Source organism: Stigmatopora argus, chromosome 9, assembly GCF_051989625.1.
Source record: "Stigmatopora argus isolate UIUO_Sarg chromosome 9, RoL_Sarg_1.0, whole genome shotgun sequence".
NCBI lineage: Eukaryota > Metazoa > Chordata > Actinopteri > Syngnathiformes > Syngnathidae > Stigmatopora > Stigmatopora argus.
Window position 1 is genome coordinate 15,791,646 of NC_135395.1, and position 70,702 is coordinate 15,862,347.

Consider the following 70,702-nt stretch of genomic DNA (forward strand, 5'->3'; position numbering starts at 1 on the left):
CTGTATTTTACAATCACAGCACTTCTCCTTCAGACATGAACCTCTTTTAGCTCTTCTTTAGTGGTTCAGCACTATTGATATTTTCCAACTGCAGGGTATTGAAGTGCTGGGTCATCTGAGCTATTATTTCAAGATTAGGGTGACACGGGGCACTTCACAGGAGAATAGGTTTGAAAAATCTCATGTGCTTCCATTATTGTGTCATCTCTGACCAAGTCCGACTGTCCACAAGTATAGAAAGATTGCAACAAAATTGACCGAAACCGCAGCTCACCCGCACGAATGTAAGAAATCATCTTAAAATTGAATGTTACTATACTTGGCAAAAAATATCCATCATTAGGTGGTTAACATTTATTTTATTGTGAGGACAGTACAGGGTGTTCTCCATCAGCTAGTCTGTTCCTCCATGAAGGTAATAAAAAATGTTTGTCCCTGTTTCTCCTAGTAGAACATTATTGCAGCTGAAATAAAGTGCACTGTGCCCACTCATTGGATATTGATTTAAAAAAAAACTCAAAGTACAGTTTTTTTGCGCAATGTTCATTTGAACATTTCTTCTATTCAATTAGATTACTTTGCAATAAACTGAATGCTCAATCTATAAAAACGTATCAGATTAAAGAACAATGAAATTTGCAGTACATTAAATAATATATCTAATACGTGTAAATGAGATTTACTCAGCTGACGGGCAGGGGCGGGATCGATTCCTGCCGGTGATTGTGAGTGCGGATGGTCGTCTGTCTCTCTGCCTGACCTATGGCTGACTGACGACCAGTCTAGGGTGTAGTATGCCTTTCGCCTGAAGTCGGCTGGGATAGGCCCCGGCAACCCTTACAAGGATGCACGGTACGGAAGATGAATGAATGACTATGGGTAAATGAGCCATTGGGGAAACAATTCCAACAGTGTCAAGTAGGAGTAAACAAAATGAAAGTTTTGCTGCATCTATCAAGATATGTGACCTGAAGTTAATCCATGGTTAAATCAAATTGGCAACTGACATATAGGGATTTTAACAGAAAACTCAGGATTTTCAGTCACCATTTTTCTGGCAAAAGCACCCTATGGTGCAATGGTTCTTTCTCCTGTCTTCAGTGCAGCCAGCGTGGGATCGATTCCCACCTGTTTTTGGTGTGATTGTGAGTGCGAATGGTCGTCTGTCTCTGTGTGCCCTATGAGTGGCGACCAGTGTAAGGAGTAGTCCCCCTTTCGTCTGAGGTCATCTTGAATAGGCTCTGGCACCCTGCTGCCCTAACAAGTAGAAACGATATTGAAAATGAACATTTCTTTCAAAAAATTCATAAGGACGTAAATATAGAAAAAGACAAGATTATGTATTAAATTTTGCATTAATTTTGTGATGCTACATTTTGCAATATTTCAAAATAAAGTATGATTTTACAATTATATCATTTTACGATTACACATTGACTGGATTATAACAAGCAGGTGTCTACATTGTATCATGCGCTAGTCACGCCCAAATACACGGCTCTCGTTAGTATTCCAAAATCCATAATAAGGCACACTGGATGCAGGGCTCAAAGCAGATGGGGAAAAGGAAGCAGTTTATAATCCAAAAATGACAGTAGGAAGAATAGAAAAGTCAAGTTTTTGACTCCCTGTCAAACCATGGAGAATTACTGAACATCATCTACAGAGCAAAGGTAAGTAAAATCACACCAGCTATACTTCCATTTCTCCTAGTAATTGGCAAAATAAAATTTCACAATGGAAAAAACTTCATGGAAAAAAAAACTAAAGTGTCACCCAAAAACTTTTTACGCTTTTACTTTTTCGTATGGGCGGCCATATGGTAAGTTTAATTTCATCGGGTTTTCTTCCATGCACCCAACATTCCTTTTCAAAAAGTAAGGTCTCTGCTGATATCCCACTCTCTCTCCCCTGTGTGTCGGACTTGTTCTGGTCACTATCATTATTTTTCATTTTCATCTCATTTTCTGAACTGCTTTATCCTCACTAGGGTCGGGAGGAGGGAGGAGTGCTGGAGCCTTTTCTCTTCCTGTGCGGAAAAAAGAAAATAAACACAAAATAACTGCACATTCATTGAGCCAATCACTTTTCCGCTGTTTCTCTTAACCAGCCCAAACTCTAAACCACTGGGATCAAAAAGAAGAAAAGATAGACCATAATCCATGATAAGCCCTCCCCGCAGCTCAGTGTCAATGTAACAGCTGATACATATCATTCGGAAAACCCACAGCCTGCAATTGCTCTGCTGTTGTGTTTTCCAGTTAAACGTTTAGTTATTTCACCTTATTCTTTTAACAATGTATTTTTTTTAAAAATTATTATTTCTAACAAGCTAGTGCATTATTAAGACTTCATCAGGTCTTCTTGAACATCATTGCTAGCCATGTATCCAAAATATAGGCTGCTTATACCCTTATACTCTGGATTATATATATATATATATATATATATATATATATATATATATATATATATATATAGGCCTAAAAAGAAGTTGATCCAGTATCATAAGAAGGTCACAGAAAAGGTGGATAAAAGTGGACCCTCCACCCACTGCCACAAAGAGATTTATCAAGCCAGCTTTGCTCTCTGAAACACATGGTTAATTTAGCAGCCATTACAGGTGACATCTTGATGAATAGGGAGTGCTTTCCACGCATACATAGACAATAGGCATAAACACACAAACACACGCGGAGGCACGTTCATAGGAAGAAAAATGGCCGTTTTATTGCAGTCTGCAGGAGGACAGGAGATAAAAGTTAGTGTTTGTAGAATGATATGTCAGGATTGTTTCATTAGCTCCAAGATAGAAGGCTCCAGCCGGTTCCATCACTGATGATTCCAGGGAAAGAAATTATCCCAGGCAAGCCATGTGCACAAATGCAGAGACAAACCTGTGGATATGTACTTACTGTTAATCCCAACTACTTATGTACCCAGGAGACTAGAAGGGCTACTAATCAGGATTTAAAACATTGAAAATACACAAAAGGGAAATGTACGTGATAGTAACAACCTGACTGCTAAGGCCTGTAAAAGATCCGGGATATCAACAATTTCATTTATTCACCATCATATCCATCCACTAAAATCAAGAAAAGCTACCATTTACTGGTTGTAGTAGTAGGTTCCCCCACACTACAAATATTTGATAACTGATAAACATGTGTTGCTACCAACATATCAACATAGACTAATCCACTCTATCCACTATACAAATGCTGTAGCTGTGTATCTAAACCCTAAGATTGAATGGAATCGGACCAGAAAAGAACACAAAACAAGAAACAAGTCTTTCTGCTTTATAAGGGAGTGACCATGTTTTTATATCTCTACAGACACTATTATACATGCAATTAGAAGTTCCTATTAATAGAATATGACAGATTCATTATAATGGTTTGTTTTTTTCAGGACGGTGGAAGATTGGTTAGCACCTCCTTCTCAAAGTTCTGAGATCAAGGGTTCCATCCCAGGACCGTGTGGGTTTTGCATGTTCTCCCTCTGCCTGTATGGATATTCTCCAAGTACTCCGGTCTCAATCAAAATAAAATGTGAAATGTGTTCAAGGCTCACGAAATGTCGTAGCATTGGGACAGTGGTGGCCCTAACTTGAATGGCGCCCTTTTCGAGACCCTCCATTGGAACTGCTCCTCCCAGCTTGAGCCAGACCGTAGAGCGAGAGCAATTCACAGGTAAATCACATCTGTATTTATCTTAGAATTGCACGGAATTGCCAATTTTGCAAAATTTCCCCATGATTATTTCCCTCTTACATTCACCGTCTCTTGCCTCAACTCTTTAACAATTGTCACTAGAACAAAACAAACACATACAAAAACAACCAACAAAGCCAAAGAAAAAGTACTTGTTTATTTTTATATCTGTTTGGTTTTTGGGCCTCACAGTTCTGATATGCGATATACACGCAATTAGAAGCTCCTATTAATAGAATATGACAGATTCAATCTTGGTTCCGATCTTGTTGAATGGAGTTTGCTTGTTCTCCTCAGGGTTTTCTCTGGGTTTCCTCACACATTCCAAAAAACACGCATGGCAGGCTGGTTGAACACTCTAAATTGCCTCTAGGTATGAGTGTGAGCATGAATGGTTTCTGTCTCCTAGTTACCTACTACTGGCTGGCAACCAGTTCAGAGTGTACTGTTCCTTGTGCCCATAGTTGGCTGGGATAGGCTCCAGTCACTACACTACAGTCACTGAAAGAGTTTTGTCAGTCTTCTCAGAGGGGAACCGTACAATAAATGATGGGAAAATAAATAAGGAGTCAACTGCAACCAAAATATAGAGGAAAATAAATATAAGAAAGTCGAGGCAAGTGGAGTGCCCACAACACCTTGGAGAGGAGTCATTGTGAATTGCTGATAGATGATCGGTGACAAAACTCCCTTACCCACTTAAAGTTGACACCTCAGTGCAGCTGTCTCTTCCCTTCAGCGTGCAGGTGGGGATGATATCAGTGTACCTGGGAGATGTTAGAATAGTCCCAGCCCAGTTACAGCTGACACTGGAAAACAATCGTCACTCATCCTCCCCTACTTCTTAGCTCAACGCTTCATTCTCAGAGGAGATGTCCTCTGACAGAATTCAGGGGTATGGTGATTTTTGGAGACTGTTAAGTCATAGATATGCCCTCAGGCAGGAATTAATGGAGGGAGGTGCATTCTAGTTTGAGCGAATTATATATGAAGTTGATTCTTAACCTTACCATCAAGCAATTTGCAAATAACCTTAAAACATGAGGACAACCTATTTTACTGCATTAGCCATGAACTTATATTCAAAAGTGGGGCAGAAGCGCTCAGCTAAGCCGGCCAGCCTTGGAGATATCCTTTCCTAATTGTGGCCTTCTTGAACCCTTAGCCCATCTTCTAGTCTGTGTCTGCTCCTTTCTGTAGGCTACAGATGAAGTGCTCTAAGCCTGCAGTATAGTCCATGCTGTGCCATGCATGATAAAGAGCAAAAATAGGGTGGGGGAAGCCTGAGGAAGTTAGGGCAACACAGCTGCTGGTATAAGACTGCAAGCAATAAGGCCCATTGTAGCCATACAGTGAAAGAATATTTTTTATTGTCATCAATAAACAGATGCAAATAGGGAAGACATGCATGAAAGAAGCTGGATAAACAATATTAAGTGCCTTGATTGTAGATATCTCTAGAATTTATGGAGGGAAGCGTGTGCCTGTTTGAGTGAGGAGTAGTAAGTGAGGTAGACATGCACATGCCAATAAAAGTATGTATAATGCACGAGCTGACTTATCATCATCATCATTATTTCTTACCTTCTATTTCAAATTTATAACTTATATTCCAACAATATTTGAGGTATTCATTCATTCATCTTCCATACCGCGCATCCTCGAAAGGGTTGCGTGGTTTGGTAGAGCCTAACCCAGCTGACTTCGGAAGACTACTGGTCGCCAGTCCGTCGTAGGGCACACAGAGACAAACGACCATCCGCACTCCCAATCATACCACCACCAACACCGAAATCAGGCAAGTGAACCTCTACACCACGAGGCAGCTTCTATTTGAGGTAATTAACATTTTTTTTTAAATCAAACCATTTTAGAATTACTTGGAGGACATTTTTAACTTAAGTTTTTGTGTAAAATGTACACGCTGAAACAAAGGATGGAGCTGTTTGTACTCGGAGGATCTAAAGTACTCCAGTCTCAAAGCTCAGAGGATTAAATTAGAAGAGGAGAAAGTTCTTGGTTGTAAAGCGGCAAAGGATGAACCGCTCCATAAGTCACATTTCCAGACTCGGGGAGTTGAAGACTCACTGACATGAAGGTCTCCAGGGTGCAAATAGGAGTATCTGACCTTAGATGGGTGTGGGGGGCTCAATATGTATTTCTAGACAAATTGAAATGGCAACACAAAATATTTGTGAAGGTTGAGGGTTTCATTAACTGTGTAGAGATCCCAAAGAGAAAAATAAATTGAGGTCTATATAATACTATCCTTTGTATTGTAGCATAGCTGCAATCCATTCCTTCGATAGTTAAATAACAAAATGGGCCAATCAAGTCCAGGAAATGTTATGAATTAGTTTCCCTTCCTTTACTATCATTGACCAAAATTTGCAAGAATTTTCAATGCACCAATTATGGCAGAAGGGATTGTGCTTCCCAGCGATCCCAGCAGCTAAATTGTCAGGGGCTTGATGCCCCTGGCAAGGTCACCTAGGGCAAGTGGGTTGTAGATGAGGGACCAGACAAAGGGTAGCTCAAAAGATCTCTTATGATCATTATTTTCACCTGACCCCAGTATCTCCTGACGTGTCGCGGGTCATTCGAGCAACCCTCAGGAGCCAGGCCTGGAAATGGAGCTTTATGATGAGCACCCGGTGGCAGGAGTGCACCCAGTATCTGCCTGAAATATGACAGGGATTTTATGAACCATTCCAATGGAAATATTGAAACTACCTGGCTGACCCCAATCATATTGTTTGGTAGACACTGGGCTTATCTTACTATTCCAGCAACCTTTTAAGGTTTTCGTGCCTGTCCTGGTCTTATCTATGGATTTAATGTTCCTCACTCATGTAAAATTTCAGCCACGTATTCCCTTGTTCCCTCGTTCGCCTAGCATTACACATACATACAATCATTTCTCCACCATCTTGTGATGCCAAAATCAATGGAATCTTCCCTCGTACATGTGCACCCCATTTTATGTTTACATCCCATTCTCAGTGGCATATTTTAAATATCTGTTCTCTTGACATCAGGATGCGCTCACGCCCTCTTCTTCCTCTCATCTTTTCACCCGTTCAAACTGCTTCACTATCCTTCCTGATAACAGCCTCAGCCAGCCAGCTTCATCATCTTTCTATTTCCCCAATACCCCTCTCCCTTCACAAAACTTGCCCTCTTCGTATTTTACTTCCACAATATACAGTCCCCTCTTATCTCTCTGCCCTCAAGTTGGCTGTGCCTGCTTTCAAATGACTGGGAGAAAATAGCGCAAATAATAAATTAAGATCTTGCCATATGGCACAATGTGTTTGAATGCCTTGATAGTTTTTAGTTTGTTTGTTTAAGCCTCACAGAATCCTGCTAAGATGCATAATTTTCAAAAGCGTGATATGGGCTAGTTCCAGCACCACACGAAGCAAAACCTTGTTTTTAACAGGGAAACTGTTTTGTGAATGCACTTTCAATCATTTACCAGGTCATGCAGGGCACGTATTTGCATTTTTGCTCATTTTTTAAGCAATCAAATTTGCATATTTGGAAATACTCTTTGCCTATTTTGGCACAAACACCGATTTGCATATTTATGTACTTTTTGCACATACTGAGTTTACCTATAATTTATTCTTTCTTAATAAGGATTTTGCTGGTATTTTGTGTTAGTATTCATTGAACTCATTCTACTAACTCACTTCTTTCATTTAAAATTGTATTTAGACTTTACCCCCTGTTAGAGTAACTAACTCAATGACAGATGGATGAAATTTAAAAGAATGACTTTATTTTTTAACTCGTGTCCTTTGTTCCGTCTTTGCATTTTATTCCAAACATAATTTCAACTCACATGATCACAGTTTGATTTGGAATATTACCTTGTTGACAGAGGGCATGATCCAACATGTATTTATAGTGGCTTAGTTTTATTTAAACATCCTGAAAAAAACATCTGTTATATCTTAGATTGCTGTTGATAAACCAACGATTGTCAATCATGTGTTTCACCTACGGAGTCCCTTCTTTATCATTTCCCAACGAGGTAGTCTCCCAATTAGGTTAAAAAAATTATAGGATTGTATTTTAAATCAGTATGTTATTTCATGCATGAGAATGCTCTAAATAAACTACAGGAAGGCATTTTAAATTACTGTGAAATTGCAAGGGGGAGTTTAGATTTGCTAATCAATGTCTTTTCCAATTCCAACTGGAATTGAAGTATAGTATAGCCTTTAATAGCATTGACGGCTAAGGCCATCAAGGGGGTCCATCCAACTATGGAATGGAGACAGGGGACACTCAGAATTGGCTGCCAGCCAAATGCAGAGCATGAATGGGTTTAGTTTTATCTCTCATCTAATTTTCTGAACTGCTTTATCCTCGCTAGGGTCGCGGGGGGTGCTGGAGCCTGTCCCAGGTGACTTCGGGCCAGAGGCGGGGACACCCTGAATTGGTGACCAGCCAATCGCAGGGCACAAGGAGACAAACAACCATTCACGCTCAGACTCGTAACTAGGGGCAATTTAGAGTGTCCAATCCGCCTACCATGCATGTCTTTGGAATGTGGTGGAATGTGGGAGGAAACTGGAGTACCCGGGAAAGCCCACACAGGCCCAGGGAGAACTTGCAAACTCCACACAGATGAACCGACCTGGATTTGAACCCAGGTCCCCCACTGTGAGGCCGACGCGCGAACCACTAACCTACCGGGCCGCTAGTTTTAGATATTTTTTATTCTTTGCGGACCATACAGGGAAGACCGACCTGTGATTGAACCCTTGATGCAAGAACCGTGAAGCCAAAACGCTAAGCACTAGTCACCGGGCCACTATATATGTATATATTAAATATAATATATCTTGAGTAAAAAAGATAACGGTCCTTACATAATCCATTACAGCATGACTACTCTTGGGATTTCACAGCCATGTTAAGATTTAATGCTCCTGCGACAGAAACATATGGTTCTTCCAAGACAACTGCGACTTTGAGAGTAAAAGGTTTTTTTTTTAAAGACATTTTTGTATAGGAAGCAAGTAGTCTAGCGTGCTTACACCAGCGGTAACTAGGTGTACAAACTTTTGTTTTATTCATCTCGTCATGGTTGAAATTGCAAAGCATAGAACATAGAGACTTAAATTTGTTCGAGCCGAAACACATTTTAAATTGCTTAATTGAAATAGCAAGATTAAAAAAGCAGAAAGTGAATTGCATCATTTGAATTTTTAATCATTGCCTTTGAAAACAAAAGGCTGAATGTCTGATTTGAAATTGAATTCATTAACTGCCTGTCATCTCACAGGTGCATTACTTCATGTGAGCACCATGTACCAGTTTTAATGATAACGAGGGACAATTTCTAGTTTTTCCATGAGAGAGATAAAGCTTCAGGTATCACCATTCAAATTCCAATCCCTTTTTTTTTTACAATAAATGAATGCAAGGAAAGAAAAGACAGCCCTGCCACGTCTCCAAATAAGAACTTCCAAAGCAATCCGTCAATCCAGTCAGAGTCCTCTTGATCACGGAATGTCTTTCCCCCTCATGAAAAATACAAGAATTGTCCCTCATGATCAATAAAACCAGTAGCGTGGTGATCACAGTGTGTAAAGCACCTGTGAGGTGACAGCCAATTGTGCAATGACTGAAATTGAGAACATGTCGACATTCAGTCTTCACAGAGTTCTCGGTCTCCTCTCTTTGATCCTTCACGATGAATCACCAGCAGTCTTTGATCAGACTCTGCCGCTCCATCCTGACACTGAGGAAAAGAGATAGGCTGCAGGACAGAAATTGTAATGTATTTACCCCTGCATCATTTTAATTTCTTTCATAATTGTTCACCTCCAGTCACTTCACAACGGCTTAGAGAAGGCCATGATCCAGACTAAAGCCTCTATCTGATCTGGTAAATCTGAGTGAACATTATTGCTTTTACGGCATGAAGCTAGTGCTTCGAGCAATTATAATCATTATCATTATCCGCTGAGAGACATGCTCGACACAAATTGGCTCTCCATCAGTAATTATGGGATGCACCCATTTTTCTCAAAGGGGAAAGGGGATGTGTGAAGTTTTTGTGGTGCTTCTAAAATAGAAAGATGGGTGATCTTGTACAGAATTTCAATATCCTGGAGGTGGGTTGGCCCTTTTTTCTCAAAGTCCCACATTTCTGTCTGTACCATTAGTATTCACAAAGTCTAATTTCACTCTAAAAGGAATCTTAGCAGCTCAATTACATATTCTGTAGGTTTACAGCCAACTGACAGGCACAAGAAGTGGACTCCTATATCAGAACAAAGACATTACAACAACTGATCATTTTTGTGTGCTAATATGTACATGCATAGTGCTTTAAGAAATGAAGCTGTTACAAATATTCATGCAATGCGAGACTGAGCGATCAAGGATTTCTATGATAGAAATTTGTACCACCTTAATATTGTCATGTTTTAACAGGTGAAATTATGACACATATTTTAAGACAAGGGTATTCGGCATTGCACAACTGCAGAAAGTCTCCCTGTCTTCAGCCCACAAAAATACATTAGCTGAATTAAAGCAGTGTAGTAACCAAAAATGAGAAATGTCTTTCTGAATGCAGAACAACTAGTCAAGCCATTTTACAGGTGAGAGTTTATGCACACATTAATATAGTACTCATTAAGTTGGGGTTTATCGCCTCCCGATGCTCTCACTGAGATAGTGCCGAGGGAGAGCACGGGTTTGGAGCAGCAGGAACTAACAAATGTCGGCACTAAAAAAGCAGTAATATCACAGGCAAATACCAGATGCCATCAGGGCGACAGTGATGGGTTTATGTCTTGCTCCTTCCTTTAAAGTTTTCCATGTCTAACAACTTTTGAAATTGTTTTGGATATCATACTTTGGGCATTCAAAAAACATGTACACATTTCAATTTGCTTACCATGTCCAAAAAATGGATGAGGATGCTGTTCTCTATATACCCCGAATGTGTTCACGCTGGGAAAATGCCGATAGCACTGTCAGGCTATTGTTTTCATGTAGCCAGTGCTTTTAACAACACTTCTCTGAATTCAAAGAGCCCTAGATTCTTGCAGAAAGATATGCAGCTCAGCTGTAGTGATGTGGACATCGACTAGTATCATTCATAAATAAGTAAAGAGATTGCATCGAACCTGCTGAATCGTTTTGGAAATCAATTCATTTAACGCATAAGTACTTTTCATTCTTTCATTAATGAATTCATTCATTCATTTTTCTGAACTGATCATTCTCACAAGGGTGCTGGAGACAGAGGACACCCTGAATTGGTGGACAACCAATCAACCATTCACGATCACACTCATAACCAGGGGCAATTTAGAGTGTTCAACCACCAAAGTACTTTTATTATCATTATATTACCTGGTGGTACATTGGTTGACTGCTAAGTAGCCGCCGCATATTTCTAAGATCAAGTGTTCAATACCTGTGTGGGCTTTTCAAGTCCAAATTTGATTACTGCACTTTCTGGACTAAAAGTCAGACTTTTTTGCATTTCTTTTATATTTTTCACTCTGACTGGCAACAGCTTGTAATGCCGTGTTTTTTAGGCTATAGTTATCCCAAAAAAACGATTATGTTACATCAGCAGGTGCTTATTTTGATTGCGATGACAAAATACAGAAATGCTGGAGGCCCTGAATTGAGTTGGGTGTGAGCTCTCGAATATCACGACCCAAACAAGTATTCTACATGCAATTGTAGCGCAAATATGGTTGAGGTACATGACAAATGAGATGGCAAACTTGTAACAGCAGAGAGGGGGTGGAGAAACAAGTTGAGGAACAAAAGATTGATGTGATGTTGGAAAAGAAAAGAAGAGGAGTTAGTTGGTTGAAGGTAGCTATGGGGGAGAATGTGTAAATCTATGGGATATTGGATGTCCTGAGCAGGCCAGTGTAGGGCATAAGGATGGATTGGCCACCACGGACCATCTTGGAAAGGCAAAACAGAGAGGGAATGATGGGATGATGGAGGGGTGGAGGAAAACAGGGGAGTAAAGAGAATATCAATGGCCAGACGGAGATCCGTATGGATTTCTCTTCAGTCTCTTCAGTGCAGAACTTTACAGCTGCAAAGGGGTGGATCGAATTAGAAGGGAGAAAAAGAGGGCCTCCTCATCCTCCTCTGAGAAATCAACACTTATGCATGAAAAGCTGCTTTGACAGTTTAACTGGGTCTTTCTGCTTATTTTTGAATAGAAAATCCCCCTGTCCCGATGTTTACAAGTCGACGCCATAAAAGAATCATTAGGTGGTGAGAAAATAATGACCATCACGTACATTAAGAATAAACAAAACAGGATCATGGGCAGAATTGATAGCATGATTAAAAAACAAGATATTTTTATAGAACAAAGTGAAGCCTAGGGACTATTTGCATAATTCCAATTATGCCACATTGACACATTTCCTTCCTGAAATGATTTGCGCTGCGTGTTAATAACCATCAGCACAAACAAAAATATCTGTGTTGGTTCTCTGATTGAGCGTGCCAAAGTATGTATGTGTGAACTTTTTGGGGATAATATAAAATATTCAAAAAGATCTAAAAGACATAGAAGAGAAAAGAAAGGAATATAAGAAAAAGAACAGATTCAAGTCGAATCAATCATTTGTTTTCTGATCAACGATTGGTTCTCTGTGTAGGAAACCGTAAAACGCAATATTTTGTGAGCCTTCAAAACAAATACTTGAAAATACTAATAGTGAAAAGCTTGTCTTGTGAAAAATAGCTGGGACTCAAAGATGTGATTAAGTTGTTTCATCATGTAATGTAGCGGGTTGTTATTTCGAATGAGAATTGAAGCAATTCCAACATGTAGCGGTTGTGTGATAAAAATATCAAAATAGTAGCCGGCGTTGGGGGAAAAAATGTTAAGGCGGACTAACAGGGATAAACATTTTTTTTAGTCTAGGAACGTTTTCAGCGAGAATTGCTAAGAAGCTTACCATTACAAGTCAGCTGGGATAGACTCCGGCACCCCCCGTGACCCTAATGAGGATAAAGCGGTTCAGAAAATTAGATGAGATGATTGGAAAAAAAAGAAAAAGAAATATAAATAATAACCATTCAAGCAGGACTGTCAGCCATTATCTTAATTCATGTATTGCGGATTTCAACAAGTCTCGAGGTTACAAAATAAATGTTCTGTCAGCACAATTCGGATACTTGTTTGTGATGCGATGCTTTGTAAGGTTTGCTGTGATCAAGAACTCTTTTGCAACAGCAGAAAAAGGAGTGGAGTGATGTCCTGTGATTCCCAACAGAAAGATCGCCTGTGAAGAAGATAATGAGTAAATCAATGAGACTGGTTGTAAGACTCAGGCGAAGTCATGCCTGCTCGGTTGGGGGTAAGCTGTGTCTTACCATCAGGCCTCCAGCATCATCTGAAACTAAATGTCTTCCATGCTTTAGAGTCTAGCACATGGAGTTTCTCATCTTGTGTTGCCGTGTGCATCCAAATGTGTATATTTTCAGCAAGTGTTATGAAAGGCGCTCAGATGAGAAGCATATTTATGGATGAATCTTTCACCTGCCATATCCTGGTTGAAAAACATAAGCGCTACTAAAGTGACAGCACAAAATGGCTATTATGCGTCATTGATATGTGGGAGGAGTGTGTATGTATGAGTCATCTTGACACTCTTTTATTATAATAGTAGGTGCAACTGCAATGTACTGAGAAGGGATTTCTCAACTTGCCTCTAACCAGGCGAGCAGGTGAAGAATTGCTACTAGATTATTTGAATTAGCCACCTGAAAGTGTTGGGCTTCACTCGCCTGACTTCGGTGCAAGCAAGCGTGGGATCGATTCCCACTCGGTGGTTGTGAGTGCAAATGGTTGTCTGTCTCTCTGTGTGCCCTACGGCTGACTGGCGACCAGTCTAGGGTGTAGTCTGCCTTTCGCCCCAAGTCCGCTCTGATAAGTTCAATTTTTTTTAATGAAATATATGCGAAACACAAAAAAGAGAAAAAGATAAAGAATATTTATTGAGCCATTAAAATTAATAGGAAAAAGGTCATCATAGGGACACGCAGCTCCCTTCTAGGCAATGAGAGGCCAGCGGAGTGTTTCCAAATACCATACAGAATACTACAAGAGGATGTTTTGAATTTTTGAGCTTTCATGTTTCATAACTTGAAATTCCTTTCGTATCTCGAGACAAAGTTTTCCCATTGAGGAATATTTTGTTGGTAGACACATTTGTGAGCAGATGTACTGCTGTAATTACTCTGATTAATAGTAATGTAATGTCACAAATGTACAGTGGAAAGCAATGTGATATAGTGATGTTATACTTTTTTTATTGTTGAGGTAGTAGGTAAGAATAAGACCCAAAGCTTTTTGAAAAAACATAAAATCTACAGCTTTCACACACACCCAAAATTAATCTACTACATGCACTAGTAAGCATTTTAATCACCTTTGGACACAAATCTTCTATCGGTAACCATTTAGAGTTGTTTACTTTACACCAAAATAATCGATACATTTCTTTTGTTGGTACTGCAATTAATCTTTATAATTTTATTGCAGACACAGCACGGACATTGTCTTTCCTTCTTTCGCTCACCTTTATAGTGTGTTGCCTTTAGGCTTTGCCTTCATCACAGCTCTGGCAACACTTGCCTGATGTGCTCAGGAGAGTTTGTCAAATACAGCATCGAGCCTACCTGTATTCTTTTCATCTGCTGTCATAGTTGTTGGGTAGCAACGGGCTCCCCTTGAGACTATACAATAGTATATTGAAGCTGGATAACATGTGATATTGTGCTGGTCCTGTGTGGCAGTGTTATGACTATTGAGTGATTGCGTTTATTATGCTGTTATGAGGAAATTACCTTACGGACAGCTTGCTGGAATGTGACGGTGTCTGAATGGGAAATATGACTACCTGTTTTTTTTTCCTTTTTTTATGTGTATGTTAATATGGGTGGCTGATGTACTGTAGCTTTACTTATCAAAAGGTAAGAGGTACTTGAATTACATCCAATTAATCCCGCAGACTTATAGTTAACAGCAGCTCAAACATTAGGTTTATTTTGATGAACGTGACATTAATTTAATTGGAACCTGCCAGTCCTAGAGTGCAAAATCCATGTGCCACCTGATTGAGCTCATTTCAATTTAGTAAGCTAATTTCTAGACAATTCATGTGAAGAAAATAGGTGTCCTTGGCACTTTAATCATGCAACTGCCTGAAAGTTAGATGAAAATAAAAAGGAATTCATATATATTAATAAAAATGTAAATTAGGCAGATAGCAACAATAAAAAAGTCAAACCGAGAACTATCTTGCAAAATTAAGATTATACCTTGTAAATATATATATATATATATATATATATATATATATATATATATATATATATATATATATATATATATATATATATATATATATTTATATCTCATTTTCTAATCCACTACTTGATCTACAGTGATTCAAAAATTCTACTGAAGGATAAAATGAAGTACTAGTTATAATCGGTAAGTAGTCCTGTACCTAGACTAGTTCAATGAACGGAAATTTCTGAACAAAGTCATACTTTTGGTAAACACAAACTGAACATAGTATAGTTTGGTTTGGTGAACACATTTTTAATGCGTTCATTCTGGTGCCAATGAGTATCACATTATGTCACCCATGATGTGAGTCTGTTTATTTCAAAAGGCAGATTTAACTCCAAAAATTGTAATTTGTGTGAAATTTGGAGGATTCCAACCTTCATTAAGCCGAACCTTTAGCCAATGCATGATTTTTGCAGAAAGGCTGAAAATACTATTTTTCATTCATTCCTTTTCCATACCGCTTATCCTCACAAGGGTATGGGGAGCCTATCCCAGCCAACTATGGGCACCAGGTGGGGGACACACTGAATTGGTGGCCAGCGAATCATAAGTCTCAAGCAGGCTAACAACCATGCACTCATATCCAGGGACAATTTAGAGTGTCCAACCAGCCTAGCATGCATGTTTTTGGAATATGGGAGGAAACTGGAGCACCCCGAGAAACCCATGCAAGGCATGGGCAGAACATGCAAACTCCACACAGGAAGGTCTAGACCTGGGCTCGAACCTTCGATCTCAGAACTGAGAGGCCAACGAGCTAATCACTTGGCCACCGTGCCACTTAAAATTTTGCAGTATTAAGTTTGGTCCCTTTTGCTCATGTCAATTAACTTTTCTACACTGGCAGAGCAATGATTCTCTTTGTTAAGAACCTAATTACCAGCAAACAAGAGGACCTATATCATTAAAATTCATAGCACAAAAAAAGCTTCAGATGATGAGAGGCACTGCGTTACTACTAGATGGAAGAAATAAATTGTCAGTCCAGTGTAAAATTCATTCCATCAATCTCATGATAATGTGATGCTGTTTGATCAACTGTTCTGTTTGATATTGTCATAGCAAGTGAGTTAACGTGGGATATGTATTTTATGATACTGTAGCCTTTGTATTAAATAAGTATATTGGGAATTGAGCTTGGAATGGATTGTCAAGGAAATTTATGAAGCGTAAATATTTTGTAAGCTTTGACAGGGGTTGGCTCTTTCAATACTACATACAGAAAAAAAGAAAAAGCAGTATCTATTTAAAGTTTTATTTTATTTTATTTCAACTCTTTCCTTTCTTTTGGTACAGAAAAGATAGGAGACGAGGACATTGGTTTGGTTATATATTCAGGACGGTGCTTTGGCCTAATCCACATACACTCCAGCTCGGTCCCTCTTGTGTGCCCTGCCCTTAAGAAGGCAAACAATGGATATTCTTCAGTCTCCTTCAGATCACCTCTTTCAACACATTACCCTTCATCAGTTGTGCCATAGTCAATCTTCTCTCTCTCTCTCTCTTGCTCTCTCTCTCTCAATTTCTCTCACTCTTTCTCTTTCTCTCACTCTGACTTTTAATGGAAAGCAAAGCATTGCTAAAATATGCTCTCTTCCCCAAAAATTTAAAAATCCCACATATAATACAATTCATGCACACACAAAAATGGATCACTTTCCGTGTGTATCGAAAGGGATTTTTAGTTAAGCCCAATTTAACACTCAGTCAGTTTAAACAAGGTGCTCCACACTTTCTATTCTGCAGCATAAACACTCAATATATGCTAAGCCTCATTCTCTTGGTACGCATAATGTTGCCCAGATCTCACCGAGCTCCCATGGACCCGCACACTGGGCCCCATCCTCCTTACTTCTTCTGCCAATAGCTGTCAAGGAAAATCAATATTGTCAATTCACATGGCAAATGTTGGGTCTTGACTTTGCAAGGTGATGTCTGCTTGTCTCTGCAATCTTGCTCTAAACTTAATTCAGTTTCATTTAGGTCGTCCATTGTCACAAAATACACTTTCTTGGTTTCTTTTGCACTCTTTATAATATACTGTATGACATGCAAAATGTTCCTGATCTCAAACCATTACAAACCTGACTGTAAAAAAAGTAGCGTAGTTTTGACTGCAATTGTCGCAGCCAATCAGACAGAACATTGAAACGACATTAGCTTGTTGCACGAGGATCATTGGTTGTGATTTTGTATGTCGAGTATCTCGTTCCACAGAACTTTGTTCCAGAAAGTGGTCATGTTTATTACACTCTATTCTCATTGCTTGATTATGGTAAAATAGCTAGATGTGAGAACAATTATATCCATGATGTCAGCAAATTTGGAGTCAATTATCTTCGTGAACTTAAATGGGATTTATCGCCAAATTAATTGATAAAAATCCTCACGAGAACTGACAATTTTTCATTTCTTTCACAATGTGCCTGACCGAGCTGTTAAATTATGAAAACAATGATTCAATTCAAGTCAGATACAAAAAAATAGTTTGAAGGGTCTTTTTTTACACCATTTTGCACTACATGGTTTTATACATATCATCATTTGCATTATGAACTTTTCCTCTGTATTCTTTAAACCAGCTGAAAATGTTCTAAAAAAACCTCCTATATTGACTTTATATACCCACAGATTTTGTGATCAGGGATAAAAGGAATACACAAGGACATTTTGTACTCATTCACCAGGCAAAAAGATTCCTGCGAAACTTTTGTTAGAAGAGGGTTTGAGCTGGCTCTCATTTGGGATAACAACCAAGAGATTTCATTTTCAAAGCAACATTTTATCTAAAGACCCACCTGTATGTAAGTGTAGTACAAACCAAAGTCAGAGTAAAATAACAGGACTAAGCACAAAGAGCCTAGAGACCTCTCTCCCTCTAACAGATTGCCGCTACTCTAAAAACCATTGCTTAATCCCCTCTCAGAGGTACACACACTCATATATGTACATAACAATGCACGCACGCAAACGAAATGCAACTGAATTATGTATACGCGACAAAAGAGTGAATATGACATAGAATGACATTTCTGGGAAAATGGCAACCTCACATGGGTAGAATTTGTTCTGAAGAGTTTTGAGTACTAAATCTGGAATTATGATGATTGTCACAGTTTAAACTATTTTCTTCCAATCCTCAAGATCCCACATGTATTTTGTGGGCGAGTAGGGCGGGGTAGTTTATTACAGCTCATGATGAAAAGTCATGCTTTCGTTGGAATGTACCAGAAGAAGGATTTCTGTAATATTGTTGTAACTTTTTCGTGTTCAGACAAGATTACTGCAAAAGCTTTTTTTTTAAATTAGCCCTCGTTTGTGCATTTCAAATAGGTACATGCTGCCTCTGCGGTTATCTGTGCTCATGAATCTGACAATGAGCTCCTCACACACTTCCCACAGCCTTCTCATATTTTATTTAGTTCTAATTTTCTATCATCAAGTAGAGGAGGGATGAAGTCTAGTTTTAGCTGTCATTTCTGAGAATTTCATGAATAGAGATACCAAAGAAGACACTAACAAAGTCTGAATTCCATCAAGGTTGCTGTCTCTCCAAGGAATGAGTTTCAGCCACTCTCACAAACATGTTCTTGTTTGATCCAGCACGAACCCTACAGCTCAGTGATTTTGCTGCAATGGGTGACTCATGAGTTAGGAGACAGTGAATAAATTATTTAATGCCCTATACGTATCTTAGCAAAGTAAGGTCTTCCATATATACATTCTAACATTTTAAAACAGTTGGTAACAACTGGTCTCATCTTTTCAGTTACCTTGCAATATCAACCAATTACCTCTAAAATAATGGGAATGGTTGGCTAATTACTGTGTGATATGACATGTCACACATTTTGTTGTTTGAAAGAAAGAAATGTGCTACCACTTGATCTTTCCGTCATTGTCGTGTGATCTGTGTGTAATATTTTAACTCTGGACTTATTAGTATATATTTCTTACCATGCAGTGACACTTCCATATATATATATGTATACCAGTCAGAGTACACAAACCTTCTGTGTAGTTGTCACAGAGTGCCGGGCGAGTTGTCGAGGACCGAGGGAACGAGGATCCAGAATGGAAGCAGAAGCGGGGCAAAGAAACAAAACAGGATGTGGCATTGACAAGGACCTGTCAAAGATTGAACCAAAACAGGATCTTAAATATTCAGTCTTTTTAGTAGGTGCGCTGGCACATACTGGCTGGCAACCAGTTCACAGTGTACCCCACTTCATATCTGCAGAAAGCTGGGATAGTGCAACCTCCGTGAGGATAAGTGATTCAGAAGATGAATGAACATACTGTAACTGAAGAAGTATTCAGATAGGCTTCTCCCAAATAATAAGCACTTTGTGCAGGAAATTTCCATTTGCGCACCTGCTCTAGTGATCTTACAATGTAATTTCCTGTTCCTGCCTTTTTAATGCAGTCTTACCTTTCTCATCAGTAAACTATAGGATCCAATTTGACAGTATGGTAAGGTAAGGAAATAGAGTCGTGAATCAGCAAATTATAGAATTTGGATGAGTATCACAAATCCAGGAAGGATGTTGAATGATTTAAATGACGAATCTCTCAGTGTCTAGGCTTGAGATCCGAATCATTTTAAAATATAACCGCTTTGTTAATAAGTAATGACAATATGCAATATTTATTATCACAAAATACTAGTTGTGTGGAACACATCATGTCATAAATGCACTGTAGTCTATATACATATATATAGACTGTGGTGACAATATATATACACATCGAGTGATGTACATCAATATCATAATCCTCTTTAATACAATTAAGCAACCTATGAAACAAACTTTTGTCTATGCAGACATTGTCAATATACAGATGACCATGACAATCCCGGTCTCTGCAATCCAATGAACTCCAGCACCACTGTCACACTTGTTTGATGATTATATAATATATTGTCGCAGTGAAGCCAACTGACAACACACAAACATGCAATATGTAGTTTGGCCATCGTACAGGCCTAGGATAAATCAACATTTAGTGTGCACAAACACTGTGGAAATATTTATCCGGGGAACAAACATTGTGGGTGACAAAGCTGCCATATTGGGGAAAGCAAATAAGGTAGATTAACTGTTCTGGTGTTCTGGTGATCTTCCGTTCCCAGACTTGTTCTTCTGGGACAGATGGAGGCAATGAAACATGGAAACCTCATTGTTATCACAGATTGGGCATAGGCACATTAGGATTAATCACACAAAGTAAGCGTGAAGATCCTTACTGAAGTTTTGGGTCACAAATAGGGTTGGAGTCGACAGCTTATTTCACACCAGATGAGTGTTAGACATTCTATTACTGCATTTTGGACGGGCTTTGTTTCTAACTTTATGGGAATCATTTTGGCAAAGATATTTTATCTTTTAGCATACATACATATGCCCCATTGCACAATTTTTATTATTATGGGCTATTCTTGGTTAAGGATGATGTGGACGAATGAAAGTCTTGAACTCAAACCCATTAATCAACTTGAGTGTGAACAAGAAAACATATTTTGAGGCAGGCCTCGTTGTCCAACAAATAAATATGTTATCCTAAAAAACTTGTTTAAAAAAACATAAGCATTTATAACTAGGATGATCAACATCTGCTTTCAATTCTTATAGTTCCCAAATACTTAAGCCCTACGTCAAATAGTTTGACATGTTAAATTTGATACAATTGTCTAAAGCTCTTAAAACATGGTCTTCATTTTTCCCTCTAAAAACAGCATACATTTTGTTATTAAAATAAAAGACAAAAGGGATTTAAAAAGTGTATAGTTTGCTCTCAAACTGTTGTCTTCAAAATCTACCATTTTCCACACCATTACATCTCACAGTAATCTCGTCTATCTAGCACCAATGAAATAGGCTTTTTGTGTAGAGATAGAAGAATGATGTTGGCCTTGTGCAAAACTCTTGCCACTCAACCCACATAGACGACCTAGAAACAACATGATCAAGTTCTCTGCAAAACTGTTTTTGCATCTTGGAAGACAGTTATGTAATACGGCTGCATTGCTAATAACATAAACTGATATTAGCTTGTATGAAATGAATTGCGCATGTAACCATTTTGCATTACAGATTTCATCGTTTATGACAAGGGTGTCAGACTCGGGTTGGTTCGCCAATTCGGTTTCGTGTGGGCCGGACCATTTTAGATATAATATTTAGATTTTTTTTTATAAATGGATTAAAAGAACTGGATCAAAAGCCCTGAATATTCCGTTTTTTATAGATCTAAAAAAGTGTTTATTTGAGCTTTTTTTCTTAGTGAGGGAAAATCTCTGCCAAATTTTTCGTTTAATTATGTTCCATATTAAAGTGGAAAACATAATTGTTTTTATATATTTATAGATTTTACAAAATGATTTTTGAACTAAAAACACAGAAAAAATGATTAGAATATTGCAGTTATTGATTTTGAAGGGGGGAAATCAGGAAATATAATATACATCTATAATCTTCATTTTAATTTGATCCTAAAACAGAAAGTCGGCACTCACGATTTACTTTCTCGGGCCGCACAAAATGATGTGGCGGGCCAGATTTGGCCCCCGGACCACCACTTTGACACCTGTGGTTTATGATGTCACACTAAAACATTGCTGAAACAATCTGAAATATCAGATGCACCATGTTTAAAAGTTTAGTAGTTTATAGTAGTTCATTATAAGTACGGGATCATTGAGTATTTTGGGTCAACTGAATCTGTTTGCAAACTTATTCAGGTACACATTAGATCTAATCTGGGCATCAATAGACTCTCTTCTATAAAGTACTATTTGACTCCTTTTCAGATTTTCATTCTCTGATTAAAATCTGTTTCCAAAAAGATACGCTTGTCTGTCAATAGCAAACATCAGGCTGAGCGAAGGAAATAAAACATATTATGTATCCCTTTTGAAAAGCAATCCACCACATGTAACATTCTGAGCTACAATATCAATCCTGATAAAAAGCCGGAGATATTTCATCAGAGAAAATACTATCCTTTCACTCTTTCAGACCCTCCTGATGTTTGCGCTTCTATTCATCAAAATTGTGAGTTTTTCCACTGGTTTTAAAAGAATATTTCACTTCAGCCACTATGAAAATGAAAACGTTTGAAAAAAAGATAAATAAGTTTTAGTTATTTAACCAGTTAGTTAATTTATTTTATTGTATCTAGCAGTTTTAAAATAGAAGAAAGAATAAAATATCCTATTCTTTTGAGTGTATTCACCATTAATATTAAAAAACAATGCATGTACCTAATCAGATCAGTGACGGGGTCTCAAAATTCATTTCATTCTCAATTTCAGTACGCTGACACCACATACAGTTTACTTTTTCTGGTGTTCATCCGGCCTTGCTTATTTACACTGCATAATCAATGTGAGCAGACCAGGTGATGCAATTCCAATGATATTATTACCATAAAAACAATTCCTGTGCGTAGGTAGTCACACACCAGAGGGACCCATTTAATTGAATCTATTTCCTTTACAAATGATGGATTCACTTCCTGTCATGGTGGATGTTGTCTGATTTCCACAGTCTCATTTTGTGGCTTATCTCTCCCATTTTTACCTCATCTGCCATTGGGTCTATTCCATCTGCGCGATGTGCCTGCTAACATGACCAACACCAGCAGGAAAATGATGGTAATTGGCCATTTTTTGGCTCAGGCAGCTGCTAACATGAAGTTGAGTGGCTTTGGCTTGGAGTGCTGAAAAATATCCTAGTGCAATCTTTTCTCTAATAATCACAATTTCTCTTTTTCACCCATGTATAAGGCCTACCATGAATTTTCGAATCGGCACTCAGGGGAAAAAAATGATTAAAAGGTGTAAATTTGAAGAATAACCTCAACGGTAAGACCTTGTTGTGACTGATAGGAAAGGAGAGATGTGACAGATGTATGTCTCCCATATACACAGATTAAAAGAGGCTCTTATCTTTCCTCTTGAAGCCTTTAGCAGAGATGATATGCTTCACTGAATAATAAATGAGAACGTTCCACTTGACTTGTAGCTTTTAATTTAGACCCAGCCATTACCTAACTTGTATCAATTAACTATTATCAGATTTTATTAGATTTCCCTGTAAAAGTTTGAGATTAGTAAAAAAAAAAAAAAAGAAGAAGAAGAGCATGTTCAAGGAAATGTTCAAGGGAAGATTGTGATAGTGAGTGAAATTCACAGGAGGAGTGAATATCATAACTTCAATTTTTGCCATATGAAAGACTTGTGGAGGCACTACTTTTATAACGTCGAACTTTAACGGAAGAGACAGCCACACGTCTCATTAGATTTATCTGCATGTAATCAGATGTAAGCCTAAAACGTGTTTTATATATACGCTCACAGAGGCATGCTCTGGTCACTCACAGTTTACAAAAAGTATGCTATGATTCACTTAATGATAGATAGGTCTTAGTGGAGAGCTATCATGTTTCCACATATGGCAGGCTGCCTGGAATTACTATTGCACATGTAGCTGTGCAATTACACCCTTATAACAAGGGTGTGAGCTAGAAGCCTCTGGGTGCCATTTATGTCTGGCAGAAGAAAGAAGCATAAAGGTTGTTGTTGACAATCATAAGAAGTTTGATCAAGTTTGGGGTAGTGGCTTATTGCAATCCTGTAACACTAACTGATAATTCAATGAAAGAGTGAACAAAACTTGCCCAAGCAGTTAATTAAAATCCAAGGAGCAAACTCGGCCTATATATCATTTCATCATATTAGATTAATTCGGTGTATCAGTGCAAATCCCACAGCAGGCAAGATGTGCTTCTGTTATGTGGCTTCTGAAAAAATAATAATATTCTCAAATGAGCACTCTATCTGATTAGTAATAATGAATGATGGTCTGGTAAACCAGATAAGTATTATTTATTCGGAAGACCAAGAGCGCTACTATGTGGCAAGAAGATTTTACTACACTCATCTTTAACAATTCTTTATTGTAGAACCTGGAAAAAAATGTTTAGTCTTTTGGTGCAATTGAAAAGAAAAAGAAAAAACAGACTGATTTGATATATACTTTCTTTTTAGTTTTTTTTATATTACATATTGTTTATGTTTAAATCAACCTACTGCACCCAGCATTTTCATTATTTTGTGTGTTTAAAATATTTTCACCAATTTAGTAGTTTCAGTAAAAACCTGTAGATGTCTCCCTTCGTTCATGTTTAACTTTAAAGCCTCCTAAAAGCTTCCAGTAACTAAGGAAACAAGCCGCCTTAATTTTCCTTTATAGAGAACCTTGACAAAGATGTCTGTTGGGATTTATACAATAATTATTGTCCAGAAGATGAATATGCACAAATGTGACCACTAGGTTCTCATTCTTCACTAGACAGTCTACTTTAGAAGGTTCTTTAAAAAATAGGAACAGCAATTTAAAATCATAATGTAGTTAATGTGACACATTCATTAACAACTTTTGTTTTATTTGTTTTTATACCACAATTAAAGCCAAGTTCACAACCCTGGTGCCATCCCAACCTTTCTTCTGAGCTTTCTTTCATACCAAAAATGTAAAAATAAATAAATAAAGCGATTGCGCCAATAATAGCCATCTGATGGTGTAGTGGTTCACTTGCCTGACATTGGTGTAGGCAAGAATGGTGGTTGTCTGTCTCTCTGTGTGCCCTATGGCTGACTGGCGACCAGTCTAGGGTGTAGTCTGCCTTTCGCACAAAGTCAGCTGGTATAGGCTCCTGCACCCCCAGCAACCCTTTCAAGGATGCGAGGTACGGAAGATGAATGAATGAATGCACCGATAATGGCATTTATAGTCTTCAAACTGTGTCATGGAAAATGGAACACTGGACAGGAAAGGGGATGGGATCTCATCTCATTGTGATACAATAATGTCGCTTTGTCAACTGAACTAGAAACGAGACATAAACAATGCTTAGGTCAGAGGTCAGCATTCATCAGAGAGATAAAACAGATGTATCTCTAAATGGACATTCCTTATACACAATCACTAAAAGGAATGCCAGTGTTCTATAAATCACAGACTAATTGTTTACTAAGTATCTTCTGATCACCCCTCTCATTATGTGACAGACATTGCGTTGCCATATTTAGGTGAGTAATTTTTTACATTTTTCCTCTAGGTTTCATGGGAACTACCTATTTCAAATTCTCCTATGTAAATCGAAAAATATCAACAGTTAAGAACAGACAAATAGGCAGAAAAAGAACACAACTATGACTTGTGAATGTTAATTATGAACAAGAGTAAATTGTAGGTGAGGAACCCAGAGTTCAGATTTAAATTCCTAAAAAATCTGCTGTTTCCTTTCTTGCTCCTGAAACAGGAAGTAGTGCTGTGGTTGTCTTCCGTTCGCCTTGTTTATTGGAACCCGCCTTCCTGTTTTCAGATTCACTCTGATAAAGAAAAAAAAGGTCCCTAGTTCAAGGCCTCCATGCATTCAACACACATTTGTTGGTTATGTCTTTTATATATATATGACCTATTTTGTTTAATAGAGTTTTCCATCACAAATGACTCACAAACCTGTCCTCCTTGATAGTCATGTTAAATTTACTTGGTGTCTCATATTCTAAACTAAACAGGGTAATATGCCGTAAGAGGATGCAGCAGAGTAAAATTTAATTAAATTAAAAAGAAAATGTGAATTGGACTGAAAAGTGTGTGCTTGTGTGTGTACGTGTGTGGCAATGATATTGCCATGTAAATGAGTGGTCAGGGTAGAATGCAGGTCAGCAGAGAGAGAATGTCAGGAATGTTAGGATAATTTAAACTCTTTTTGACTCTTGTACCTGGGCCTGCTTAATGTAAAAAGTCTGGTGAAAATGGTGGTATTTAATTATTTGACACATATGCAAATGCATTGGCTGTGCATTGAATACACGCACACAGGATTTTTTCTCCGGGCCTTTTACAAATCAGTTTTCCCAAACAGCCATCATGAGAAGAAAAAAAATACGGAACTCCCAGCTGTTTTCACAAAAGACACATACCTCGTGAATCCAGTTCCCATGATTACCTAAGCCTCCTATTTGATATCACAACATTTCTACCACCATACACCCGCCGCTCTGACCCAGTCTGACCCGCTTTCTTTTTTTTTCCAAGGCTGCCTGTTTTTACTCAACCGCTTTGACAAAGACTGGTGAAATAATTACAGCTGGGCTGAAAGTCAATGAGTGTTTGTGTACTGTAATCTCTACCAGTGAGGACTGTGTCATAGGAAAAGGAGGAAGAGGTTGATTGTTCTGACAATGCGAATTCAATGACATCATTTCAAAGCGTTCTTTTAATCTATTGATAGTGTTCAACACTTGGAATAAATAGGCTACTGGCCGTAATGTACCCGACTAAAACATCAACACAATTTACCATATGCCCAGCTGTTCACAAGTCCACACATAATTTCTCTATCACACAGGTGTCAAAGTGGCGGCCCGGGGGCCAAATCTGGCCCGCCGCATCATTTTGTGTGGCCCGAGAAAGTAAATCATGAGTGCCGACTTTCTGTTTTAGGATCAAATTAAAATGAAGAGTATAGATGTATATTAAATTTCCTGATTTCCCCCCTTTTAAATCAATAATTGTAATTTTTTAATCCATTTTTTCTGTGTTTTTAGTTCAAAAATCATTTTGTAAAATCTAAATATGTATTTAAAAAAAAGCTAAAATAAACATTGTTTTAGATCTATAAAAACTGAATATTCAGGGCCTTTAATCCAGTTCTTTTAATCAATTTATAAAAAAAATATCTAAATATTCTATCTAAAATGGTCCGGCCCACATGAAATCGAGTTGACGTTAAAGCGGCCCGTGAACCAACCCGAGTCTGACACCCTTGCTCTATCACATTACATTTCCATCAAAATGCATTATTTCCTTCCAGAAAATGAACATTTCAAGTTATTTTATACATTACTTTAGGTCATTGTCACTGTTTCACGTGTGCTTAAGCTATAAAACTGCACCATTAAGACCAGGATATCTTGTGAGGGGAGGGGACAGCAGGAAGACATCTTGGGGTCCTGAGGAAGTGACTGAGTTTGTGGAGAGAGGGAAGGGAAGGATTGGAAGTGAGTCATGGGGAGAAACGAACAGCACAAAGACAAAAAAAGACTAAATGCAAATCAATATTGCTAGGTGTATGTATGTACTGTATAAGAAGTGAAGGCTTAGTGGGAAGATATGGAGATGTTAAGGTTGCCGTAGTTCTGTGTGACCCTTGCGGGATGTGTTATGGTGGAGTATAGCATGTAAATCACTATGTTTCTAAGTGCTTATTGAAATTGTAGAACCAGGGAGAAAAGTGTGGCTCCATGGGCAGCAAGGGAAGCATGGACACATAGAGATATTTACATACAGTCAGACAGACTTCCTGGCATTGTCAGCCTAAGAGCATTGATGTCAGATCCACTCCTTCCTGTGCAGAAGGGAGAACTCTGTGTAATGACAATGGGCCAAAAACAGGACAGAGAGGAAATGTTTAAATTTAGGTCCCTTCTTCCACCATCTCCTCTTTCTATCGGCTATGGAGCGGTGGAGCTGTTTAGGTTTTGTGAATTCCTTTAGTTCCCCGACCCCCCAAGCTCCCTCTCCCCATTGTGTCCTTTCAATGGAAGGATTTTCACATTCAAGGCAAATCCCAAAGGAGGATCAGCAAGTGAGACCAGAGTGCAGTCAATTACTTGTTTTCACTGACAAATGTGCTTTAGTGTACGTAAATCTGCCTCACCAATATGCACAAAGACAATCTTTGGCTGGAAAAGTTGACTTAGGTGTTTAAAGATAAAAATAATAGAAGCAATGATTTAAACAGAAACATTGTGGCTAAAAAAAATGCACTAAATTGTATTCTTACAGCACTGTAAATCCCTGAACAATGTCAATTAAATTACCAAAAATTCTATACTCGTTAATATGCTTTTTTGTTTGTTTGTTGTTCAAATTAGAAAACCATAATACAGTCATTGGAGGTTCAGTGGTAGTCTACATTTACTTGACATCACAGAAATGGTGGTTGCAGTCAAAGTTCAGATCCTCATCAGCAAAATGGCAAAAGTGTTTCAGAATAGCTGTCACTAAATATCCCTGCAACTGACTGATATGACGTGAAAATTTATTGAATTGAATGTTTACTATCTTCTGATAAATTCTTATTGAAATGTTCTGTTTCCTTTCCAAAATATTTAAACGTGTACGTTTATAGAACTCACATAAAACTTTGCTAAGATGTTGTATGGCCTGTGTGACCAAAAGGGGGTTTCGTTGTTCTGATATTGATTCTAAACTGTTGTCAGGGACCCACTTACAGAAAATTGTGGCTATCGTGCAATTGGTAGAGGATCATCTGGAGAATCAAAGGTCAGTCAGCAATTTGATCCATGCAGTGCAGGGTCGTTGGAAAGGCATTAAACCCCAAATTATTCCGAGTGGGCATGGCAGCAAGCTGCTGCTGTAGGAATGTGTGTGAATGAGTGAAGCCTGTAGTGGTGTAGATAAAAGCTTTAAGTCCTTTAAATTTTTGTAGAAGGGATGAAACATAAGATCATGTTGGAACAGAAAAACCTAATCCTAAATTTGATCTTTAAAACATTCTTGTGAAGTTGAAGATGAATATGACTATGTACAGAAATTAATATATTGGGTTTTATCTCTTCTTTTATATAATTTTGAACAATCTATACCCATAGTTTGATTTTAGGAATTAAAGATTTTGTGTGTTTTTGTTTTAATGTCTTAATTTATTATATTTTTTTGCGACCCATTTTTTTTGCACCGTCACCAGCCTATTAATTTTATGAAAAAAACGACTACCACACTTTTGCAAACTAAATGACTTGTAAAGAACGTGTGTTTATACCTGCTTTCTATTTGATATGTTAAGAAGAATGGGAAGGAAGTATTAATATGAGTTTGCCATTATGAACCACGGACTTCTCACGTGCGCGCGCACGCATCTGAAATCACCGTGTCGGCGAGTGCGCGTGCCCGCGTGCCAATAGTTCACCGGCGTGTGGTTTAAATAACACTGCTGCTTTGGACAGACTACATCGGGCGAGGTTTTGTTGTATAAACCGAGCAGGAAGGGATCTTGTCGGGGAATGTCCGCCCGCCTCGGAACTTCTGATTAGTAGCTCATGGATGGCAGCTAAACCCCCGGATAAAGTTAAGCTTTTATGTGAAAGTTGGGAGTTTGCGTTACACTGAAGGACTCGAGCGACAATGGCATCTTCCACGGCGACTGGAAAGTAAGCGAACGTCTTGATCGTCAATTTTTCAAACTTATTGTCGTTCGTGTTTTGTTTGACTTGTCCGTGTTGAAGAATTTGCCTCTTTTAAGTAATCGCCCATTGTCACATTTAATCCGGGGGAGTGTCACGCGTCTGTCAAGTAGTTTGTATTTGCGAAAATGTCTTGATGTACGTTGAATGGAAGTAATGTTTAAAAGTCATATTTAAAAAAAACATTTAAAAAAAAAACTATTCTTAAGAACAACAGACGCACATGCCAAAAGCCATCAACAACATACTTAACAATTTATAAATGATGAAATGGTCACTAAATTATTACACCTATTTACCGAATGCAATATATTGTACATCAATATGTATATATATCATTGTACATCATGTGTGGCCAAGTCTGGTGCACACCTGAATCAAATGATCAACTCATTAGCAAGAAATCAGACCGGATGGGGACTTGGCCACCCCTGGTTTACATGATAAAATCTGTAACTAAATGAATTAAGAACTTCACTCAAGACTACCTCTTAAACACACTTTGTAGCCAAACATAGCACACAGTTCTTCTATTCATGATTGAGGAGCTTGTGATACAACTATCAATTACAATTCACTTTCTCAACATGTTTTCTGAAGCAGCTTTATGATGTATATCTTCAAATAACAACATGGCTCTCTTGACCGTTTCCATGGCAACACTGTCTCCTGAATTAAATGGATAAGTCTGGACAAACTTGAGCGAAAGCAAAGTGTCAAATTGTTATAATTATTAACACTTGTTGTTAATTCTTCTAGGTGTAGATGAGAGAACGGACCAAGACATGATGGTCATTGGATCTAGCAGCTGAGGTGGAATGAGAGATGGAGCAAACAGACAGTTCTGTCCCAGAGAGTAACAATCCTAATGGGTTTGTCAACCGAGTGTTTAATGTTTCTCTAGATGTAGCGAATGAGACCAGCAGTGTTTGTATTAAAGAGACAGCGTCAGAGCCTGCGGAATTGCAAGGCCATGACCAGGCTTCGTCTTTTCAGACCCCTGTCAAGGACAGACAGGAGGTCAACCGAAGGCAGCGTGCCTCCGCGGGAATCTGGAAGATCTTAAGCCGGAAAAGAGCCGTCTCGGAACTGGAACGAAGACCACACTCCATGATCCTGCTCGGGGAAGCGTCCATCCCTAAACTCTCATTTGCTGATAAAGTTCGCTCCTTTAAGAAACTTAAATCCCCGTCTGTGTTCAGAGGGAAGACTGGGAAATTGTCTGCGACCAAGCTTAGCAGCTCATTGGTGGATGAGGAGTCTTTCTGCACAGACATTGGCACTCCACAACAATCCAGCAGAGGCACTCTTAAACACCGTGGCAAAAGGCATTCATATGCTGGCTACACAGCAGACTTTGACTGTTCATTCGAAGACATTGACCTCCCAGTTCCAACGGACGACAATCAACCTACTGCGGTGCCAGAAATGACTGTTCAGAATGGCTGTAAACCATCAGAAAAGGCTTCCTACTCAAAAAAGAACCAGAGCAGTTCAACTAACTGTAACAAAGCTACAGGCTGTGAGGAAGCTTGTGCTAAGGCTGGCAAAAGTACCACACAGGGCGGAGGAAGGCGACACAAAGACGTGTGGTGTTACCTACGGAGGATCTCTCTTTTGGGAAAGGCCAATCCTGTCTATTCGGAGCGGAGCTTTGATTCGGAGCTTCACTCTCTTGACAAGACTATTGACTCTGATTATTGTTCTGTAGACCTTGAGAATGTCAAAGACTCCCACCCACTGCCTCAAAAGAATGCTGACATGAAAGGCCATTTTGGTGGACTGTTTAAATTTTTTAATAATGTAGCAGAATCAGCCCGAAAATGGCGGACAACATCCCGCTCTTTCACCCCTCCTGAAGAAGAGAAGACCCCAATTCGCTCGCCTCAGGCTCCTCAGCGAACCGTACAAAAAGTTCCCAGTGTGTCTTTAACACTCCGCAGTGGAGGACTTCCTCAAAGTCAGAATTCGCCATCGACGTCATTGAACACTAAATCCTCAAAATCCAGTAGCTTTGACCGTGAAGTCTCAGCACCTGTGACAGGTGGGGCATCCCCCGAAGTTGGCTTCAAACCTTTTCGGCCATCATCATGCTCAGTGTCTGGGAGTGCCAATGGGTTTCAAAGTTCAGCGTGTCCAGGTAAACATCAGTACACTTCAACAAACACATCCACCGTTGTACAGAATCATATTCCTCACTCGGATACAAACACTGAGACTGGTGACGAGCATAAAATGGATCCTATAAAACACCTGCACATTGGAGAAATGGTAAAGGAAGGCGCAGGAAATGAGGAAGATTCCAAGGATGCTCCACCTGACTCAAAGCAGACACAGGAACTGAATATTCAATTACAAAAAAAATGTAAAGTGAGCATGACCCATAGCATACCATCATCCGATTCCACAGAAGAGATATTTAAGGTAATGTATGTCATTTTAAAATTATGTTAAAAAGTATGTTTTTAACACGTATTCCCCCAAACATCAATTAACTTATTGTGAAGGAAGTTCATAATATCTTTCACAGTGATGCCATAACCACATTCCATTACAGACTTTTCCTCATCATTAACAGTGCCATGTCAATGTTTATAATCCTATGTGCCGTGTAACATTCATTCATTTTCTGTACCGCTTATCCTCACAAGGGTCGCAGGGGTGCTGGAGCCTATCCCAGCTGACTTCGGGCAACAAGCGGGGGGCACCCTGAATTGATGGGCAGCCAATTACAGGGCACAAATAGACGGACAACCATTCATGCTCACACTCATGCATAGGAGCAATTTACAGTGTTCAACCAGCCGTGCCTGTTTTTGGGAAGTGGGAGGAAACCGGCATACCTGGCCGGAGAAACCCCACGTAACCCTGGGGGGAACATACAAACTCCACACAGGAAGGTCCAGACGTGGGATCGAACCCTCGATCTCAGAACTGTGAAGCTGACGCACTAAGCAGACCGCCACATATACCGTATTAACCAGTTAAATTTCCTGTAACAGCAGTCAAATAGTAAAATAGCATCAAAGCTGTAATTTCCCTTGGATTTTGTTCTTCGTTTGGTGTGGTATAAATAGTGGGAATTAAAAAAAAAAAGCATTGATACTCTAACTTCAGCTAGACATTACTAGAGTTGTCATTTAGCACCATCTGTTGGTAAAGAGGAGGTAAGAATATCAAACACAGACAACTTTAAACATGGGTGTTTTTCCCTTTTTCCTGCCCTGCCAGACTCAGCTAGCCTTCAAGGACAGCTGTATTCCCATGAAGCTTGTTTTTTTGTGACTGCCCAGAAAACAAGGTCTTGTAGATCTTTCAGGGAGGCAATCCTCAGTTTTTTTCCCCTTTTTTTGCACTCTTGTGAAAGTATTAGTCATGTCGCTGGCAGTCACACTGAGTCAAGACACCAGTCCTTTTGAAAAAAATGAGATATGGCATCTCAGGACTTTTCACACGAGCATAAGGCTTTGCTATGCAAAGACACGTGCTCTTAATCTTTGTTGTTGTTGCACTGCTAAGAGTTAAGTTGAGATATGCACCTATATAAATGCTTTCCAGTTGAATTTCCACGTGCATTTTCTCCTGTGCAAATGTATGAAGGCAATTCCACGTGTATAGTATTTCCGGTTTCTAACAGTTGGTAAAACAGGTGCGTGTGTAGAACAAAAATGTTTTAATGTAATAGAATCAACAGGTTTTACTCTATAGTGAAGTATTGTCCATGCTCATTAGGTACTCATGTGATCAGTTTGGACATACAGCAGCCTTTCTTCTGCCAAAATCGTATCTTTGTTGTTTACAAAATCACACTTGATGCTCATATTCACACTTACAGTCACAGGGTTGGAATCAGTACCACGCCGGCTGCACAAAAGTCAGTCGTGTGTACCACTTTACCACCATTGACCTGAACTCAATAGATTTGTTTATGGTCGAAGCTCTGTTCTGTAATGTTATCTGAACAATGAATGGCACAAATTGATGCATAGAGATAATTGTTCACCTTACTGAGGAACAGATCTTTAAGATTGTTGAAATAACGCTATTTCTCAATGAAAATGAATCAGTGTTGTGTTTGTTAAAGACTCAGTGTTGTATTGGGCCTCATTTCGACCTGAAATTTTCAGTTGTAGGTATACCTAATGTAGTGTCCTGGAAGCATTCATTATTGCACCTTGTGTCTGGGCCAAGCCTCTGAGAATCTTTGCCAATCCCAGCTGTGTGAGCAGATTGCAAGCCAGACAGGCTGCAGTGCAAGACTGCCAGGCCCAGCTTTGCCCCATTCTAACACAGAGGAGACCTCTGTACATCAGAAGCTGCTGCACCCTCATCCTTGCCCGGCATCAGCTGTACTGGATCTGTGGAGGCCAAACCCAAACCGAGATCTCCACAACAATGATAGTGAGTTTGGCTCACGATGCCGACGGAGTCGCAGACCTAATCTCACCATGCAGCACTCACTGGGATTTAAATGGATGCCTGCTGGTCCCAGGCCCTGCTCTGTCATTGGAGCCAGTGTTACGAACGAGATGCAGACCATGGACTTGCACCGCAGAGTAAGATGTTAAATTAGCCATCAGGCATTTGTGCATCCGTTAACCACCTCTGGCATCAATATTCAAATGTCCTATTGGCATTTCTCACATAAACCCAGTAAAATGTTCGAGTAGCCCACATCCAAAAAGAGGTCTGAGTCCCACTTTTAGTCTCCTCCACCTCGCTGATAAATTTAGCAAGTAATATAATGAATGAACACACTTCAGATACAGAAGCTCAACCTGTTCCTAACCCAGTATTTATTCACCACTCTGCGTTTGCTGGAACATTGCACGCATGTTCTGTCCCATTTATTAAGGATGGCATTTATTTTCTACCAGCTTGCATCGTCTTTCACTCTTCCATCTTTGACTCTCATTTCTTTGTCTACAATCTATCCAATTTTCTGCCTCATTGCTCGCATAAGTTATCATTCTCGTCGGCCTAACTCAGTATGTTTTTAACTTTCGAGGCTGCCTTCCTAGATTGATGCGCTGTGCAGTCTGACAGTTTGCAGCCAGGCGAGCAACACTAACCCACCACATTTGGCATGCTAGATGTGAAATATTTTGAATGTACTGAACAAATAGGAAGGCCGGATTTTCCCTTGGAATGTGTACGTTGAGTCTTGACTATATAAATCAAAGCAGCCCTGTATGGAAAATAGGAATTTCACTAATTCCTGAGTACTCTTTAGGCCTTGTCTCGCCCTGTGGGGGTGTCTCCATTAGAGCCGCCCCTGAGGGCTTCTCTGCAGCGTTGCCGCTCCCTACCTCTACCCCCAAGCACTTTAACTGCCCTGGCTCTACTTCTGCCCCATTCAGGTACCAGTGTTACAAATTTTCAATTTATATATGTATTTAAATATTTTAGTTTGATTCCATCATCTGTTGCTCACCATTATACTTCACCCTGTTTAACAGATGTGGTTCAATCATCGTCATCAGTACGCCTGCGGTCTGGAGGCAGTAGTTGCAGGAGAAAGAGATTGCTACGACCCGGGTCAGAACCGTTGGCGGTCAACATTGTAAGTCCAGCATTTTGTAGCATTGAAGCTCGCAGCTTTGCTGTTCTTAATATTGTAAAGGGCCTTTACAAGAGCACCTCTAGAGTGAAACCCCCAAACGCTAAGCAAATAGGCCTCGTATTTTATTTGAAATTTGTTTTCCCATAGGAATAATTAAGGTGAACTCTCAACTTTAATTGTGCATTTCCTTAAATTTTGTAATATGAAGATGACACAGGTTCCATCAATACGCCATCACAAATATATATGATATGATGCACTAATGTGTTGGCCACATGGATTGACTACCCTCAATCACCAAAGCCATTGCTCATTTTAAACTAGACAAGTGGAGTGATATTAAAGACTAGATTTACATTCACATATGCATCTGCAGGAATACACTTGTAATTTTCAATATAATATATATTTTTCTGTTTTAACCTATCATGTAGTTCAATGAAAGTTCATAAACAGTGACTACTCATTACTGACATGAATCAAACTGAGCCCTCTGTTTTATTATTGATTTCACTCCTGCAATATTGTCAATCTTTCTTGTGATCACCAAAAGTCTTTATTATTCTAATAGAATTACATCCAGCAAAATACAATCAGATAGCACAATTGTGAGAATTTGTGTTTTTATGTGCACGTGGCCTTGGTAGAATTCTTGACATAGCGGCTATAGGGTATAAAGGAGATGTTTTATTATAGATGTGTGGGTGTGTTGCTAAAAATAGTTTGTCATCATTTGTTCAGAAGGCCCTTTCATTCACATTCAGTGACCTAAATTTGATTTCTCTTAAGACATCTCTAGATAATAAAGCATTCGAAGCACTCGATGCTTAATGGTGTTTGCAAACCGATGCACGATGTTGCCATGACACTGGCTGTCTCGCGTTCATCTACTTGCTTCTATCTTTAGGCAGCCTTTTTAAGCGAGGGCTAAAAGAAGACAGTGTGTGGGTGAGAGAGAGAGAAAAGGGGGTGGACGGGAAAAAGAAGAGAGGGTGAGGGAATGAGACATGTTTCCTTTTTTTTGTGCATGTGTCTTAGCAAGCCTTAGGGTTGGGACATGCACCGCTGGAAAGGTCGCTGAATAGTGAGAGACATTTATGTGAGGCATTCACAGATGTTGCACAATTTTCATGTCTTATTTCAGTATAGTACGCAGATTGGGGCTGTGGTGGACATATTTGAGGTACACTGCAGTATGGGTTACTGTTCCTATTAGGGTGACTACTTGCCTGGAGGCCGCGGGCAGAAAGAAAGCATTCTCACTGCAGTGGATTAACTGCTAATGCTGACGCCTCTCTTCTTCATTTCATTTAAATGGATTTCTCCTCCAGTCACTGCCCCCTCTCCCCCTCGCCTTCGTTAATTCTTCTGTGATCAGGGGGACAGTTTTCTGTGGTTTGACACGGTTGCTGTGATAGCATCTGTCCTGACTAGTTACGAGGAAAGTTAACTTATTAAGGCCTTCCTGCAGCTTTGAGCTGAATTTCGAAATTTTACACGATTAAGTGTAAGACTAACGGTATGTGCGGTCATAATCATATTATGCAACGCGATCTTTTAATTATGAATGCATGAGTCAGCAGGCAGTGGTTAGTTGGGCAGCGAGTGGGCCAGCGTTGAACGAGCTACTTGTGCACGCAACTGTAGACATGCTGGGGCACCAGTTCTCATATGTTGACTCCGCTCTTTCAATTTTATTTAGATTATGTTGTTTGCAAAACCTGCCAACGTGTCCTCAGCTTCAGTTATCATACCTGTCAACCTCTGCCGATAACTGCCCTTATAAATGATTATGATTCCCCTTACAAACCCCCAAAAAACCTTACAAACACCGTACGACTCGTACGGTGTTTGTAAGGTTTTTGGGGGGTTTGTAAGGGGAATCATAATCATTTATAAGGGCAGTTATCGGCAGAGGTTGACAGGTATGAGTTATATGTGTAAGCTCTAATGAAACGTTGAGGGTTAACATTTTTTTCTGATGTGTCGGGGGGAAAAAATGACCAACTCGTTATGTGTTTGTCAAACATTATCAATTAAGAACGACCAACATCTCCTCTCTGAATCTCTTGAACCAGCCATGTGTGTTTATTCAGCACCACTGCTCTACCAAGGTGCAAACCCTTACGCAGGGTGACATCCCGCAACCACCAGCTGTAACAGTTGCGATAAATTGCTGCTGATAGAATCTAAGCAGGTGGTTGTGTCACAGCCTCCTGAGGTTGTTTCTTCTACCGACTCAGTTTGTGCTTGTCAGGTGTGTGCCTCTGCGCGTGCATGTGTGTTTGGAAGACGAAGAGGCTCGGGACCTTTTTCTTACATAATTGTCGAGAGAGTTTCCTTTGCTCCCTATAAAAGCCATTCCCACTTTTTATTTAATGTGTGGCTTCATGTTTCCGCAGACTGTGGTAACACCCTGAACTGCCTCATTGTAGTAGCCTGATTTACTGGAACTCTATTATAATTACTATTCTCATTATCAAATGCAGCTTTTTTGGTTGATGCCCTTTTTGTTCTGTACTTACAGAGGACTATATGTTTTTTTCAGCATCCTCATTGAAGCAGTCATATGTTCATGCCATATCAGGACAGTGAGGACATTTTGGTAGATGGTGTGACAAATGTGTTATGTAATTTTTCTTTTGGGACAGCTTTAGCCCATGCAGTACGTCTCATCCCTCATCAGATTATATCTGTCATCATTTTGCCTGTTTGATTAGGTAATTTATCTCCACAATTATACTGTTAATCTCCTTCTTGACTGACTTCGCTTATATTTTACTCTCCTTATCTCCCATTTACCAGTCATAAAGGGATATATCTGCTTTCAATGGTGTGCGAACACAGTGAAATTGGCTCTTTTCTGTAAAAGCATACAGCATAGGTGCCGAAACGTACAAAGAAATGACCATAAAGGCTTTCATTGATGTATTTTCTGAATAAGATGAACTGTCAGTGTTTGCCAGGTGTCTTAATATTTTTTAAATACTGGCAGACATATGGAACAGGCCGTGCCAATATTAAACGGGCATGCAAATGACATCAATAATTAGATTAGATTTAGATTCGAACTTTATTTCATCCCGTATTCGGGAAATTTCTTGGTTGTGTTGTGTTCGCATGAAATCTTTTCATTTTATTGGCTGTGCACAAAGTACGGGTACTTGACATTTAGGTTGCTGCCTCAGCTTTCTCTGAGGTCACCCTCTGGCCAAAATCCTCCACACTTTAACTTTAACCTATTGACAACTTGGCATTTGCACTTGCAATGCAAAGTAGGCTGATTATATCACATGATCAGCAATTAATAAAATGTATTTTATTTTTTAGGGTTAATTTAATACTATTTTTTCTAGAACTAAAGTTGGAAGTATATTGAGTATTTTTATTTTTTAAACACTGGCGAACCAATGGCTCAAATTATAAATTGGTGTGCTGGGAAAAAAAACAGGTTCTCAAAAGTTAAACTGTTAATGCACCTGTACAACACATGACATTATGCACACACACGGATAGGAGACACTGTAAAATCACTTAAAAAAGAAGCATCACCAGAGAAGTTAGGATTTTTTCACAGCTTCTTTGGCTGGTCTGATCACTCCTACCATTCCTATGTTCATCTGCTATTTACTTTACACAAATATACATTGCAAATACACTTAATTCCCGCAGTGATCCCGTTAAGGCATGGCAGTAAAAAACAAATTAATTATTTAAACCTCCTACACGAATACTTAAGTAGGGCCTATACTAATTGTGACAAACTCTTGTATAACAGACAAGCTGTTTGGCCCTGAAGTAGTGGGTTAACTGTTGAGGATGGTGCTGTATGGCAGTAGAATCCTCAAAGGACCAAGAACCCGTTTGAGCTTTAAAGGTATCAGATGCTTTTTTGTTTTACCGGTACGTATATGTTTCAAAGAGCTCCCAAAGGTGGCAGTACCTTAGATTTAGGGCTTGTTCGCCTTTACATTCTATACATAATATCAGATAACCATTGTCCAAAGATATTAGCCATAAAGAAAGTGCAGTTAGAATAAGTTTGGGTCAAGCCCTTATCATTCTCTCCGTCTCTGACCTCACAGAGCTGTCAGATAAATGTCTCCATCACACAACCGTAGTGTTACGCAACCCCTTCACTACTAGTTTTTCTTTTTCACTTTGCCTCTCCCTTTAAGCCCTGAGTTGAGAGCTAGATCCCAATCACTGGAATCTCTTTTTTCTCCCTTTACTCACATCCAGTTGATTTTAACTCCCCAATGTTTATTTTTCAACTGCTCACCTCACTTGCATACTCTCCATGTGGTCCTTCCCTGCAGGCATTTTGGAGTACAGTACCAGCTTTTCAGGTGCTGTTATATTCTCTTGTCAGGTAGTCAGGATAATAGCATGTTTTTATTTAGTTTGCTTTTTCTTGTATTTTGCAGTATGACACAAGTTTGAGTCTGCTAAACATTTGATCGTTAACAATATTAATGTGTTAGTACTTGGATAACCATCTTTTTTGTTTCGCATGTGTTCAGCCAGCATGACTATTTTACAAAGCATGGTGCAAATCCATTTTCTGTCACTTTTGGAAGTTATTGTGGATAAAGGTTCTGATTGAGATCAGCAGGGGATTAAAATAAGATGTGTTACTAAATAGAGACCTACATGAAAAATTCATATGATGACATAGTATAGTTTTCTCCACTTTTTTTGCTTTGTTTTTGTTATGGCTATGCGCTCACAGCAAGGCCTGACCTGGGGCTTCCATTGTACATGATCCTTGTGTTAAGTGTGTGGGAGGACTGTGTATTGTCAACCATAAAAAAGACAGGATATTATAAACATAAGGAGCTCAAGTTGACATCTTACAAAATCAAACAGACATTGCATGCAAAAAAGCGAGCCAGAAAGCACAAAAACGCAGCCAGGATTCCAATGTTTAAGGCCCCAGGTAGCTGCCAGTGTAATAATGAATTTTGACAATAGTAAACACACTCATAACTGGCACAATGCGAGTGCAGTAGTGCAGCACACGCTTGCAACAAATCAAAGCTGAAACAGCTATTTTGGTCAGGGGAACGTTCTTCTCAAGAGACACACATGCCTACCCAAATATATATATCTATTTTTTAAATATCGATACTTAGGATTTTCTTTCAAAATTGGGAATCCTGACCAAGATCAAACTCATTGTAGTATATTGTAAAAAAGAAAAGGAACTATGTTTAATCATTACTTGATCTACTTTCTAACCAATGAAAACATAAACTTGCACAGTTTATCTGACCCAACAGCGGTATTCCGAGAAAAAATATAGTGAAAGAGCTGGGTGGAAGAAAACATCTAGTATTTTTAGGTATCCTGTGGTCTGAAAGAAAACAAAAAATTAGTGTGGTTGTCGTGGGGATGGAAGTAAAACAAAAGAACAGGAGTAGACCGGGTTTGAATTATGGGTGTGGTGGTGACCATTGCCTCAAATGCCCTCCAGCCACAAAAAAAATGATCACACAGAATTCTTATTCTTTTAGTAACATACTAAAAATGTTTGTGGTCTCATACACAGTGAATAAAAAAAATACAGGGTTAAAATAATCTCACAGTGAGGACCGACCTGGGATCGAAGCCAGGACCCCAGCAGATGCGCTAAGCATTTGGCTGTTGTTGACTAGATTTTCAACCAAAATAAATTTGTCCTTTCACAATTTATTTTTTAACCCATCGACCTTATAATTAAGCAATAGCTGCTCGTTCGGAGAAACCAATGAATGTAGTAGGTTCCTGTAGAGACAAGTCTTGTTTTGAGGCAAGTTGTTTTATGACAACTCTTAACCTTTACAAACACATTTGTGGATCTCAATCATAGCCATGTGCAAATGCACCTTTTGATTGTGTGTCTGAAAACTAATTTGGCTCAATTTACTAGGGGAATATATCCATATATATCTTTCTTGGATGCATACTTGTCCAATAAAGCTTATGCAGATACTAATTCTAGCAATTTAAAATTGACTCCTTCATTGGAAGTTTAAACATTGATTCATTCATTTTCTGAACCGCTTATCCTCAAGTGTTTTGGGGGGCGCTGGAGCCTAACCCTGCTTACTACAGGCACCACGTGGGGGACACCCTGAATGGGTGACCAGCCAATATCAGGGCACAAGGAGACGGACACGCACACACAGATTCCTAGGGGCAATTTAGAATGTTCAACTAGCCTTCAATGCATGTTTGTTTTTGGGATATGGGAGGAAATGGGATTACCCTGAGAAAACTCACGCAAGAATGGGAAGAATATGTAAACTCCACACAGTGAGGACCGACCTGGGATCAAACCCTCGACTCAGAGCAGTGAGGCCGATGCGCTAACCACTCGTCCGCCGGGCTGCCAGTTTAGTCAATTACTCAGTGATAATTATTTGCAAGTTATTCTCATTAACTAATGTATATATCTAATAAATAAATAATTAAAATATTTAAAACTGGTTCTTCAGGTTTTAAGTACGGTGTAAATGTGTCTGAACAAGATGAGGTCTAGGTCATTCAAAGAGAAGAACATGCACGGACAGGTTCCGATGCATGTTCATGGAAAAAAGATAAAAAGCTCAGCATTTTATCAGCTATAATACTGTGAGCAATTGTAGAGTTTTCACCAAGCAAATCTCTTCTGTATATGTATTAGTAAATTAGCATTGGTGTCTGTGCAAATTTAGACTTTCAGATGTGACCTTTGTTGTCTAAATGTCAGGGAGATTGGAGAGTGAGCCCACAGTGGAATGGCATGCTTATGTAATATGCTCACTCCCCCAGTCTTTCATACACATGGTTGTGCACGCACTCACACACACAAGCACAAAACAGGCTCTTGTTTGAGAAGGGTTGTCATATCTTAGCTGTGATGCTTTGTACAGCTCTTTTCAATTCACTGAAAGCCTCACTTTCATGATGCTTCACTTTTATCTGAACGTATGTGCACAGAGTGCCCTGGAAATTATTTATGGCTTTAAAAATACTGGTGCACTCCTTTTTGGTGTTATTCTTTCAAACACATTCTTTGATCGAAACGCAAAGCTCTATGTGAAGTTGTGTTGAGTGATGATTGGATTGCTAGTCTGGTAAAACGACTGAATTGGACCGAATGTGGTGCTGCCTCGTGGTGTAGAGGTTCACTTGCCTGACTTTGGTGCAGGAAGGCGCGGGCTTGATTCCCGCTGGTGGCAATATGATTGTGAGTGTGCACAGTGATTTGTCTCTTTGTGTGCCCTACGGCTGACTGGCGACCAGTCTACGGTGTCGTCTGCCAAAGTCAGCTGGGTTAGGCTCCAGCAAACCCCACAACCCTTTCGAGGATGCACGGTATGGAAGATGAATGAACCGAATGCAGCCTATAAAATTATTTATGATCACAGTGAGCTCCTGTCATAATCTTCACACCAAGAAGGGCATAAACATGAGAAAATCACAGACCGATCATCATGCTCAAGGTAGCGCTTGATATTTTGGAGTTTTAGTAGTTATAGGACAGTACAGTAGTAGTTAGATTCAGTTTAATTAGTCAGATAAAAATGATCTTTTTTACTTTGATAATCAGTAGTAGAAATTGCAGTGCATTTTACTCAATGGTACATGGACTTAACCCCAAGGCAGGAGCAAGTTACATCACAAAACCTTTTTTTGAAGCTATATTTAGTACAGGCGGCCGGGCGAATGAGTGCCTCACAGTTCTGGGGTCCTAGGTGCAAATCTAGTTCAGTCCTCTGTGTGTAGTTTGCATGTTCTCCCCACGCCTGTGTGGGTTTTCTCCGGGTTCTCCGGTTTCCTCCCACATTCCAAAAACATGCATCGTAGGGTGGCTGGTTGGACACTCTAAATTTCCCCTAGGTATAAGTTACGTGTGAATGCTTGCTGACTATTGGTACCAGGCCGAGGACACCTTAAATTGTTGGCCAGCCTATCGCGGGCACTAGGAGACGTACAACCACCATACACGCTCACTCCCATACCTAGGGGCAAATTAGAGTGTTCAACCAGCCTACTCTGCATGTTTTGGGGCTGTGGGAAGAAACTGAGTACCCGGAGAAAATCCATGCAAGAGAACATGCAAACTCCACACAGGGAGGACTGAACCCTCGATCAAAGAATTGTGAGGCCAACACGCTAATCACTCGGTCACCAGGCCGTCACATCTAAACTAAATAGTATACCATATTTCAATTGGAGGCTACTGTCACCCACTATTTTTAAAGTCAATTTTAAATAAAAACTGGTACAACTCACTAGTCTTTCTATAATGTTTTAAACCTAATTTATCCACCCAATCTCCAACATGACAAACAAACCTCAATGTTTTGTGTCCTGTGCAAGGTCAACATTACTTTCCCATGGCCCCAATTACAATTTATAGAACTCTATTTTCACGTGGCACAATAATCAGAGCACAGTCATTGTGAGCATTATATTAGTTACATAGGAACATTTTCATAAAGGAAAATGGGCTTAAAAGACTGACATTGCGATGTGAATATTAAGCTTGTGCTCTAATAAAGCACCAGCCTCGGATATTACAGTGGAAAATGCTGACATCATACCAACAAGAGAACAATGTGTCCACGACTTTAAATAAGATGCACATTTTTTTCCAGAACTTCTCCCATAAGATGTGACCAATAAATGATACAGATTAGCTCAGCTCATGGAATTTTCTGGTGGGCTGGAGGTTGCGATGTCAGCCTCGGTGGTCAATGAAGTCAGCGGAGGGGCTCGTTGTGCCCCTCCCTCGCTGCCTGGTGTGATGTCTGACGCCGGTAGTTTAGCGGTGGAGGCTTGATGAGTATTAATTCGGGACCGCCTCTCCTAGCCTGAGCCCTTCTCTGGCCGGTCCCTGCTCGCTGGAAGGAAGGCGGCTCCGCTGCTGCGAACAGCCTGCGTGTCGCCCCCTCCCCCGTTCCCCCCACACCCCCTGCTTGCTTCAATCTGCAGCCCGGAGAGTCGCTCGCTCGCTCGAATAGGGGAAGCGGCATAACACCGTCAGGTGTTGACCAGCGGGGAGAAGTCGCTGTGCAGGCTGATGACGATGATGATGGTGAGGATGATGCATCCCTTCCCGTGCCATTGTGAATTACAAGACGCAGTGTGAAGAGGCGTATCGGCGTCTTTTGTGGTGGATGACATGCTTTCCTGGGCTCTTCGCAGCTGAATTCCGCCCGAGCGAGAACGCCTCTCACGGCCCGCAGTGCTGCGCCATGGCCTTGGATGTCCAGACTTGCGTGGTGTTTACGGTGATCGCGTTGCTGGTGCTTGTGAACGTGCTGTTGATGTTCATCCTCGGTACTCGTTAATGGATCGGCGATCAGGGCCCGGTTTGCAGCGCACCTCGCTGTCACGCAGGAGAGGAGAGGAGACAGGCGGTGCTCGCTGGTTAAGAGCAGGGACACCCGGCGCTCCATCACGGCTACGCGTTGAAATGAATGACGTTGGTACAACATCATGTCTTTGTGTAACCCTCCTCCCCGACTCCCCGTTGTGTATCATGTCCTCTCACCGTTCGTTTGTGATACATGATGATGTTGTTTGGTGCTGGAAACACTAAATCTGTCACGCTCCTATCCCTGTGGTCACTAGTATTGCATATAGACACGTCGCCTTCCTTCCTCGATCTCCTCTCTTCTCTCTCCTCCATGTTGTATTCCATGGTTTATGAGCATGACAGTGTTTTAACTATGCCATCATGTGATTATTAGACTGAAGCGAGTGGTTAATTTTTTTTTGGTCATTGCTAATCATAACATATCAGCTTATGGGTGCTTTCCCTACTGAAGGCCACCTTATATTCATAGGAGATGGGGTTGCAAGTGTGTACTGCATACGCTGCAAGATCATGATCTCTGAACAGCAATCAGTTGTGTACAAGGCACGGCCTAATAAAGGAGGGCCTCCACTTTAGGTTTCCCCTATTTAAGAGATACTTTAATGTGGCTCCCCTTTCCAATCCCAGAATAATCAAACTTTAAGAATGCACACGTTTTTGAGGCTCACCGTTCTCTGACCATTGCAAAATCCATTGAACATGAGCTTATTTTTTCTGCCAAGTGAAAAGGCTTGTTTGAGAGGAATTGCCTGTTTCATTTCTTCCACATGAACCAATATAGGATGGGAGGCAGGTGTCATCAATGTTTAATGGATGTCATAAATAGATATGCTAAAAGCCCATCTCACAGTTGTCCATGGTTTTCCTATTATTAGTTATAGTAAGAATGGCCAGCTTGCTTTGTATTCATATATATTGATATATAGACTCCCTACATAGAGAGAGAGTGCTTCCATCCAAGTAATGTGTTTGTTTAGTGAAGGTTGAAATATTTCTTTGCATGTGTAGACAAATACCTGTCAGCCACATTTTACCATGGAAGTTAACACTCACTTGTCATGGCATGCAGGCAAATGTTCTGTTCACTGTAGTAGAAGGCTTGGGCTTACTCCCATAGTCAAACAGGACAATGAGCAAAACAACAGTTTGTTCTGCATAAGAATGCACAGCACAAGTCCTGCAGTGTAATCTTTTTGTGGCTGTATTATCACCTGTTCTGGCTGGGTTATTTGTCTTTCATTGAATTGGAAGGCATGCGTATTTTCCACAATTTGTACACCTTCCAGGGCTGGTGTCCGCTTTTAGAGTTCTGTTTAATATTGTGCTAACACGAGTTTTAATGCGCGAATGGTGCGTGAAAGTGAGAAAACCATGTGTGTGAAGGATGTGCTGCTATTTCTCAGTGGTTTGAGGAAGAGCTATTTCTGATTGGCTCCCAGACTCAGGGTATATGTGTATTACATAACAACATTGGCAGACGCAGGGAGGAAGGACCGCGAGACTCACTCTGTGCGTCAGAAAGAGAAACCTCTTTCTGGAATTAGGCACCCTGTTAATCGACAGCTCATCCAACGCTCTCGTGAACAACCATCATTTTGAGCTAATTTGACAGGGATCATCTATCATGATTATATGAGCTGGACTTCTCCATGCATATGCTCGCCTTACAGATAAATGCTACGAACATGGTAAGGCTTGTTGAAACATATGTATCTGCTACGAAACGCCACCGGTGCATTGGTGCAGCTATGCTAGAACTACAAATAGTGGAAGAATGCAGTAGGGCTGCCAGTGCAGGGAATGCTGATGCGTTGTGGTGCAAGGATAGAATCACTCAAACCATTGTATACTGTTTTGTATTTCTTGTAGAAGTATTTTTCTCTCTTTAATCTGGCACATAGGTACTATGTATGTCCATGGTAAATTAATCATTCCTCTCCCTTTATATGCTTTGACCTAAATACAAATCTTGCAGTGTGAGGACGAACCTCGGATCTTAAGCAGTGCAATTTGACATACTGTATAGGTCATTGTGAGATGTGCAGGTCAACATTGTTTGCATGTCAGCTTTTTCTGATGTTATATTGTGATGTTTCTAATATTATGTAAAGCTTTTAATTTATTCAGACAGTTAGGGAAAGAAACAGTGCTGATCTCATGAAGGAGATGTATAGTGAATGGATCACTGTGTCCCTCTTTTTCATGCATTTTGCCTGTATTACAGTAGAGTAATAGGAACTGCACTGTGGTGTATGGGGCAGAAGATCTTGTAGTGCAGTGATGAGAACCTGATAAGTTAAGGGGCGCATCAAGACTGACCTTTGTTCTGTATGTGCTGGCCCAGTCAGGTAGAAATCTCCTCTATCAGTTCACGATGTATTCCTTCATTTCAATCATTTCAGTTGGAAATGTATAAATCTAATTTCTCTTCCTGAATGAACAAAGATTTTTAATCTTTTTGAGCAGCCTCCATCCGTGCTGTTTCCATGGCAGCGTGACACATGTTTTTGCAGTAATCCTCCTCTCTTCCTGAAGTGAAGAGCTTTGAGATATAGGCTGGAGCTATTGTTGCAGCAGCTCACAGGCCTGTGTGATTGCCGATGTAATCAACCTACTCAGTGACATCTTTGAGCAAAAACCTACACGCTCAAATCGGTGCGTTTGCAATGCTCGAAAGAAGAATTTAGTCGGATTTGAAGTCCCGTTGCCTTAGTTTAATTAATATCATCAACTAGACTCATCAAACACTTCATGAAAGACCCAACATGTGGCCCTATGTATCCCTGGAAATGAAATGTAGCATTTTTAATGCACACTCCTGTGTGCGTTCTAACATTAAAGAAGTTCGTCATATGCTAATTTCATTCTAAATGCAAACTTTACCTAAAGTGCTAAACTATTAGTGATGTTGAGCAAACAAGTAACAGAGAATCACTTGCAATCTTTTTTGCATGTGTTTTTTAACAGTGCCGTGTCAATTTACAATTTTATCATTGTCAGTTCTTGTCTTCCAAACCGAAACAGTTCTGTCTTTTTTTCCCAACCACAACTGGACCTTAAGTGGCTTTTTTCAGGAATGAGGTTTTTTTTGTTTAAGGGAAATGACAAAATATATTGTAATTGTAGTTACAAATAGATACACGTATTCTCAGGATTTTTTTTCAGGAAAAACTATTTTTTTCATAATTTGGAATAATTTTACTGAGTCACACTCAAAGATGCAATGATGCACACCGTGGACAATGTTAGTAAAATTGGCAATGTGTTATGATGGGTGGCATTACTGTGCAGTATATAGATGATTCCTAATCTCCATCCACTTTACAGGCAATGTTGCTTTTCCATCCTTTTAATGAAAAAAAAACTTCTGGCTGCCTGCATCCCTGAAAGAATGACAATAAGCTCACAGGCCATGATCCCTCTATTGACCTTTGCATGTCTGAAAAATGTGTTGTGTCATATAGCCCTTTTGTGTTAATGAACTTTGTTGTATTGTGCTGTGTTTTGTGTTAGCAACTGTTCAATGTTACAAGCAGGCTTGATGGTTTGTTTTTGCACCCATTAGTAATCTGAGTGGTTTCAACAAACTCGCAGACGTACTGCAGTCTGCTGTCACATATACAGTGTATTTGTTATGAATTATTTTTATTTAATTGAAACTCTATATGACTCAAACCTGTAGTATCCCAAAGTTATGAATAGAAAAAAACTCTAACCACATAAGTGGGCAATAATTTGTGATGATATGCAGATGGATGGATCTGATAAAGCAGATCCTACTTTATTTTCTTCCTTAAAATTTGTGTTTGTGGTGTCAACACAGTTGGAGCCTATTTTTTATGAGTTTAACAATGAGATATATTCTTTTTCTTTCTTCTTTTTTTCAGTTGATTAGTGGAGGGTCAATCGTCAACGCTGAGGCGGTATGGGACCATGTGACCATGGCGGACCGGGAATTGGCGTTTAAAGCCGGTGACGTCATAAAGGTGCTGGATGCCTCCAACAAGGACTGGTGGTGGGGCCAGATTGATGAGGAGGAGGGATGGTTCCCTGCCAGCTTCGTGCGGGTGAGTCTGATGCAACTGCAGCTGGCCAATAGGAGTCACAACACACACCCACACACATGCAAAATTGGAGGGGCATTAACATATGCAAACAAACATTGATATCTTATCCCTTTACAAACATTTACAACATTAAACAATCCTTTGTCTGAATAATAGATATTACTCTCCTCAAAGTAAATGCCGTGGGATTTCCCTTTGTGTGGCATCACATTGATCTTTTCTCACTTAAATGCACTCAACACATAATGGTTTTATGTGGCTTTTACGTAACTATCCCAATGTGAACAGAACTAACTCAACAATGTTTGAGCATAATGTTCAAATTGAAACTACTGTTATAACCCAGAGTGCTCACTGATGGAAGATCTAGCATCCTTGTAGGTGGAGGCTCTCAGCGTAATACATCCCCTTCTTCCCAAGGCACCCCTCATTGCCATTCCCACCTGTCCACCTTTCCATTGTCACTCCTAAGAGGGCAGGACTGTCTACCAAAAAGTATCTTTCTGTTGTGTCATTCTTTCTCTCTAAGGTGGAACCCCACCCTCCTCAGCCCCAAACAAAACAGGTTTTCTATATCAACCCTATAGCAACTCCACGGTTCCAAAACACTACGTCAAAGGTGCGTTTTTTTCCAACATCATCCACCCATCCAGCCTGCCCCACCTCCACGCAACGCACCTCATTACTCGACATTAACCTCATCCAATCACCCTTGACAGGTGTCATAGATGGGTAGTAATGATGAGTCAAAAGTAAAGATCTTCATGTTCTTCCTCAAGACTTTGACCTAAAATGTTTAAAATATTAGGCAGTTTGAGTGACAACTTCTATTAATGTTGAAGAAAACTTCATATGAATACCTGTTTTCATTACGTCTGTAGTTCATTTACTGTTGACTCTGACAAATTTTCAGTTTTAAGGCTGCGCTATTAGTTCTCGTCACTGCAGTCAGTGCTCTCCCACCAGTCACTCTGCTTGTCTGTGGTGCTGCTTTTCTCATCATGTGTTTGGCATTTTACCTGTCGGTTCTTCAATGTTATACTGGTAATAGTGTGTGCCGCCAGGTGTTGACTCCTGGGCATTTAAAATTGCGCTCGCTGTATGCTTATTAGTGAATGTTTAGCATGTAAAGCTGCAAATGTGAATGTTTAGGAGCAGATGTGTCAGTAGGATGTGTGCAAAGTTCTTCAGTAGGTATAGAATGGAAACCACCACTCTTAAATAAATCACATGATATAAAAGCTGCCACCTAAGGCCAATAACAACCATTTTTCAACTTTTGTTGCGCAAGTTTACACGTCATCCAAATTCAAAGTTACATAAAGATTATAATTGTGATGGTAAGGCTCCATTAGGAGTATTGTCCAATGAATGACAGCCCATCAAAATCCCCTTTTCTTCCTTGGGTGGGTCGCAAGGAGCTGCTTATTGTGTCACGTTGTTGGTAATGTCTATAGGGAGCTGCTGTTGCTTATTCTTCATGATGACAGAGGGTTCTTTTTATTACAACTCTATCATATTGTCAACAGCAGAGGTGGGTGGTTACACATAACATTTACTTGAGTAACTTTTTGCGGAAAATTTATTTATAATTGTACTTTTAACACGCTATTCTTTTTTCAATTTTTACTTTGGAGCTTTGTAAAGTAGAAACACTACTTTTACTTTGCTGCTTTGTGCTTCAATCCCGTCTTCCCTTTTTATTTTACAAATTAGTTTTTACTTTATTTTTTGCCTGAAATGCCCGCATTGGCTCTACCAGTTTCACCAATGACACGTACGGCATATGATCACATGACCACACTCAAGTTTGCAGTTGGAAGTTCTATGATCATGCCAATTTATTCAGTCACATGTCATCTTAAATGCACCCTTAAAACATTTTCTATTTCACATAGGACGCTACCATCAAAAGCACAGATTTTAAACTTTGTCCCACTTTTTATTCACCACCGGAAAACCGGGGATATGATCATTTTAATTTCTTGGTTTGGAAATATGCTTTCTCCACTAAAGGACACTCACGCAATTGGAATAGATGGTGTTTCATCTGTAGATTTTTCTGGTTGGAATTTGATGCTAATTTGATGACACATGATGATTATAACAGTCCATATAGATAGCGTCATGCTAAAAAATAAATATACTATTGTTTAAAAAGAAAATCAGACAGTGTAAACTTACTAGATAAATACTAAATACGTTTTAACTTTTACTTGAGTCCATTTTAATGACTACTTTTACTTTTAATTGAGTGATATTGTTTTGAAGTAATGAAACTCTTGTGCAATATTTTTGGCTTCTCTACCCACCTCTGATATCAAGATTTACTGGATGCCCTCATAGTACTCTCATTCATACCTTATAGGCGGAATACTGGAATGCAACTTGCTCATATTAGTGCATACTCTGAATGTTTAACTTCTCATCATTTGTCATTACTTTCTGCTGGCTCTTCCGCTGTTCCCCGGAGGCATTAGTAGGAGCAAGGCCTTTTGGTTGCGATCGTTAAGGAAAGAGCAAGTACAACACTTAGGCAGAATGTCACAAAGAAAAGTAGATATTTTATACATGCATTTTTTCTCTCTTAGAAATTTGTTGTCAGTTATTATTGTTAAATATTTGGTATATAATGAATGCAGTATAACGGCATTCAAATATTTTTACCACGTTTTGAGTTTTTAAAAAATCTTCAATCGTTGCGCAAAGCCCCAATGTAGGTCAAGATTTTAGCACAATAGCCGAACCACAGTATACAGTAGATATAACAGTGGTGTGCTCACCTCTAGTCTATGTCCACTGTATATGTATGCGTAAGTGAAAGGGATTAAGTGCGTTCAGTACGTTTTAAAAATGCTATGGCGTGTGTTTGTGACTGATGTGTAAGCTTTAATGGTCTCTGTGCCTTTAGATTTTTTAATGAAGGTTGCCTACTTTGATTTGTTTGGTATTAAATTTTTTATCAATGGATTAATGCATAATATACTAAGTCCTCACATGTACGTGTACGTGCGTGTGAATGTATTTTTTTTATAGTTGTGGGTCAATCAAGAGGATGGAGGAGGGGAACCTGCCGAAGGGACCAGCGATGTTCAAAATGGGCACCTGGACCCAGCCAACGACTGTTTATGTCTCGGCTCGCCTCTCCAGAACCGCGACCAGATGAGAGCTAACGTCATTAATGAGATCATGAGCACAGAGAGACATTACATCAAGCACCTCAAGGACATCTGTGAGGTATAAAATGAATACAGACTATTGATTCTTTATTATATATCATGATTCGCTGTTAACCAGCATCAATTAGACAATCCTGATTGAATAAAATGCCCTCACTGAAGTAATCATTTTGAAGATATATTTTTTTGTCTGCCCAGTTTGAAAAATCTGTCTGTACTGCTCGTTATCTACTTCTGCCACATTGTGAAAGATGGGCGACTGCCAACCCAATTTGGCTAATTTCCCAATCTTTTTTTTTTTTTTAGCAAGAATGAAAGTCTATTCAAACACAAATTTAAAAGTTGGACAACAAAGCAAATCAGTACTGTTAGAAGTGATTGCAGATGTCTCATCAACATGTTAAATTTTATGTAATGGTAATTAAAATTGAAACATTCTTTTCAAAACAGCTGAATTATTCAATTAGAGACAACCCAACCATAAAACATTCGATAGCATTATTGAACTTTAACCTTTTCCTTTGCAGGGTTATCTGCGCCAGTGCAGGAAGCGTGTGGACATGTTCAATGATGATCAACTGAAGGTCATCTTTGGAAACATTGAGGACATCTACCGCTTCCAAATGGGATTTGTTAGAGACTTGGAAAAACAGTACAACACGGAGGAGCCCCACCTTTCTGAAATTGGACCTTGTTTTTTAGAACATGTGAGTTCAGTGTGCTGGATAGCTGGATTGAATGCCTGAATGAAGACAGATGAGAGAAGTAGAAGAAGCCATTGTGGTAGACTATAAAGTAACAAAACAAAAAATAAAAAACAGAATTATTTTCACATTTTGGATTTTAAAAAAAAAGTCAACCACAGATAAAGATTCCATTACTCCAACAAATCACAAACAAGACCTATGAGGTGGAGAGCATGTTTACACATGTTCTTACAAAAACTAAGGCTGGCTAGAAATGTCTATTTATACAGTGGTGTGAAGGGACTGGATGTGGAAGCGTTGTTAATATATATATATATATATATATATATATATATATATATATAAAGTCTTGATTCGGAAAATACTGCATTCTACCTGGGTAAGTCACTTTTATCAAAAAAACACAATATTGGTAAACTTTTTGGTGGTAGGTATTTAACTTGTTCAAAATTTAAAAATCTGACCTCTTTTAGACTATATTATTGGGGGAAACCTACTATTAGGCAACACAGTCATAAAGAAAATCTTATATATAATAATCTTTTTAAAAGTGATTTCTGGCATAGGATTATCTTTTTATAAGTGATTTCAGGCATCTGACAATGCTGGTCACAAAGAACCAAAATTGGGACAAATATAACCTTGGCCTTTTGGATACCTAGCTTTATTGGAGAAGCTGAAAATAAACGAATGAATTATATTGAATTGCATGGTTAAGCTTGGAAGATCCTCCTTTTTCATTCAATTTTTAATTTGCTATTACTACTCTTCTATTTTTACAGCAAGATGGCTTCTGGATCTATTCAGAGTACTGTAATAACCACTTGGATGCCTGCATGGAACTGAGCAAGTTGATGAGGGATGGCAGGTACCAGCACTTCTTTGAGGCCTGTCGACTCCTCCAGCAAATGATTGACATTGCCATAGACGGCTTCTTGCTCACGCCTGTCCAGAAGATCTGCAAATATCCCCTCCAGTTGGCAGAGCTTCTCAAATACACTGCACAAGAGCACAGGTATGGAACATTGCACATTGAGTATAAACACATTGTATCAGTAGTACCGTATCTTTTGGACGCAGCTACCAAATAATACGCAATAAAGAGGGAAAAAAATATTTGTATATATATATAAGTTGCATTTTTGGGAGGGCAATTCTTTTTTTGTCAGAAACCAACAACAAATAAAGGTTAAATTAACAGTAATAAACTGGAGAACAACAGGCTAAATAGTCACCTGTTAACATAACAGTCTATCAGACAACTATAGCATTAAAATAAACAACATAACAGTCTGTCGGTGTTTAGAGAGAAAAAAATATATAAGTTGAACTTGAGTTTTAGTTGCAGGCCAAACCAAACTATGGAAAAAAAGTGTGATTTATAGTCCGGAAAATACGGTAATTATTCTAGGATGAATACCCCTTGTGCTCCATTGCATATCAAAAATTTGGATGGACTCAGGGATGATGCTTCAGTTGTTCTTTTCTAAACTAACTGAAAGAAATCCAGATGTGCATGCATGCGTGAAAGCAAAGCGTAAAAGATGTAGCATAACTAAGCCAGCTGCAGGTCATTTACAAACCAGTCAGATAGGGACAGGTGCCAGCTCTGCCAACGATGCTTGCCAATTCACAGTGTTTGACTGTTTGCAGTGTTTGACTGGTGAGATTCTGCCAGCTACAGGCCATCCTTTCTTATGTCAAACTCGAACAATACATTGAAAGCCACTGCAATCAGAAGTAGCGAGGAAAAACACTCTACACCGATACATATGACGTAATCATACAGTATTTTAGCAGCTAAAGTGGCAAATTGGAATTTAATAGTATTCAGATGATATTCCAGTAGTCCTACCTTTGTTTCTTTTACCCCAGTAAACGGCCGATGTCTAATGAGGTAGATTGTGTCTTTTAATACTGCAACAACACCAGATTTTTTTAATTTTTTTTAAAGAGTGGCCAGATTTCACCTTAACTCGACCGTTCAATTCCCCAAGAGTCATTATGTGTTCCGCCTTTTCTGCAGCGACTATCGATACGTGGCAGCAGCCCTGGCAGTAATGCGAAACGTCACCCAGCAGATCAATGAGAGGAAGAGGAGACTGGAAAACATTGACAAAATTGCCCAGTGGCAAGCGTCCGTTTTGGACTGGGAGGTAGGTACGTGTGCGTGTGTACATGAATTTGGTTGAGTAGAAATATCTTCTCATTGGATTATGAAAGAAAACGCTTAGGGTTTTTGAATGATGCAATAGATAAAACACTGACCTGATTAACCCTGAGTTTTTAGAGGTGATGCTTTCTTCTTTAGCAAAGATTTAAAGCAATCAATTTTAACAAAAAAATCCTACTGAAATCTATCCGAATTTACTATTCTCACTTAATGTTTATAGGAATTACAGACATTAATATTAGCAACAATTAGGTTCACTGTTTCCCAAACAATGAGGAAAGAAACAAAGTTTTTGAAGGATCCTCGGAAATTTCGAGCATTGTAGAACACTGTACCTAGTAATTTGAACATTTGAAGTTATTGTTATCCAACTATTTAGCACTTTCCAGTGGGGTTCTACACATCTACCTGGAAGGGATTTTTAACTTTTACTTCATATATTCTTTATGATGTGGCTGTGAAGTGCATTATGGGTTCTGATTCAAAATAAATTCTCTTTAAATTGAAGTCTTTCATTTATTGATTTTCATATCTGTTTGAATGTCTCGAGGGGGATGATATCCTGGACAGAAGCTCTGAGCTCATCTACACTGGGGAGCTGTCTTGGATCTATCAGCCATATGGGCGCAGCCAGCAGCGTGTCTTCTTCCTCTTTGATCACCAGCTGGTTCTCTGTAAAAAGGTAGAATGTCTTTATCTTTGTTCACTTTCTTTTTTGATTCCTGTTTGCTTGAGAAGCCGCTAATAGGGCGAATTACAAACCCAGACCGCTCCTTGAAAGTTGTGCATCCCATGATGTTGATGGAATTGCTCGAAGGCGCTGCCACTCGTGCACAAGCCCTCCGTTAGGTTCAAATACTCGCTTCATTTCTTAAAACGTAGCCGCAGTAGTTTGGGCTTCCATGTACCCAGGCTCTGCTCGCCTGTCAGACGCATATTCACGCTTGGATACACTTGACTATATATGCACACAAAGACACAGGCCCAAATTCAGCAAGACATTTGCACACACAGTCTCACCAATAACAATAAAGGCTTCTGATTTGATTTGACCAAGGCAAAGAAAGTACGTCCTCACAAACATCCAAAGGTGAACTGAAAACAATTATCTCACCATTTAGACACAGACCACAAGTCAATATATACTTAATGTATGGCTTACCTGCTGTTGGTGCAGTGGTCAATAATTTCTACACCTCTTCTATCCTTTAGCACAACTGATCATTTCTGGCACCCCAAATCAATTCCATTCGTGCAGATCTTATTATTTTTTTGCACTGCCACAGAAAGAAGCTCAAACATACGCTGAATTATACATTTTAGTCCACCCATACTTCCTTCTCTTGCATTCTCAATCCAGCAAGAGGCTTCTGGGGTGTTAACCCTCCATCTTTTCCTCTCTTATTGTTCTTATTACCACTATACATGGATGCGGGTTTATCTTTGCTTATTAAAGGTTCTTTCTCTCTTTTAGCCACAGTGACCTACCTAATCATGTGATTATGTTATTTGGGCCTATGGCACTACGTAATGTTATTATCTGGCAGTTACACTTATGTGGATTGTACACAAGTAAATAAATTACTTTGGTTAAGGTTATTTGTGCCGGATGCAATGGACTGTTGGCATGGTCAGATTTTGCTATGGGCCTTTTCGGAAATTGTGAATGTGTGTGTTATCTAATGGTCTGTTATTGATTAAAAACAACAATCTGCAGATGTACACTATGTAACCATTGTGTTGTAGCCTTGTTTCAATACAGCTTAACTTATTTAGAAATATTGAAATGAAATTAGGGTGAGCTGAGTCTGACCATGTATAAAGGCAGCTCTTTTACAGCCTTTGTACAAAAAATCGGCACCTGTATAGGACAATGTTGTAACTGCATAGCATTTTCTAGCATTCCTTAAAAGTCTGGTACATTCTTTTTTGTGTGTTTTTAATTTTAAGGAACACTTGTACCTCCCGTGCTACTATATTTTGAGTATGGTCTTCATGGTGGTCGTTGGAGACCTAAATATTTTCTGGGTAGTACTTAGTGTAAAAGTTTTGACACCCCCTGCCATGAATCATAAATGTTACCACTATATTACCTTTTTTGTCTGCTTCAAAAATCTCCACATTAACACAAATTAAGTGATAAGTGAACTTGTGTTTATGGTATCTAGAATCTGTCTAAAAAAATTGATTGTGGTAGGTACCTTGTCTTTTGGCTTCAAAAAGTTGAAACATATTTAAATAACCGTACTGCTTTGTATGGGCTTTGATACAATACACTTAAATATGCCACTGTTAAGGGTACTGTTGATACGCTTATTTTTGGCATCCCTCAATTTGAAAAAGGAGACGGGAATGGAAAGTGTTACATAAGACAAGCTGTCTGATATCAATACAAGGTGGCTTGTTAACAGGCCAGAAAAAAATTAAACACACAAACATACACAAACACACCATACACCAGTACTTGCACATTTATATGCAACGTGTCTTTGTGTCTATTTCAATAGGATCTGATACGACGAGACATTCTTTACTATAAGGGTCGCATCGACATGGATCGCTACGAGGTGCGGGACGCCATTGATGGTAGAGACGATGACTTCAATGTTAGTGTGAAGAACGCCTTCAAATTGTGCAACAAAGACAGTGACGAGATCCACATCTTCCTGGCCAAGAAGCCGGAGGAGAAGATTCGCTGGCTCAGGGCTTTCCATGAAGAGAGGAAAATGGTGCAGGAGGATGAGAAAATAGGTTAGTCACATTTTTCGAAGGCATTTGCTTCATTCACAGTCGAAAGAGCCACGTCAGTCATTTATCATATGTATTAACGTTTTTTTTGCGAGACTATTTCTCATGTAGCGTACAGTACAATACAGGCCATGTTCAGGTGTGGGATGCATTTGACACCTTTGCGAAATGATTCATTCAATATAATATTGTATATATATAATATATATATATCTAGTGACAGTAGCAAGAAAAGGTTCTGAGCTCGAGGATTCAATCCCAGTTCCAAGGATTTTTCTAGGTCGTCCGGTTTCCTCCTAATATGTATATTTTTATTTTTCTCAATTCCAATCCTCTCTTTAAAAAATGAAAGTAGAATGTTTTCAAATTGGCCTTCACATCCTTTGATTTTTCTGAAAGCGGTCTTCGTAGAAAAAAAGATACCACTGATCTTGTATTTCTCTTTTTTTTTTTTTTACTTTTCTGAAAGACTTTTCAGTGTTGCTACCTAGTATTCAGAACCTACTTTGGTTTGTGCTGTTTAGGTTTTGAGATCTCAGAGTATCAGAAGCGGCAAGCAGCCATGACAGTGAGAAAAGTGACCAAACAGAAAGGTGAGGCAACAAGAAGATATCAGGTGATTTCCATTTTCTTTTCACCGCTGATGTGCTCTGTCTTCTCATCGTTGTTTACTGTTCTTTCAACCTGCTTTCATATTTCCTTTCTTTAATTTGTCTTTAACACAAAACATGCATTTTAGGATGGGTGTGCTAGCAAATTGGAAAACAACAGTAGATGGATTGCTTTCAGTCTTTAATTTCAGTTAATTGTGTGTCTGCTCACATTACGATGACTCGCCACATGTACTACAAGCAGCTTTTAAGCATCAATGAAAAGACAGAGGGACTGTTCGCATGAAGTATTGAGTTTTAAAGATGGCACCCGTTTTATGGGACATGGATCCTAGATTTTTCTATTCAACAAATGTTTGGGATAGGCTTATCAACGTGTAGTAATGTATTTTTTTTTACTCAGCCAAGTCAAATGTGGGTTGGTTTTGACTTGATTTTAATATCCAAAGATTCACCGTGTACTTTATGGCTGGATCTAGTTTAGATTGGATACTGTGTAGGATTAACACCGGATTTTGCCGGACCGGATTTTTCAGATTAATCTAGGCTAAAGGAAATATCAATGAACGAGTTTATCTTCATAGATAATAAGATTTAAAATGATTATAAGATACATAAGTGCATCAGTGTATTGCATTTGTTTTGTCTTTAAACATTATAAAGATTGTTCTATTTATTAATGTACTCATCTGTTTATTGTTTAATTTATGAGTAGTTCTACTATTCTTAAGACATCAAAGATATTTCCTCTCTTTTTAATTTTGTTCTCTTTGAAACAATTAAATGTCTATTTGTGACAGTTTTCCACTTGGAATCGTGTAACTCAACTCAGTAAGTTGTCAGTCAAAGCCAACCACGTTATAATTAAGTGAAGAAAAAATACATGTTTTCTAGATGCTAGAACCAATTCACCAAACACTGGGTCCACATGTCACAATTCCTGGTGTCATTCTTTGCATTCTAGCCATTTTAGTCTTGGTCTCTGTGTTTTGTTTCTTTTTGTTTGTTTTTTTCCACCGTAGTTGATGTTCTCGCTGTCCATTTGCACGTTAGCCTAATCAAATCATCCATCAATGAATGAATTAACCAATGAACACTTCTGAATGTTCTCTCTGGCGTCAACTCTCCTAGATGTCGGTCACAAGTAAATGTTGTGTATGTGCTGAATGTGTACAAGGCTGGCACAAGGTGAAGTACTCTCTTGAATTTCAGATTCATTTATAGATTTCATCTTGAGAAAGAGAGCCATGTTGTATGGGCATGGTTTGAAAATGATAAAGGTATATGCAAAACACTTCTCTTTAGAACTAGCACAATAAGATGCCATGGCAACTGCTAAAACAGCATTGGGAAGTGTTGTCATTACCGTTGGCACTGGAGCATGCAGTCACTGTCCAATGTGCTGATAAGCATTATCACTTGCAGTATCTCAGAGAAACAGCATCTTCTAAAACTCTTCAACTGCTGCTGAAACCGTGTTTGACAAAACACCTGTAACAAAGCACAATGTTTGCCATCCTTTTGTATGTATTTCTGAGATGCCATGGCAACTTTGGAATCTTTCACCTCCAGATCTTTACTAGTTTGGAACTACTCCAGCATACCTGTAATGCTTCTAGACTAGCTAAATGACATACTACATGGTAGAATTTAGTGAAGTGCATATTATTGGCAGCTTTCTCTTAGGCTTTATTTTCACCACCCTTTTTGTGTTGAGGGTGCTATTCAAACAAAAGCGCCGTCAACAAACAGGGCACAACAATGTCTGTTGTCCAAAAACTCGGTTTCCCGCATAGTATAGGATGTGAAGTTTTGGGCCTCTTGTTTGCATGGAACAGACTTTGCTTGAATAGCATCATTAGTCTAACTCGTGTCATCATTAATGCTGAAACCCACTACCCATCCTCTTCAACAATCATCACAATCATATTTCTGCTTTTAAATGCAGGAATGTAACTAATGGAATCTCATTTTTATGCGTGCGCTCGTGTGCCGTGGCCGCATGAATCGATGTTGTGTTGCCGAGTGGCTCAGTGACAATACTGACAATTGTTTTCTCTTTGCTTTGTGCCTATGCTGCCTCCTTGTCCCCTTGCCCCCCGCCCCCGTACCCCTTTCTTGCTTTTCTGCACTCGCTGCTCCTCTAGGTGTAAACAGGTGCACGCCCCCCTCGTACCCGCCCCCCCAGGAACCCCTCAGCGCGGGGCAGTATGAGGTAACAGAGGACATGGCACAAGGAGAGGTTTTTGAATTCAGTCAATCCAAAAGAGGCCAGGCTCCTTTCTGGCAGAATTTTAGTAGATTAGCTCCATTTAAGAAATAGAGACCCTTCTAAAGGACCAGCTATTTTTTTCTTAGAAGCACTATACACTGGATGATCTTGTCCCACAATGAAGAAAATACAAGAACACACTGACTTGAGACTTTCAAAATTAAGGACCAATGTCATTATTGGGTGTGGCTGAAAGCAGCAAGAGGACTGAGGACGTATACAGACTGGAGAGGGGAAGAATAAAAGCTACCAATTCATACATGTTGAAAACCTTCTTAGTTCTCATGCTTCTACAGCAGAGTCAACCGTCACTTGCGCTCGCACTTGAATACTGCAACTTACCTGTAACATCACACCATCTGAATGTCCTGGAATTCTTAGAGATTGTCGTCATTTTCCTCTTTAAAATCCATTGTGTGAAGACACGCCGGGCAGCGCCGGGTCGTCGTTTGAATGTGTCCAAGATCTTGCTGTGCTGCTATGTGAGGTTGCGTGTTGCATTCTTGTGAATGTGTGGCCAAATAACGACGGGTCTACGGCGCTCGCCGAGGTTCAACTTGCTTGGGCGTCAACACTAATTATAGAGCCCTTTTTCCCAACTCACGTCCGTATTTGGATTTCCCCTCTTTTCGATCTTTAGTAGCCCCCTCGTCACGATTTCGCCCTCTCTCTGTCACCCTCTCATCTTATCTCTTATCTCTTTGCTCACCTGCTTAGCCCACATGAGTCAAAGGAAGCGTTTCTATCCTTTAGAAACCCGCCACAGGTTATGATATGACGGCTGCAGTAACAAATCAATAGCAGGAATGTCAAAGGTAGAGTGTATAAACATTATTTCACCAAGCAGATTTGACAGGGTATTCATAATCCATCAAACATAAGGTCGAAGGCTGTGGCTTGTGGAGAGCTTGCCGCTCAGATGAACCTGCTGGGAGCAGGAGATAGGCAGGCTACGTTGCGCCCGCCTGGTGCCAGAGCCCCTCCCCACTTTCCCCAGAGACCATCCCTGTAGCACTGTGCTGGCAGCTCACGGACTGTTTGGAAAGAGCACGTCCCACCTCTTGAAATTTACCGAGAGGTAGCAAGAAGGTTGATCTCTAAAATGTTTTCAATTTTGTTTTTTGTTGTTGTTGTCATCCTTATGTTTTTAACTTAACGTGTATTGCTCACACTGGGAAACAGCACGACACGGCTGAGTACTTTTTTGTGGAAGATGGATGTGCATGTGTAGTAAAATAAGGTAGACCCCTCACCATCGCAAGGTCAAAACAAAGAAGAAAAGATTTTAAAAGAGTAGAGAAGGAGCGATATGAGTATGGATGGATGAATGCATTTTCTGATTGGGGTTTAAGCGTCATTCGCCACAGACTTCAAATCTTGAGATCACCTCACCCCCTCCCCAACCATCTCATGTCGTTTATTCCGACCTGATCCATGTTCTGGCACATCAAATTTCCCGAAGGCTCTGACCTGGTCAGATTTTACAATCCACAATCAACAAGATGCTTGTAGGATTACAAATCTTCACGAGAAGACTTGTTCGTCGCCACCGTCGGAATGTAAGCAAAACAGCAGTCTAAGGTGTGTGAGCATATTTTGACCTTGTTTTAATGGACACAAAAATTCGATTTGCGATCAGTGTGCCATGACATTTAATGTATTACTCAATATGAAAGAGTTTCTCAGTATTTTCTTCTACGTAATTTGTTTGCCTTCAAATAGGCATTATGACTTCCAAGGATAAGACCTTGGAATTCATTTGCATGTTGAACAATCTTTGTTTTGTTTTAGTCAGGAAAGTTGGGACATGGATGAGCGTTGTCTCTTCCAGTCGGACTGTTCTGGAAGATAATTCCCTTCACCACCGACATACGGTTCCTAGACCATGATAACCTCAGGTCCAGTGCTGCGCCCACCACACCTTCTCACCCCCCGCAGATGCAAATGCACACAGAGACACACAATCATGCATACTTACTGGCCCGTTGTGCTGCGGAGAAGAGAGATGCTATCTAACAGTGCCTTCCAGCATTCCACTAGTGATTATCTATTCAGTTTCACAGGCAGATTTGAATTCGTCCCGTATTTTCCCTTCAGTGTGGGACTCGCAACGGTCCCCTTCTTTCTCTCACACGAGAACGACTCGGGCAGATATCTCTTCCGTAGGAGCTGTTTCTGTCCATACAGCACACTCAAAACACTTATTTTGTTACAAAAATCACACTTGCATAGCTGCAATTACCTTGCACAAATATAAGTTATTCTTATTTCAGATGCATTATATAGAAATGACATAGAATTCCTTTATTGTCGAAAGCAGATTTCTTTGGAATATATATTAGACATAATTAGTTTTGCTTAGTCGAGTTAGAGTATACTGTTCAAAGAATATTATAAGCAATGAGTTATGAATTAAAATAAGACAAAGTCATCTATTTTAACTTTATCAGCTACACACTGTATATACTGTAAAAAGAACAGATCATATATTTGGATATTGGTATTTTGCGTTGGAGACGAATGTTGTTCCAGTTCTAGCGTATGGTAGAGCTCAGTACCAGGTAAATGCATGCTTGTGGCATCCAATACTTTGCATGAGACTTAAAACAACTCTTTACGGTTTGTTTAGTTTCATTTCACTTCAGTTTCATTTCTACCACAAACCATTCGGTTGTGAACCCACTGCCATTTCACCAGAGGGAGTTGTGGTCTATGTCCACCTTTCTCTTGGCTGTATCAAATTTACACTTTTGTTCTTTTTCCATGTCAGAAAGAGGAAAGAGACTTACTATCCTCATGCAGAGTCAGAATGAGCTTTCCATGGGTCAAATGAAAGGCATTGACATTGTGGTTGCCAAATATTAGATGTTTTCCTCTCTTTTTTTAATCCAATCTACACTGGCACAGCTCAAATCACTGGATATTTATAGATACCAGTAACTGCTAAGCTTCAGATTCTGAGAAAAAAAAAAAACGGGTATCATTTTTCTACGACAACCAAATAGGAGTTATCACTGATCATACGTAGATATCGTGTATAGATTTTTAGTCCATTAGAAGAGCTGAATGCATATGAACTCTGTTGGGTTGTGCTAAAAATAATCATAATCCTGAAAACACACAGAGTACTTCATTTCTGTTCATATCATATTGTTGCTACAAAATGATGCTCTGAAGTACAACAATCTTATTCTAAAGATTATTTTCTCATTTGTATTTATTTTGATAGAACCCGGTAATTTGGGAGCCAAATTTTTCAAACAATGTATATCTTGCTTTCGTTTATCTTATGAGTAGCATTCAGAACTTTTTATCAAGGCCCAGAGGATGGCCATCAGTGCTAATGAAGATCACGATTGTTTTCCGATCATGATGCCGAATATCTAATTTAGCAAAGAGAATGCATATGCTGCTTATAGTCACCCTTTTCATTAAGTGTATACAACGCACTCGCATGGAGCATGGCGACACCAACACTACAGATTCCTTTGTTGCATCTGAACAGTCAGGGTACCACAGAGTCCAATGAGCCATAGTAGTTTTGGTTTTCAATGACAGCAATGCGAGCTGAAGCCTGGCATCCCACTTTAAGATACACACTGTTCATTGTATAATACCATACAGTAGAGTCCAAAGTGTAGGTTTTGTCTACCGGAGATAATTTACTCACTACCCAAAATCCTTTATCCATATGCAAACATTTGTCATTTTTGTTCTTGCTGACATTTTGAGTTACATTATTTGATGTAGATTTGAAAAATAATGCCTATTCAATCCAGAAACTGTGAATGGGAGAATGATGGAGATGTCAACTCTATGTACATTATATGTTTTGGTGTATTCCGAAGCACTGGGAATATGTTGTACTTCGCTGTAAAAAATAAAAATAAAAAAAATATTTAAAAAAACTACACAAACAAACAACAACAAAAAAAGAATCCATATCTGATATAGCTGTACTTTTGTTGACAATAAAACCTCTGCAGAACAATGTTATGCATTCGTGGGTGCATTCTGTTAAAGTTCTTGTTCTGGGACATGGATCCATGGTATTTTAATAGAATCAACACAGAGAATCATTCATGCTAATGATAATCAGGGGCAATAATGGTAATAATATAAATATTTTTTTTACCTACAGTAAAAAATAAACTAAGATAATCTTAACCGTCTCAGGATCTAGTACTATTTGTATTCATTCATTCACACTACAAGTGTATGTTTTGAAATGTGTTTAAAAAATGTTTAATTCTTCACACTGTTTTTTAACAATAATATTGATGGATAAAACCATTTGACTAAATTGGATTTTCATTAATTTTATATCTTACATTATCTTATGTTCACATACACTGATTCTGGTTATGTTTATCAAAGTCTAATGAGTTTTTGGTGGGCACCAGAGGATTTTTTTTAAATTCCAGTTTTAAGTTTGTGAAATGTTCATATCAGAAATTTTACAAATATGTTTAAAGCTCTTTATGATTGTATTGTTTTTTATGCTGAAATGTTAGCTATTCCCTGTTGGTAAGTATAATCTGTCTTCATCAGGGTGACTCGGGTAAAGAAAACTTATATTTCTTAAAAATGCTCACAAAAAAAGGAATCTGCAGATTGAAACTATGCTGCCATTAATTATTAATGGGTCTCATGCAAATACATCTCTCAGCTAACTGCTCCTCATCCTCACATTTTAAAAGCCACAGATGCAAGACTGCATTTCAGTCGAGAATTAAGACTTCTGGTCTTGATGGGATGCGGATGCCTTTTTAGAGGCTTTAGCTCCAGCTGTGAAAATATACTAATTGGAATTAAGCTGTTTTTGTAAGAGAAGATCTGTGCAAAATCAGTAGATCAGTGGTTAAGCGTGTTTGAAGTTGAAAATAGATCAGCTCAACTGCCTTTGGCAGACCCGAGAGTGGGCCAGACAATGAGTAGCACAACTGGGACCTCTATAGCTCAACAAGGGTGTTACACTTAACAACCCCATGGAAGCATTTTATTCCAATGTTTTGTTGTAGACAATCCCAGCGGGAGAAATGTAGATTACACCCTAGACTGGTCGCCAGTCAGCCGTAGGGCACACAGATGACAGGCAACCATTCGCATGCCCAATCACACCTCCACCAAGCGGGAATCAATCCCACGCTTGCCTGCACTAAAGTCAAGCGAATGAACTCCCACACCATCAGGTGGTGTTTTCCAAACTTGAAGGCATTCATTTTCTGTACTGCTTATCCTCACTAGGCTCATGGGGGTGCTGGAGTGTATGTCAGCCAATTGTGGGCAGTTGGAGGGGACATCATTGAAATCGGTTTCTAGCCAATCGCAGGGCACAATGAGAAGAACAAACATTCACGAATTGATAGCCTAAATTGTATGAAAATTTAAATATGTATAGTACGACAAAAACGTAGCATGCCTGAAACTGTATTTTTCTGAGTATAGAGCATTTTTGCGGTGCCTAAATTATTTTCTGACAAATTATAAGTGAAATTAGACAATTTCGCGCAGCCCACCACTGTGCCACGGAAGTCCTTCCACTATTGGGAAATCTTTGGAATTCTAGTACCAAATAGTGGTAGAAAACAAAAAAAAATTGTACTATTGGCATTTGCACTCACAAATAGTAGAACTAGACAGTGGCTCATTTCACCAAAAGAGAATGTTGTTTGATGAGCAGGCTTGCTTCAGAATTTGTCCCATGAGGTTGAGAATCAGGTCCTCTTGGGTGGGTTCTTCCATACTGAACCCATTAAACATATGCATTATGGAACTTGTTGAGCACCAAGACAGCAAAAGTAAAACTGTCCCAGCAAAGCATTTATCCATTCACATGTGTAAAAATAATAATAATAATTCCAGTTTGGAAGAAAATTAATCCAGGATAAAAGAAACTTTCTAATCAGAACAGCCCTTGAATTCTGAGATGTTGTGCTTCAGGTAATTCTTCAAGATGAGAGGAATGTGCAAACTGTCAATGGCTGACTCTTTGTTGGAAAAATGAAGATATCTGCGGATCGCCAAGCGAGTCTGTGACATCAGAGGTTTGGGAGAAACTGTGACAGAAACAAGCCCCAAGTTAGTAAAGAAGTTTAAATTGGGGGTGATAAAACTCAAGCCGTTCCACCGAAACCGGATGCTTCTCGCACCATATCAAAACAAGATTTGGCCCATTCTAGCTCTAATGTGTGTAGTGCACATGTGTCAATGTGGCGGCCCGGGGGCCAAATCTGGCCCGCCGCATCATTTTGTGTGGCCCGGGAAAGTAAATCATGAGTGCCGACTTTCTGTTTTAGGATCAAATTAAAATGAAGAGTATAGATCTATATTAAATTTCCTGAATTTTCACCCTTTTAAATCAATAATTGTAATTTTTTAATCAATTCTTTCTGTGTTTTTAGCTCAAAAATCATTTTGTAAAATCTAAAAATATATTTAAAAAAGGCTAAAATAAACACTGTTTTAGATCTATTAAAAAACTGAATATTCAGGGATTTTAATCTAGTTCTTTTAATCCATTTATTAAAAAAATATCTAAATATTATATCTAAAATGGTCCGGCCCACGTGAAATCAAGTTGACATTAAAGCGGCCCGCGAACCAACCCGAGTCTGACACCCCTCGTGTAGTGTATGAAAAAATATTTTGGAGTATTTTTGAAACAAATGAAAAATCTCATTTTTAAGTCAGGAGCAAAGTTTACTTGGCCCGCAGTTGGGCCCGGCTGGCAAGCGTAAAGTAAATGTAAGATCATACACAAAGCTTAAATATAGTGTGTGTTTAAATATCCTTTCTACCAAACCCCCGCTCAGCAGCTCAATTTATAATCAGCACGCCCGGGCCCTCTTCACATTTTGACTCAGACGTCTGCTTTTGATGGGATGGATCACAAAAGAGGGAATCATATAGGTATCTTACCTCTTTCCTTTAGCAGCAGAACCAAGTCTTCATTCAGTTTTGTTGTTTTGTCAACGAGAATTGTAGGCAGGTATACGTCTGCTCCAAAGTCTATGAGAAGTTGGATAAACTCCACTCCACAACCGTAATGCAAACAAACTTCCAGCACAGTCTTTGGCTGCCTCATCCGGGCCAGCATCTTCTCATCTGTGCAGTTATAATTAGGGTTACTTCCATGGAGAAGGAGGAGTTTAAAGCAATCCAAATGTCCATACACTGCTGCGATATAAAGAGGCCCTTTGCATGCTGTAGCGTGAGACGCCCACTGCGGTACTTTTGGTCGAACGTCCACCTCTGCTCCAAAGAGGAGAAGCTCTCGGAGAATGTCAACGTCACCTTCCCGGGCAGCGGTCAACACCGGTGAGCAGTTGTTGTGTGGGCTGCCGTTTGGGTCGGCTCCGGCCTTCAGCAGAGCCAACACGCAGTGTAGATGTTTGCCGCTAACTGCCGTGAACAATGGCGTCTGGGCCTTCACGTCCAGGCTGTCTATCTGGAGATGGTCACACCAGCAAATACAGCTTGACAAAGAACATGTGATGTAATGCTCATTATAAATCATTTCATCTCATTTTCTGAACCGGAGCCAATCCCAGCTGGGCCGGGCCACAGGCGGAGGTCACCCTGAATCGGTGGCCAACTGATCGCAGGGCACAAGGAGACGGACAGCCATGCACACTCACATTAATACCTAGGGACAATTTAGAGTGTCCAATCAGCCAACCATGCATGTTTTTTTTGGAATGTGGGAGGAAACCGGAGTACCCGGAGGAAGCCCACGCAGGCCCAGGGAGAACATCCAAACTCCACACAAGTGGATGTGACCTGGATTTGAACCCACTCAAGTCGACAAGCCAATAACATTTACTAAAAGCATAGTATCTTATTTTAAATTTGAGTTTTGGTTGAATTAAATATTTAACACACGCCTTTACTCGATAGGATTTTTGCACAGTGAACGAGTTGCAAAAAAAATGTTTTTGTTCTTTCATTTGAGGGATGTTTTCCTTGTTTACTGTGTAATGACTACGGACTGTTTTTTTTGTATTATTATTATTTTGATAGTCCTACAGGCTTTCTACTACACACAAAAAAACCACCCCCATTCAGTTTAAATTGAGTTTAACTTATCTCCACATTTTTAAACCAAAATGGCTTGTTTCATTTATTGCAATGCGGTGCCAGTAAATCGTTCACTTTCATATTATATTACATATGAACTTTTTCCCTGGTCTAAAAAATGGATAGCTGACCTAATCAAGTTAAAACATTCAAAAAGTACAATTTTCTAGTGTTGAAATCAAAATACAATGACCTAAATTTATATGATTCAAACTTTGTTAACCATTTTAAGATTCAATTAATATAAAGCTGGTCCAAAGTGGCTATGGTATAAAATTAGAACTAAATGTATAAATTGTCTTAAGCAGCAAAATTATTTTCTTAGAAGTAGAGCAGAGGAAAAATATCCACTATAAATAAGAAAGTTTATTGAAATTATTGTTCTAATTCAAATGTATGTGCACTCTACTTTTAAAAATGTTTATTAATTTGTTTTATTGTACGTGTTTCTTTCGTCTTTCATATAGACCAAAGAAACACGTACAATAAAACAAATTAATAAACATTTTTAAAAGTAGAGTGTACATATATTTGAATTAGAACAATAATTTTAATAAACTTTCTTATATATAGTGGATTTTTTTCTCTGCTCTACTTATAAGAAAATCATTTTGCAGCTTGAGACAATTTTTACATTTAGTTCTAATTTTATACCATAGCCACTTAATATTAATTGATTCTTAAAATGGTTGACAAAGTTTGAATCATATAAATTTAGGTCATTTTCTTTTGATTTCCACTCTAGAAAATTGTACTTTTTGACTCTCCCTATAACGATAAAACAAGCTCTTCTCTATGATAAGCTCAGTAAAGCTGATCTGATTCAACATGAAAGGCAATGCTCAGTAATTATGCGCTTCAATGCATAATATGTTAAACAGGTGTAAAACGCTGAAGGCTAAATATATGTTTTGATTATTTGAATCCGAATACTTTAATAGAGCAGGAGTCCCACGTGCCTACTTTTTGTTGCTGGGAGTCTCACCTCTGCTCCATGCTCCAGGAGGAGCTCCAAGCATTTCAGGTGTCCCAAAGCAGCAGCGGCCCGTAAGGGTGTGACAGGAACCCCCCACCCACTCCGAGTGTTTATCGACCTTCTGTAGCTCTCCTGAGAAAGAAGCTCGGAGAGAAGAAAGACATCATTGCCGCTCACGGCGTTGTTTAAGGCTTGGCTCAGCCCGTTGTCTTCGTCTTCCTCCTTGGGCTGTAGCAGGGAGAAGATCTTGGAAATGTCCATCAAACTCATGTCATCAGACCTATTTACCTCCAGGCTCCCATCTGCAATAGTGGTGGGGGTGTACACAAAAGATAACTCCATCCTAGAGCATTTTTGTTTATGCATAGGAGAAACAAAACCTCGACAAATACGAACAGAACGTGTAGAATATACCGTGCATAAGAGTTGACACAAATAGTTTGACATTATTCAATCGCAACACCTATAAAAGCAGACACTGTGAAAAAAATATTCTTTATTTTATAAAGACTCACCTAGTTTGGATGAAGTTATTCCCAAGCAAAGATGATCATTTAGGTTCCAGAAAGGAAACAAAACGTGAAATCCTTTGTGTGTGCATGTGAAGACGATGTGAAAGGTTTCTGATAGTGTGTATGAATGTGTTCGAGGGGCTAAAACTTCCTGGGTGGGGAGCTAAATTTAGGGCACAGATGGGCCTGGCTGAACTTCCATTCTTGGAGAGTTGGAGCTCAGGTTTAAAATTAGAAAAGTGATTGACCAGTGGCATTCACACAAAGATTGGTGTGTTTTCGTATGCCTGGATGCAATGTAATTAGGTCTCCATTGTAACCATGCACAAAGGTCAATTTCTGCTTACAGAGAAATTAGCTTTTGGAATTAGAAATTTTGCATATTTGCAGGAGAATAAAATATGATGAGTGAGCCATCATGCTCTCTTTCTTGCTCTCACTCTCACTCAACCCCCGTTTTGCCAACAGAAACCATTTTAGCAAGTGTCAGCTGCATGACTGAGACGTTTCCAAGGGGAAGCCAGCAGTCAGCTGTTCTTTGGCCAAACCCTGCCATGCCTTCATAGACTGTAACAACACATTCTTTCTGCAGATGCCAAATTGTCCAGATTGCTGCCATTTTTCACATGCATGATGAGGAGAGCAATGTATTCAGGTGTATGAGAACACAAAGAGTGTTTTACAAAGGTGAGTACACATTTAGTTTTTTTTAATATAATTTACCATATCTTTTGATGGCATGACACTAAAGATATACGACTTATCTGCAAAGTCAAGAACTGATTCTCAGTGTGAAACTAATTTTGTGCAAGAGTTACTGCCCAGACTACAGTTTTATTCTATTCACATGGCCTCAAATCACTCTACATTTCATATTTGTTAATTTAAAGGATTTTTAGTATTTTTATTTTTATGTGCACTTTATTTAAATTAGTTATCATTTTTTTTTGTATTTATTTATATATAGTATATATAGTTTGCCCACCCCTGTCTTAAATCGTTAAATCCACCAAATTCAATTCAGCACTGAAATACTTTAATTTGCATCCTTCTTTTTTCTCCACTTGATGGCGATAGAGA

General features: G+C 39.3%; 2 protein-coding genes and 1 long non-coding RNA gene across 15 annotated transcripts; 1 reads left to right on the forward strand and 2 right to left on the reverse strand.

The window, feature by feature from the left end:
• Positions 1-8,825: 8,825 nt before the first annotated feature.
• Positions 8,826-12,912, reverse strand: LOC144082846 (uncharacterized). 2 transcript variants are annotated; one of them, XR_013303363.1, is made up of 3 exons: positions 12,813-12,912; positions 12,695-12,737; positions 8,826-9,477 (listed from the first exon to the last, which is right to left on the reverse strand). It is a non-coding gene; the product is annotated as an uncharacterized LOC144082846 (long non-coding RNA). The 2 variants fall into 2 exon arrangements; XR_013303364.1 differs by having other exon boundaries at positions 8,826-9,495; positions 12,813-12,911.
• Positions 12,913-29,137: 16,225 nt separating this feature from the next.
• Positions 29,138-60,314, forward strand: LOC144082339 (rho guanine nucleotide exchange factor 9). Of its 12 annotated transcripts, XM_077609433.1 has the most exons (16): positions 29,138-29,350; positions 30,143-31,807; positions 33,601-33,939; positions 34,617-34,743; positions 34,843-34,946; positions 48,186-48,365; positions 48,895-48,984; positions 51,402-51,602; positions 52,072-52,251; positions 53,034-53,266; positions 54,278-54,407; positions 54,975-55,106; positions 56,932-57,175; positions 57,697-57,765; positions 58,996-59,063; positions 59,931-59,980. In XM_077609433.1, the coding sequence occupies exons 2-16, from the start codon at positions 30,209-30,211 to the stop codon at positions 59,934-59,936; spliced, it is 3,702 nt and encodes a 1,233-aa protein (XP_077465559.1). In that variant the 5' UTR covers positions 29,138-29,350; positions 30,143-30,208; the 3' UTR covers positions 59,937-59,980. The 12 variants fall into 12 exon arrangements, with proteins under 12 accessions (XP_077465559.1, XP_077465556.1, XP_077465560.1 ...); XM_077609430.1 differs by lacking the exon at positions 58,996-59,063 and having other exon boundaries at positions 59,931-60,314; XM_077609434.1 differs by lacking the exon at positions 58,996-59,063 and having other exon boundaries at positions 57,697-57,788; positions 59,931-60,075.
• A 5,642-nt stretch (positions 60,315-65,956) lies between these two features.
• Positions 65,957-69,398, reverse strand: LOC144082655 (ankyrin repeat and SOCS box protein 12-like). The gene is made up of 3 exons (XM_077609940.1): positions 69,120-69,398; positions 66,977-67,505; positions 65,957-66,114 (listed from the first exon to the last, which is right to left on the reverse strand). Exons 1-3 carry the CDS (start codon positions 69,378-69,380, stop codon positions 65,957-65,959), a joined length of 948 nt encoding a protein of 315 aa, XP_077466066.1. The 5' UTR covers positions 69,381-69,398.
• Positions 69,399-70,702: the final 1,304 nt, after the last annotated feature.

Coding starts and splice junctions, on each gene's coding strand:
- LOC144082339 (XM_077609430.1), top strand. CDS start 30,209: ATGGAGCAAACAGACAGTTCTGTCCCAGAGAGTAACAATCCTAATGGG. Junction 51,603..52,071: donor ACCTCAAGGACATCTGTGAG/GTATAAAATGAA, acceptor TTTCCTTTGCAG/GGTTATCTGCGCCAGTGCAG. Junction 53,267..54,277: donor TACACTGCACAAGAGCACAG/GTATGGAACATT, acceptor CCTTTTCTGCAG/CGACTATCGATACGTGGCAG.
- LOC144082655 (XM_077609940.1), bottom strand. CDS start 69,380: ATGAGTTTGATGGACATTTCCAAGATCTTCTCCCTGCTACAGCCCAAG. Junction 67,506..69,119: donor TCCTGGAGCATGGAGCAGAG/GTGAGACTCCCA, acceptor GACCATCTCCAG/ATAGACAGCCTGGACGTGAA. Junction 66,115..66,976: donor TCTGCTGCTAAAGGAAAGAG/GTAAGATACCTA, acceptor TTTCTGTCACAG/TTTCTCCCAAACCTCTGATG.